Source organism: Antechinus flavipes, chromosome 1 (assembly GCF_016432865.1).
Source record: "Antechinus flavipes isolate AdamAnt ecotype Samford, QLD, Australia chromosome 1, AdamAnt_v2, whole genome shotgun sequence".
NCBI lineage: Eukaryota > Metazoa > Chordata > Mammalia > Dasyuromorphia > Dasyuridae > Antechinus > Antechinus flavipes.
In genome coordinates this window covers 430,312,130-430,384,218 of record NC_067398.1, presented here as the reverse complement: position 1 = coordinate 430,384,218, position 72,089 = coordinate 430,312,130, and the positions used below count along the sequence as shown (strand labels likewise).

The 72,089-nt window shown below is 35.5% G+C and overlaps 3 protein-coding genes across 3 annotated transcripts in view; all 3 read right to left on the bottom strand.

The window, feature by feature from the left end:
• The window catches only part of LOC127543685 (serpin B4-like), a 17,495-nt gene extending 218 nt beyond the window's left edge, over nucleotides 1-17,277 (bottom strand). The window contains exons 1-8 of the mRNA XM_051969919.1: nucleotides 17,217-17,277; nucleotides 15,019-15,200; nucleotides 13,896-13,961; nucleotides 13,049-13,186; nucleotides 10,593-10,710; nucleotides 8,351-8,493; nucleotides 1,429-1,584; nucleotides 1-471 (exon numbers count right to left, since the gene is read on the bottom strand). The exon at nucleotides 1-471 is cut by the window's left edge and continues 218 nt beyond it. Of these exons, the coding sequence (XP_051825879.1) occupies nucleotides 70-471; nucleotides 1,429-1,584; nucleotides 8,351-8,493; nucleotides 10,593-10,710; nucleotides 13,049-13,186; nucleotides 13,896-13,961; nucleotides 15,019-15,183 (1,188 nt within the window). The 5' untranslated portion in view covers nucleotides 15,184-15,200; nucleotides 17,217-17,277 and the 3' untranslated portion in view covers nucleotides 1-69. The remainder of the gene's footprint in view (nucleotides 472-1,428; nucleotides 1,585-8,350; nucleotides 8,494-10,592; nucleotides 10,711-13,048; nucleotides 13,187-13,895; nucleotides 13,962-15,018; nucleotides 15,201-17,216) is intronic.
• Nucleotides 17,278-43,232: 25,955 nt separating this feature from the next.
• Nucleotides 43,233-46,265, bottom strand: LOC127543683 (selenide, water dikinase 2-like). The gene has a single exon (XM_051969916.1). It carries the CDS (start codon nucleotides 46,184-46,186, stop codon nucleotides 44,828-44,830), a length of 1,359 nt encoding a protein of 452 aa, XP_051825876.1. The 5' UTR covers nucleotides 46,187-46,265; the 3' UTR covers nucleotides 43,233-44,827.
• A 2,677-nt stretch (nucleotides 46,266-48,942) lies between these two features.
• Nucleotides 48,943-65,365, bottom strand: SERPINB12 (serpin family B member 12). Its single transcript, XM_051969918.1, has 7 exons — nucleotides 64,382-65,365; nucleotides 61,350-61,469; nucleotides 60,434-60,577; nucleotides 58,592-58,709; nucleotides 52,606-52,748; nucleotides 51,859-52,014; nucleotides 48,943-50,240 (listed from the first exon to the last, which is right to left on the bottom strand). The coding sequence occupies exons 1-7, from the start codon at nucleotides 64,847-64,849 to the stop codon at nucleotides 49,836-49,838; spliced, it is 1,554 nt and encodes a 517-aa protein (XP_051825878.1). The 5' UTR covers nucleotides 64,850-65,365; the 3' UTR covers nucleotides 48,943-49,835.
• Nucleotides 65,366-72,089: the final 6,724 nt, after the last annotated feature.

Genomic DNA, 72,089 nt, shown 5'->3' with positions numbered 1-72,089 from the left:
AAAGACAGACGTGGAAAAAGTTCCTACTCTCAAGAAACTTCTATTTTATTAGTTCTCAACTCCTCTTTATTAAGGGGCAGTAACTCTACCATAGAAGAGAATAGTATTGCTTTTGTTGTGTCGAATGAGAAAGAGAAATGGGTGGTCACATTTAAATTCTTCTTTCCTAGAAGAATTATATCCAACCACAACACCAGTAGCAGCTGCTGCTTCAGTGCCCTCCTCATTCACCTCCACATAGGACTTATGGATGACTTTGGACACAGCCAAGCCCTTTTGTATTGCCATTCCTGAAAAGTCAGCACTTTCTGTATCAAATATATCTGTCATCCCCATAGCTTCCAATATGGGTTTCAGAGAGTAAGTCTCTTCCACTCTAAACCGTGGAAAATGCACAATAACTTCTTTTTGGCCCATATTTTCAGGCTTCATCGAATTTAGTAATTTCTCAAAGGTGAGTCCTTGCTGTAACTACAAAGAAAAAAAAAAGGGAAAATACCATAATTGTAACTGTAAACAGTGTGTATCGGTGGAGAAAACTGGTTTCCATCCACATTATAAATGAAAAAAGAGAGAAATATGAATTAATAATGCTTTAAACAATGCTTTAAAAGTGTTTTCATTCCTGTTCTTTAGAATCAAGAGAGCTATGGGCAGTTGTCCACCTTCTTCCTTTCCCTTCCCTTCCCCTCCCCACTTGTTCCTCTCCTCCTAAAGGATTCTTCTCCACTTTCTCCTCCTCCCTTACTTCACTCCTTTCCTTTACCTTTCCTCTCCTCTACCCCTTTCTCCTCACCCTGAGGATCTTGTATGTGCATACATGTGCAGAAGATATGTGAGAAAGGAGAAAAATGACTCATCCTAATTGGTCAATGCATCTGAAGACATGTACAATGGGTGATACCTGGAGATCTCTCACCTCCAGGAGCAGGGAGAAAGAAAAAAAAAAAAAATGTCAGCTTAACTACATAACACTCAGAGAACAAGATATTTGTGGCTGGAGATACTATCTCAGAGAAGGTTCCAGTTACTACAAGCTTGCTCTCAGTAGAAAGTATGTGATACTTACACAAGACATTGTGTCTGAAAACATTCTCTCTACTACAGCCTTGCTCTCTGTAAAAACACATGGAATCTCAGAACAATGAGACAACAAGAAACTTTTGACATAATCCACAACATTTGATAACATTTCAATTGCCTCAAGCTTGATCTCTGTAAAAGCTAATCTAATTTGAGAAAACTCAAACCTCTCATTTTGGTCATGTTTCATAAGAAATAAGGGTAAAATGAGGTATCAAAAAAGGTGTCCTTTACTGTAATCAATCACAAGGAAGGTGATTGCCTATTTGTAGTTTCATAAACTTAAAAGCCATTGCTAAGAAAATGCTTGAATATACTCTGAGCAAAGGACTTCTGGTTCTTTACCTTCTCTAAGCCATCAACATCCCTAGGCAGCAATACAAACATACTTAGATGTTTGTTTGTATATGGTAGTTCAAGTATCTTCCCTGCAGGTTCCTCAATATATCCCATATTGAAGAATCCTGTCCGTTTCATCATCTGCACAGGTCTGCTTGTGTCCTATAATAAAAGAAAACATAATTATCCAATAAATGCTTTATTTCCCTTAGAATTTAGCCTTTTAAAAATTCAATTATATAAAAAATGTCAGTATATACATATATATATTTTTAAATAAACTAACAACTTCAGCAAACTGTTCAGTTTTGACCATGGCTGCATGGGATTAACTAATTGATCATTTTAGTATCAACTTTAGAGTACAGGCTATCTTAAGAGCAGATTTCTCCAGAAAGGTTCAGATTAACAATCCAGATCTACATTGGAAGTATTTTTTTAATCCTTTATTATCAGATATATAAATATAAGCATGAAGCCAAAGGATGTGAGACATTTAAAAGTCTCAAAAATACAAGTTAAATTAAGCAATTAATAGTAGTGAGATGTATTTGGACGCTCAAAAAAATTGGCAGGTTATTTCTGCTTCTCACAAATGGAATTCTGGAGAAGCTTTGCAAATAGTATAAACAAAACGAATGGATTAATTTCAGCAGATTCATTCAAAATCAACTATTCATTTTAATCTTAAAATAACTCGATCTTTTCAAGACTAAAATATTGTTATAGAATACAGAATAGAAATTTTTTCTCATAGTTGTTCAGTCATGTCTGACTCTTTGTGATCCCATTTTGGGTAAAGATACTGGGGTGGTTTACCATTTCCTTCTCCAGTTCATTTTACACATAAAGAACTGAAGCAAACAGCCTTAAGTGCCTGACCTAAGGTCACACAACTACTAATGAAGTCAGATTTGAATTCATGAAAATAAATCTTCCTAATTCCCAGCCCAGTGCTCTCTCCATTGTGCCACCTAGCTGTCAGTGTTAATAAACCAACACTAATAGAAAAAAAAAAAAAATCATCCCTTAAAATAATCTTTGATTATACTTACTATCCATTTTCTTATTTCTAACATTTGATTATGCTAACTTACTATCATTTTTCATTTCTAACATGCATCAAGAGGAATGACATTAATAGGGGGTAATTTTTTTTTTCTTTTAATGGATTGTGGGCTATTTTTAAGATCAAGGGATCTCTATAATAAAGCTAGAGTACTTCTCTTTTCCAGCTTCTCTTTATGTATTGTTTTCTCTCATTAGAATGAAAACTCTTTGAAGTTGGGGTATATGGGTAAACACGTTACATACATATATGTGTGTGTATATATATATATATATATATATATATATATATATATACACACATCAACATTTATATAGGCATATAAATCTATATATCTATACATAGATATGTAGAAACATAAACATACACTCCATCTTTAATTTTCACTTTCTTAGAAAACAGCTGTCAAAAATATGAATGTTGATACATTAAACCTATGGGAAATAGGGGGTTAGGCTCCTGCAACCACCAAAAACTGTGATTTTTCATGAGGAATTGTTGAAAATATACTTTTCTGTAAAAAATTCTTTATAGCAAAACATAATTCTGACAATATGCACTTTTCCTAACCCAGTAACCATGAAATAACACATAAAAATACAGTACACAGGTAAAACTGGTAACATGTTAAACATTTTTTCTTGCTAGTTATAATTACTAGTTACTACAAGCTGACATTTTTAATTTAAAAAATTTCAGACAATATTTGCTTTTTGTAACATGAAAGCTACAATATCATAAATACTGTACAACAAAATTCTTAAAACTAAAATATTTTTTAATCTGAATCTTACTGTCTTACTGTCAGATGGTGGTGCGAAAGAGTTGTACTGCTTACTATACTTCCCTACACCTTTCTATTTTAGCTGCCCTCTGAAAATCAAGAGAATGTTGCTAGGACTTTAATCACTCAGCACTCCAACATGGTCAGTCCCATATAACAGGTCTCCAGTTCTTTTTAAATGCTCCAGCAGTCCACAGAGCAGAATCCTTATCAAGAGCTTTCCAAAGAGAGTGCCATCCCCATTCTAGCTAAGCAGCCAGGCCATGCAGCTACCGTTCTTCCCTCCTTTTTTCACTCTCTCTGCCACAGGAGAGTTGGTACCAGAGTGAAGAGGCAGCCAGGTTTTGCCTCTAGCAACATTCCCATTTGCTTGGAAGATTCCAAGCCTAGTCAGATCTCAATATCATCCCTGACATTCTGACATTCCATCTCTGCTGCACATAGCTGGGACTGTGCAAAACTGTAAATGAGAAAGTGAAAATAAAGTTACTAATAAAATCATATGAGTGTTTAAAATCATGAAAATTGAAAGCAGGAATGTTAAAGATTGACTATATATACACCTGTATATGAATATGTATACATATATGTGCATATGTATGTATGTATGTATATTTATATATACTTAGACCAGCAAATATATATAATATATTATCTTAGAAATATTATATAATTTACAATATATATTTTAGAGACATATATTTATCTCTTTATCTCTTTCTATATTTTTATCTCCAACATCTGTTTCTCTCCTAAGCATTACTTATGCATCACTATTTCATATCAAACTTTTCAAAGTTAATGCCCCAAAGATATCTCAACTCAACTAAACTTATTATCTTGATTCAGGGACCCTCTTCCAAACTTCCCTATTTCTGTTAAAGGCACTAGCATCTTTCTGATTTCTCAGATTTGTAACTTTAAAAACTATCCTCAACAATGTATCCAATCAGTTGCTAAATCTTGCTACTTTTACCTCTGCAATACCTCTTGTATCTGATCTCTTCTCTCTACTTGTGGAGCTCAGGTACTCATCACTTCTTGCCTTTATTATTACAACAGACTTATAATGATCTCCCTGACTCAAGTTCCTCACTACTCTAATGCACCCTACATACTGGTACCAAAGAAATTTTCGTTACACAAATATTTGACCACATGTCTTCCCTAGTTATCAATTCTAATGGCTTCCTATTGCCTCAAGGATAAAAATCAAAATGTTTCAGTTTAATTTTTATAACTCCTTACAATTGGACCTAACCTATTTTTCCAAACCCCATATCTTCTTTCCAAGCACACTGGGAATTATTTTTCTTCCTGCACTGTATAATCTAGCCAGTCTGTCTTTCTCTTTCTTCCTTGTAAATAATATTTCCTACTTTCATGTCTTTGCACTAAGCATATAATGTACTCTCTCTTTATAGATATCTCATGGAGTTCTCTCTTCCTTTAAGATACAATTCAACTACTATCTTCTGTGTCTTTTTTCTTTATTGTCTCCCTTTCTTGATTCCCTTCAAATACTAGTACCCTCCCTGGAGTCACCATGTTTATAAAGGACTCCAAACTTGTGTCTGGACTCTCTGGATTCCTTCTTTACCTGCTGTCTTGCCACTTTGGAGAAATCTCTGACAAGAGGCTCTCTTCTCCTTTTTGGCGAATCTCTCTCAGGGATCACAATTTTAGGAAGGACTTTTCCTTCCTCCTCCTTTATATACTGTCTTCTCCCATGAGAATGAAAATTCATTGAGGAACTATCTTGGATGATCATGTTTAGATAAGCAGGATTTAGCACAGTACCTGACTCACACTAAGTTCTTAATAAATGTGTTATTTTTCAATATAACTAGCTCTCATACTACCTTTTATTTAACTATGATATATATTTTTTAAATTTATTCATTTTATATTTATGTTATTATAAAAATATTTTGAAAACACCCTGTTTCCCAGAGCTAAGGCCCAGTAAGCAAGCTGTGTCCTGAATTTGGAATAACGATAATCCTTTGCATTTTAGAATTATCTCACCCTTTGGCAAAATGTCACTAAAGAATTTAGCTCCCCTTATTTCCCTGAGACATCTATCCCATGTTCATAATCCCTGTTCCTTGGTACTGACAGGTATCGCACTCCTGTTACCTCCCCAGAACTCTGGTTCTGTAACCCCACAGGGTAGTCACAAACCCTAAAGGTTGACACAATAACTATTCCCATGACACTCAAGTACATCTATGTTGTCCTAAAAAATGTAAAACATGAAAACTGTCTCAAGATCTAAGAATCATTATGTTATAGTCCAATCCCTTTCATATATATATAAGTGATCCCCAAATCAGCAGAGAAATGCCCTCCTTCTTGGAGGTGGGGGAGGAGGGTGAGGAAGCTTCCATTTGCAAATATCACTTACCTCACTCTGAAATTAATTAAACTGCTGTTTGTGTCCTGACTCTGTCCTGCTCTGTTCAGTTCTGGCTTCTCACAGGTTAAAGGCTTGTTACAGGTCTGTTGACACTGTATGTGATTACACTTATACTTTGTTGTCTCCTGCATTAGAAAAATAAGCTCCTTGGGAGCAGCAATTCTTTCCTTCTTTATACTTTTGTTTGCAACATCTTCTACAGTGCTTGACACATAATAAGCACTCAATAAATGCTAGTTGATTGATGATAAAATGAAGGAAATAACCTGGAATACAGTGTATTCCTGGTTGTCCTCAAATCACATCAGGTCTTATACCTTTCAAGGCTTTATTTATTTGCTTTCAATAAGACAACACATGCTTTCTATAAGACAGCTCCTATTCTTGAATTTGCCAAATCCCAGTTGTCCTTAGCCAGAAAAACAATCCATTTTGATTGATTTCTGGCATCTAGTGGTCCTGAGAGTCTGTCACTTTAGTTTTCTTTAAGATAACATATACAAAGCAAATATGGTGAAAGAACTATTTAGACTCCTGGAAGACTCTAGATTCGACTAACACAGACAAAAGCCAATAGAGGAGGTTTGCACTGAATAGCCAAATTAAATGCACCAACTACAGAGGAAAAGCCAGGAAGCCTGCAGCTAGTTTCAAGAACAGGGAAGAAATGGATTCTCCTTCCTGCTGCATCCTAGCACTGGCCTGAAGCTTCTGGAACTTTTTGCAGGGTAGGAAAAGTTTTGGGAGGTTAGGGGGTAGGCGGGGAGATAAGGAAAATGCCCACAAAAAGAAAAACAAAGGGAAAATGTGCCTGGCATAGTGAGAAAGGACTAAATAAAGGATTAGATTGATTCTTGGTAGAGGTGTGCCACTGGTTAGTTGAGTGAATATGGGTAATTTTCTTAATTTCTCTCAATCTCATTTCCTCATCAATAAAATAAAGGGATTAGGCTCAATAAGCTCTAAAATCCCTTCTTGCTCTAGATCAGTCAACATCAACTAATATTTATTAAGTACTTACTGTGTGCCAGATATTATGCTAATTACTAGAATCAATCATAAATTTAAGAACTTAAGTTAAATATTTATTAAAAACTACCATGTATTGTACCAAGGCAGCTAGGTGAAGCTATAGTGTACATAGCATGGAGTCAGAAAGACAAGAGTTAAAATCTGACCTCAGATGCTTACAAGTTGTATGTCTCTGGGCAAGATACTTAATTTTGTTTCCCTCAGTTTTCTCATATGTAAAATGAGCTGGAGAAGGAAATAGTAAGCCACTCCAGCATCTCTGCCAAGAAAACCCCAAATGGAGTCACATGAGTTGGGCAGTACTGAAAAATGACTGAATAAAAATCTTATACCCTGATTCTACAGGCCACATCTAGGTGACCTGAATGCCACTTAGATTTAGTTTAGTTTCATCCTGATCATTACATTTTAGGACTAATTTTAATTATTTGGAAAGCATAGACTGAGGTGAGCAGCAAGTTATGAGGAAGTATCTTGAAAAGTTTAGCTTGCAGTGAGTATTCTCTTTAGGCATGAGTTGGACTAAACAGTCAATGGACTAAGTAAGTAGTCTCCCAAATCTGTGAATCTATCTTGGAGAAATTTTTTTATAGTCATTGAACCATAGATCTAGCAATGGAAAGTTCTTCTGATGACTTTTATTTCTAATTCTATTTTGCAGCTGAGAAAACTGGGGGGAGGAGGGGGAAAGCAGATTACATGACTGAGAATAGGGGAAATCCCTTAAGAAGTGAGATTTAAACCAAAAGCTACTTTTCTGTCCACTGTATCAAGAATCATCATCATCACTATCATCAGAGATGTTTGATTAGTTATGGTAAATGTAATGGTCTCCAAAGTCTCTTTTAACTCTGATAACCTAAGAGTGTGTTCAAGGTTCCAGGAATATAACATCTAAAATAAATCTTTCTCTCAAAGTTCATCCACCTGCTTCTTCATACAGGATTAGTAATATCCTTTGTGCTTGCATGGAATTAAAAAAAATAGTCTTTATCTTTTCATTATTCCTTCCAAGTAAAATTTCTTTTGGCCATATCTTATGCTTTTCTCCTTATCTAGGATACCCTCCTTCATCTGTTATGATTTTTGAAAGTTTATCAGTCTTTAGCATGCAGTGCAAATTCTTCCACCACCACCAAGATTTCCCAACCACGCTAACTCACAGTGATTTTTCCCTGCTGTAAACTATGATATTTCTTATCTGGAACCATCATTCAGTAATTAACTATGTAGTGTCTTGAGTAATCTTTTCTGGCACTTCCAAATATTTTAATCTGTTGGTATCATCATTACCTAAAGGAATTGTGCCTCTGAAGGACAATAGCTGTTTTTCATGATTCTTTGTGTGGCACTTCTTCCTGTATTGTCTGGCACACAGTTGATGGTTAGTAAATATTTGTTGTTTTGTTCCTTGGTTAAAAGCACTTGTAAATGAACATAGTCTTATGATATAAAATAACTTCTTTTTTCTAGTTAGTAATGTAAAATGACTATTTTTCTAACTTTCTGCTGGTAAAACAGCAAACATCATTGAAAAGTTTAAACATATTCTTGTATTTCCTATTAAAATAAAATTAATAAAAGAAAACAATAAAAAGGAAAACAGACGGTATCTTTTCAGTACCTTGGTTGTCATGAAATTTGTTTCTTGAGTTTTTTCTTGCTTAAATTTCATGGCCCACTTTCCTTTGAAATAAATGGCATTTGCCAGTACCAGGACAGTAGTTGGGTCAATAGTACCTGCTGAAAATAGCTCCTTGATTTTTCCTTTGACAAAAATAAGAAGACAGAAGAATAAATATCACATTTTCTCCCTTTTTTTTTTCATTTACAAAAACTGCACCAAGAAGTTTGCCAACAAAGATTGAAGCATTCTCATGGATGGTAAATGGGATTAAAATATAATCTCTGTAAGATAGACATGGGGTCAGAAAAAAGATTCTTCCACATTTTGAAACCAAAGACATTTTCAAAGTCAACTCTTAAAAAGGGATTGATAGGTCAATATCCTCCCCCAGACCCACATCCACCCCTGGAGTACCAAAGGTCTCTTCTCTTTTATTCAAGTCAAGCAAAATGTCTTCCATGCCTTCCATTACTACACTAAGCCCATTTAGATGAAGAGGTTTTCAATCCTCATGGAATCTTATATGCCTACCCAAACACAATAACTTTCAATAGTTACACCATCCCCTACTAAAAAAGTTGGACCAACCAGAATCATTAGTGGGTTAGACAACAAAAATAAACATTAAAAAAAAAAAACTTTGATTAACATTTCTTGAGAGCAGGTCCTCTATCTCTACCTCATTAGCAAATTGCCACAGGAACTATTTCTAACCTTAGTTAATCCTTGAGACAGAGGAGATTAGTTTCCATGAAGACAAGGGTTGGAACAAACATTATAGATAGAGCATAAACCTTGGGGCCTAAATTCAAATACAGCTTTGGACACCTACTAGTTATATGACTCTGGGCAAATCATTTAATCCTGTTTGCCTCAGTTTTCTCATCTATAAAATGAACTGGAGAAGGAAATGCCAGACCATTTCAACATCTTTGTCAAGAAAGCCTCTTGAATAACAACAACAACAACAAAAAAAAAAAAAAAAAAAAAAAAGGTTCTAAACTAGAAAGAGCATGGAAATCCCTATGATGGGAGAAAAAGACATTTTCGGAAAAAAGACATAAAATACCTCTACTTTATTGACACCCTTTTCTCCTGAGATTATTTGTTCCTTCTCGCATTTCATGTTCAAAGTATAAACCTGTGGCATTAGGATCGAAGTCACATCTAGGAATTCAGGCTTCTAGGGAAAATTCAGTCAAACTACAGCCTGTGTCCCTAATCCCCACAGCTAATTCCACACAAATGATGCATGTCACATAACACCATTCCACCAACTCCATTTGGAGTTGCTGCTCATTTAGAACTGGAATAGAGCAAGGAATGCAATTAGCTCCATCCTGGCAGATGGGTTTCAATGCTATAGGACCCTGAGAAGTAGCAGCCTTGATCAGACAAAGGAGTGGACAAGAAGCTGGTTGGACTGCCCTGGGAAGGGAGAAGGGAATCCTTCAGCCCATTAGAATATGGGGCTCAGTCTCCATTACCCCATGCTTTCTGCTCTGAATTAGGACCATTTTAAATTCTTTGTCTGATAAACTTAGCTGATACTCTGGATCCTTCACATTTAAAGATTATATCCTTGTCAGAGGACAGACTATTAAGCAATAGAAAGGTCAAGGTTCCAAGTCATTGCAGAGGAGGATCAGACTATGTAAGAGCTAATATTGCACTTCAAAGATCTTTATTTTAGAAAATAACAGCTTTGTCTTTTCACTGCTGGAGACCCCCATTGGTTTAGTTACCCACATTGATAAATACTGATCATTATGGGATTGGAGGAAAGTATCAGTAACTATCACCAATGCCTCTGTCTTCTAGAAATGAATCTGTCAAGGAGCAAAAACAGCTAAGGAACAGAGAAAGCAGTCTTTGAAATCACAAACAGTTATAGGATGGAAGTAGCAATATTTAAGAATAAACCTAGGAGGTATGTAAATAGAGATATCCTAGATTCATCTTAGGTACCAGAAGTTTGACAAGTCATTGACCAATTCCTTTCAACAGCAGCCTTTGAGAGTTTGTTTACTTAACACACTCATTTCCAGATTTAGAAACCAAATTATTTACCTGGATTATCACCAATCAACTAATCGGCAGAATTAAGATAGAACCCAGACTTCTTAGCAATTCCCAGCTCACTGATTTTTCACCTAGATAACTGTGTCAAATTTAATGTGCATCTAAATATTACTTTTTAGAAATATTAAGAAAAGGAAAGCTTTTTTTTCTTATTTACCATTTGTTTGATTTTCAACCCATGAATTAATCTTCCTTCGGCTGTCTTCTGAAGCATGTAAAAAGTCCACTGTTTCCAGTCCTGCTTGGTAAATATTCTTTACACCCTCTAAGTAAGGCTTTGAAACAATAGAGAAATATGAAAATATATGTGCATGTATGGGCCAAGAACAGAGAATAGAGAATACAAATAGCTAATGCCATGGGGGAAAATGTTATATCTTAAATGTTATGGAATGCAAAATCTAGATATATAATATTTAAATCACTGTACCACTCAACCATCCTAAAACATGGCCTCAGTGGTTATAGACTTGGGGTTGGAAAAAACTTATAGTTCATCTAACCCAAATGCATCATTTTGCAGATGAGGAAATTCCTGTAAAGAGAAGTTAAATTTGCCTCAGCTCACATATAAGTGACAGACAGAATTCAAGGCTAGGCCCTTTGACTCCAAATCTAACCCTCTTTTTCTTGCCCCATACTGCCTCAATGGTAATTAGTCATGAGTTTCTGTGGTTACTCAAAAGGAAAACAAGGATCAGTCTATCTGGCATGTTTATCTGGAAACAGTACTAAAAGCAAATTAATAACCTATAAAATGTTTACAAGTACCTTTTTAATTATAAAAGCTGTAGTTATAAATGTGGATAATTGACCTAGTGACAGATTAACGAAATGAGAACAGTTGCATTTAGATAAATAATTATAAAAAGCATATACTCCAGCAATGGGATGGGCAAAAATAAATAATAAATAAATAACTGAGTGTGGATGGGTGTGGAACTGAATAGAAGAAGAGTTATGTTCTGAATAGTCTGCCAGAAAACAGACTATTAAGCAATGGAAAGTTCAAGGTTCCAAGTCATTGCAGAGGAGGATCAGACTATGTAAAAGCTAATACTGCACTTCAAAGATCTTTCTTTTAGAAGATAACAGGTTGTCTTTTCCCTGCTGGAGACCCCTATTGGTCTAATTATACACATTGATAAACAGTGATGATTATGGGATTGGAAGAAAGCATCAGTAACTATCTGAAAAAACCATCTGAAGATGGTGGCATAGGAGTCCCCTGTGGGGTTCAGAAGGTCTCTCTAGAGTTAAATGGTTTCTTCTAATAATTTCCCCATTGTTGGATATGGCTTCAAGAATTGACATTTCAACACTTAATGGTCACCTAAACTGAACATAGTGGTCACATCTCTAGAGGTGGGAGGAACTATAAAGATTGCCTAGTCCAGATCTGTCATTTTAGAAACAAGAAATGAGTTAGAGTGACTTGATGAAAGTCACAGAGATAGTACATAGCAAAGCTAGGAGGGGATTCCATAACTCCTGACTTTCTAATCCAGCCTAATTTCTACTATACTTGGGTATCTTGACATTAGATATCTGGACCATTCTCCTCAAGTATTCTGCAGGTACAGACTGGGCTCATTCTTGGAACTTTAGAAGTCTCAAGAGAATCTAAGCTTTCCAAGCAACATTTCAGAGCAACTTGAGGCAAATACCTTAAACAAGTCAGCAAAAAGCTTGTAGAGATCTAGTTCTTAGTTATAAGAAGAAAACTTCAAAAAATAGATGCAATACAATGGAAATAATCCACTATTATAGTAATTACTTATTTTTGCTCTGAATCTATGACAGATTTCATATTATCTCTATAGTAAAAATCCCTCTTATTAAAGATTAAATACTTGAATTCAAATTCTGCCTTAGTAAGTTAGTGGCCTTATAACCCTGGGCAAATCACATAATGTTTTCACATCTGTAAAATAGGAATAATAATTAAGCTTATAACACAGAATTGTGAAAAGGATCAACTAAGTTAATATGTAAAGTGCTTTGCAAACTTGATACTTTATATGCATCATTATTTTATATTATATATATTATATTATATGTTATCATTATTATTATCAATAAAGAATATTGAGAAAAATCTGATTGGATAGTAAAAAATTCATTGATTTATCTATAATGTCACTATTGTCAGAGAGAAGGATGATATATCAAGCCATATTAGTTCATGTAAATTTCTTTTTGTCAACAATCAAGTTTTTTTTTTTTTCTGATCCTTTGCTTACAGAGCAAATGTTATATGTAATTTAGACTCTTGATGGGATAAACTCCACTAAGCAGAGTCCTATGCAAATGACTAATCATAGATATCATATAAAATATATATGCTCATTGTAAATTACTAAATTGGAAATTGAGTTTCTGAACTTTAAAACCTAAGGACTCTGAGCCCTGAACACACAGTGAATCTAAAAAGGTGAAAAGACTCTGAAAACCAGTTTGAAAATGCTAGACATGTGCCATACATCTTCACCTACTGCTCTTGTTACCTCTATCAGTTGAATTGGTATAGGTTAGAGAAAATGATATGTTCTTGAGTACCAATGTATTCCACATCTATATTTAAATTATCAATGATAAAGCCAGAGCACTTACCTGCAGGAACTGAAATGTCTGGCTTCCATAGAGTCTGTTAGCAATGGCCAATGAATAATCATCATTGGGTTTGTTGATTTCTGCCAAGAGGGAATGAAACTGGGAATGGACCTCTTCTTCAGGTGTGCCGCATTCAGCCTTCAGATAAAGAGAAAATTGTTGAGCTGATCCTAGACCAGGAAAAGCTTCCTTCTGCTTTCTTCTAGGTATTTTTAATATGTCATGTATGATTCTTTTTACATCACTGTCAACACCTCCCCTTCCCCACCCACCCACACACACAACTCTCCCAACCACTTCCACCCAAAGTATGAAAACTCATTTGCAACAAATAAACAGATGACAGAGTGGATAAAGTGCCTTGTTTACCTCAGTTTTCTGATCCATAAAATTAGCATAAGAAAAAAATGACACACCACTCCAGTATCTTTACTACTTTTTAACCAAATAGAGTCACAAAGAGTCAGGCATGACTAAAAATGACTGAATAATAACAACTATAGCTTTTTCTTTACGCCACATGCAGAGACTGTTCCTATATCTTTCACATTTCAAATATAGGATAACCAACTCTGGATTTGAAGCAAACAATAAAGAAAGAGAGCATCTTCCTTGAACATTAGAGGGCAGCTTCTTCCCTTTTGAGTCAACAGAAGGATCCTGGACCTAAGATACTTCTTTATCAGATGCTAGTCTATATCCCTTTTTGGGAAAATCAGCAAATCAGAAGAGCTAGTCTTTGTTTCTTTTTCCTTTTCTGACACTCACATTTGTGTAATGGGGGTCCATTTGGAGCATGTATTGGTTCATGGATGGGTCATCCAGTCCCTACTGTCATGTAGCTTACCTCTGCTGATGCACCATCTTCCACACTTGGCCTGACACCTTTTGTAACTTCATCTAAATGAAGCACCTGAAAAATATACAAAATATTGTTATAGAGGAGAGGAAGAAAGAAAATATGTGCATATCTCAATAATATATTTGGGAAATAATAGTAAGTGGATCATGGATGTTTAGCTGAAAGGAACCCTAGAGATAAAATCCAATTCTCTCATTTTACAACTGAGGAAACTGAGGCCTAGAGAGATAAAATGACTTTCCCAAAATCACACAGAGAGTAAAATGCAGAGTTGGGATTTTAATCCAGTAGTTTAAATCCAGCATTATACATATATCCATGTTTTATTTTCAGTCTCTCAGTTTCAGTTAACACCCCTCAGCAGAGATGTTAGCATTTCCTAAACAAACAAACAAACAAACAAAAAAAAAATATATATATATATATATATATATATATATATATATATATATATAATTGTGTTATGGGGTCGGACCAAGGCTTTCAGACTCCTATCAGTTTATACTAGTTTATAATTAATAATGGATACACCCTGTATACTTTTCAAATTATAAAAATAAAGTTACATTAAAAAAAAATTTAAGCCCTTCTATCTAATTTGGTGTATACTAAGAAAACGCAAACAAAACTTAATCAAGTACAATTCAGAATGCACTTCAACTAGGTGATTGAGACATGCTTAGGGCCCAGGGGTCCTCAAACTTTTTAAATAGGGGGCCAGTTCACTGTCCCTCAGACTGTTGGAGGGCCGAATTATAATAAAAACAAAAACTTTGTTTTGTGGGCCTTTAAATAGAGAAACTTCATAGTCCTGGGTGAGAGGGAAAAAACGTCCTCAGATGCTACATCTCGCCCACGGCTGTAGTTTAAGGACCCCTGCTCCCGATTTAGGCAAATCTAACATGAAAGTCTGGTTTGTATGCCAGAGCATGCTATGCAAAAATTACCCTGAATTAGGACTTATTATAAAATTCCATAAGCCTGTATCTGGCACACAGTCTGTAGAATAAAAAAATAAATAAACAAAACAAAGCAAAAAATCTTTCTGTAATAAAACCACAAAATAGCCAGTTGAGGAAATGAAACCAAACAGTTTGCACTTATTTACCTTCCGCATTTGAAATGCAGTTTTCTCTCTGGCTCCAAATAAGACCATGGCCATAACAACTGAGATACTCAGAGGGGAAATGACCAGATTATCCTTCGCATTTTGTTCCAATTCTCTGAAAAGCTTAAAGGCAAATTTGGCATTTGCTTCACTTAAATAACTCATTGTCCAGCTGCTGAAGCCTAAAAAAAAAAAAAAAAAAACAAGAAATCCCAAATTCTGAATGTCAATCAATCAGACCAACTGCTGAAAGAGAGAGAGAGAGAGAGAGAGAGAGAGAGAGAAGAGAGAGAGAGAGAGAGAGAGAGAGAGAGAGAGAGAGAGAGAATAAGGAGAGAGGAGAAAGAGAGAGGAAAGGAAGGAAGAAAAGGAGGAAGAAAGGGAAGGAGGAAGAGAGAAAAGAAGGGAAGGAGGGAGGGAAGAAGAAAAGAAATTCTCACCTTCAATGATTTTGTCATAACTGATTAAGTACTAGATTTGAAATCAAGAAAACCTTGAATTCCAATTTGGTATTTGCTAGTTATGTGAACAAGAGCAGGTCACTTTACCTGTCCAAGCTTATAGCTTGTCCATAATAAAAATAAGTTGAAAGTAAATGAGTTGGTATATGTTAGCATTCCTTTGGAAAGCTCACAGGGGTGATGAGTGAGGTGGAGAGGTTGAGATCCCAGCCATCTCTCACAGTAATGAGAAGGAGTGACCAGAGAATGAAATCAGAAGGCTCAAAAAGGAAGATTAGCTAAGAACCTCATTGAAGCCTCTTTTTCATTCTATCATCATGTAAAGCTATCCAGGGGCAGCTCTTGTATAATTCTTCTGTGACCCCTGCTTGCCACGCAGTCTTGCTTAGTCCTCTAAACTTCAGATCTTTTGTGAATTATAGAGGCAAATTTTTTTTTAAATCATTTTTAGCATCCTTGGATGATTTTTATAAATGACTCCAAGCTCCTAAAACAATATGGAATAGAGTGGGAAGCACTTTGCAAATCTTTAAGTACCACACAAATGTCCACTATTATTAATCTATATTAATAGCCACTGATCACATAACTATAGCACTTTAGAATTTGCCAAGGCTACTTCTCAATCACCTGTAAATTGCAGAATGTAAGGATCACTGATTTAAAGCTAAAAGGGATCTTAGGGGGTCAACCAATCCTACTATTTTAAGGGATGAACAGACTGAGACCTGGAGACATTCAGTGAATTGGGACAAGTACTCAAACTGCCCAGACTAGTGAATTTTATAGTCCAGAGGAATTAAATAAATGTCTGATAATCACAAATTTATTAAGTGTCTAGAATAGGATTCAATCCTGAATTCAGAGATCTCCCATGGTATCCCAGCAGACTAGTCATTGGTTTCATCTTACCAAGGTTAGTAGTTCTACTCTGGGAGCTCTATTTACAAGAATATAACAATACAGAGACATAATAAGCACATTTAAATATTGTCAGTGACCAGCAACAGGCAAAAGGAAAGCAAATGTTCTCAATTAAGAGCATGGGAAAAGAATTTATTCCAAAAGTTTGTTATGATTTATATTAGGTTTGCTAACATGCAAGAAGCATAAAACAATAAAATTATTTAGATCCTAAATTCAAGAGAGTTCTTGAAAATAATATAGTTTAATCCTCATTTTTTTATTTAAAAAAAATAAAATTGAGGTTCTTAGCAATTAAAGGACTTTATAAAGATCTTTCAGCTTAATAAGTTAATAGAGATAGAAATAGAATCCAGGTCCTTTGATTCATCATTCAGTACTCATTCCATTATTCCACACTAGTCATGACTCATTCATTATCTTTGTTATTCCCAGCGCCTAGCACAGTACCTGGCACATGGTAGGCTATTAATAATGTTTGTAGATTGATAAATAGCATCTTTTTTCAAGAGGGACAAGTTTCTTGGGTCAAAACTGATTTAGACAATAGAGTTAAAATATATTTTACATGACCTCATAATAACCAATGCTTTCAATATACAGTATATGGTAGGTCAACTGACAATTTTTGCTTCTGTTTTGCTTTTTTTTGTTTGCTGAAAAGCTGGTCAACCTTAAAAACTTACATTCTTCTTACATGACTTCTTCCCAAGAAACTATTTACAGTGTTTACTTTTGATAAAGTTGCATGGCAAGAAAATAACTTAAGAAACCTAGGAACAATAAAATAATAGGGAAAAAAAATGCATTTACCTTCCTTTTTTCAGCTACAAAGTTACCAGTCAGTTGAGTGAATTTGAAACCTCTTTTTGACTGGAGAACATATGTATAAACCCCAGGGTGGCCCCACCCATTCTACAGCTTGCCTGACTAGTGACTCATCTAGTGACTCATCTCTGTAGGTGTGTGTGTGTGTGTGTGTGTGTGTGTGTGTGTATTGAATCTATGGGACAACTTTGCATTATATGTGAAGTGCGCAATAGGGGAAAGAGCATTAGAAGAGCAGGGTCTGAAACTTAGACCTGCTAATTACTATTTGCCAAGTCACTTTATCTCTCGCCTGTTTCCTCATCTGTAAAATGGGTGGGACCTTCTAGCTCTAAAACCGGTAATCCTTTAAAGCAGGTTACTTCTCCCCAGTTTTTCTTTTTGAAAATTGAAAATTTCCACATAGGGTTTGCATAAGGTGAGTTAATACTTAAATGCAAGAGAAAAAAATTGTCTACTCATGCAGAAAAGACTTTTTTTTTTTTTGGATTAATAATATTGCTTTAAAAATAATTACAAGAGGGTATCTATAAGTAGAAAGTTATTTTAATTTCTTAGAAAATTGATGCCATTTACCATAAAAATATATTGTCATGGAACTATTCAGGGATATATCTACTTTATGTAGTGAGACATGCCTTTACTACTTCGAGTCAAGGAGAAAAAAAACCAGATACATCTTTATATCAGGAGGACAATCAAAAAGCAGCTGCACAACTTCTTAGGGCCACATAATCCTATTCCTGGCACAGTGCTATGGTTTTCCCTTTATCTGTTTGACTACTCATTCTCAGTCTCCTTTGCTGGATCATCATTCGGGACCTTCCTGCTAATTATGGGTAGCTCTCAAGATTCTATCCTGGGCCCTTCTCTCTTTTCTCTCTCTACTACTTTTCATAGTGATCTTATCAATTCCAGTAGATTCAATTATTGCTCTGCAGATTATTCTCAGGTCTTTTTATCCAGCCTTAATATCTCTCCTGACCTCCAATTTTACATTTTCAAGTGCTTATTGATGATCTTGAATTCAATGTCCCTTAATGAACTTAAATTCAATAGGTCCAAAACGAAACTCATCTTCAACTTTCATCCTCAACTTTTCACAGTCATTCCATATATCTGTTGCTAGCTCCAGTCTATTCTTCCTTTGTAACATATCTTGGGCAGTACTATTCTCTCCTTTGACCAAAAAACACCATCCCGGAGACCTTCATCACCTTAAACCAAAATACTTCAATGACTTTCTGCTTGGTCTCCATGACTCAAATCTCTCCCCACTCCAATTCTTAGTTGCCAAAATGATCTTCCTAAAATATAAGTGCGATGATGTCATCCATTTACTTACTTAACTCCAGAGACAACCAGGTTCAAATATAAAATTGTTTGTCTGTTTAGCTTTTAAAGCCCTTGATAACCTGACCCCTTCCTACCTTTCCAGTTTTTTGAATCTTACTCTTCTCTATATACTCAGTTATCTAAGAAGATAATCTCTTAGTCATTTCTTAGACATGATATGCCATCTCCTGATTCCATTCATTTTTATTGGCTAGCCCCTCTGCCTAGAATACTCTACCTTTTCATTTTCATCTCCTGGTTTCCCTGGCTTCCTTCAAACCTCAATTCAAATTTCATCTTTTATAAGAAGCTTTTCTTGGTCTCTCTTTATGTTAGTACCTTCCCTCTGAGATTATCTTCAACTTATTTTGTTTATATCTTGTAAATGCATAGTTATTTTCATGTTGTCTCCCCATGAGGATGTGAACTTCTTGAAAGTAGGGACAATTTTTGCTTTTTTATTCTTCAGCACTTAACACAGTAGCAGATACATAATACATATTTAATGAATACTTGTGAACTTGATTGTTCAATTCTCCAACTAGTCAAAATAATACTTAAGGAACTGAATTATTTCAATATTGATATTCTCACAATAAAATCAGTAAACAAAAGACAGTTACAGCTAAATGGAAATACGGCTCAAAGATTCCTTAGAGAGGTAAATAAGTGAGTCAAAAGGATTGGTTTTCTCAGGTTTTCATAGAGAAGAGGAAACATCATTGCATGAGACACTGATCTTTTCACAGCATATTTACCACCATAAAAAGAAAATTTGTAAAACAATCACCCAGAAAAGAATGTAGGCTATGCATCAATATTAGAAGGCAAAGAAATGTGATGAAGAATTTGGTAAGATCCTTCAAATCAAATTCACATATATTTTAATGACTTCAATAAAGAGCTGTCACACAAGGAGAAATCTTCATCTTTTTCCCAGAAAGGAAAGTTCTGGGGTCTTCTCCCTATGCATTGATGAAGACTGAACTAACAGTAATAATTCATAATAATAAGCCATAATAATCCAAAATCTATAATCAGACTAAGAGTAACTGGGAAGCAGTCAAGCTCTCCATGATTCAAAGTAGCTAAGATTTCATCTGGGGGAGAAACCAGTGTACTCCTAGGAAGTTTAGAAAAATTGTGTAAGGAGTTTTTTGTTATTCTTTCTTATATCAATAAAATATTCCTTCTTTTATTTATACTTCTACAAATGGGAATTAAGTCTTAGCATTCTGTGAGATATCAGGCAGAGATTTTCCCATGTTACTAGAAAGAGAGATCACTGTCCAAGGAGTAAGAAAATCCCATAAAATGTACTGTGTTTCCCCGATAATAAGACACTGCCTTATTATTTTTTTGGACAGAAAACCACCAGAGGGCTTATTTTCAGGGGAGGGCTTATTTTAATGAACATTGACAGCAATTTTAATAAACAGGTAAATGTGAACAAAAAAAAGTACCTTTATTCAATAATGATCATGTCATCTTCTTCAACAACATCGTCATAAGCGTCCATACCCTGAATTCCGTCCTGGATGTCTTGCGCCTCTATTTCCTTCAGAAGAAGTGGACCCAATCTGTCATGTCCAGCATGTCTTGTCCAGGTAACCTGCTCGTAGTGCCTTAGCGACACAGCTGTCAGTAATTTTATCCTATGACTTCTTCACCCAAGTCATGACTTCTTGCAGACAGGGCTTCACAAAGTTTCCACGCTGATTTCTTTCCATTCTATTTTCAATGTAGTCATTGACTTCCATGCGCAAATGGTCCTTGAATGGCTTGTTTATTGCAATATCAAGGGTCTGGAGATAGGCAGTCATTCCTGCAGGAATCATTACTTGATCTATTCTTCTCTCTGCAAGGAAGTTCTTCATTTCTTTAGCGCGGTGAGTGCTGGCTGAGTTCTTCTTTTATCCTCCATCATGCCCCCTGAGTTCTTCTTTTATCCTCCATCATACCCCCTCACTCCCACTTACATACTGGGTTTTTATGTTTTCCTGCCTCAGCTCTCCTCCGCAGCACTGCTCTCAATGGCGCCAGCAAGCAAATCACGGGGGAGGAACAGGATGACGCGATCACTGCTGCAGCTCTGATTGGATGCAGCTCGGAGCACGGCATGCGTTTCACCCAGGGGGGAGGGGGAGACGGTGCATACAGAGGGTACCGTAATGTAGCGTGTAGCACAGGGGATCACCTTCACTACAGTAGCAATCTCAATAGGGCTTATTTTCAGGGGAGGGCTTATTTTAGAGGAATCTTACGCAGTAAGGGGAGGGCTTATTTTCAGGATAGGTCTTATTATCGGGGAAACACGGGTACTTAAGTCCTATGTATCAGATAAGCATCCGAAAGCAAAAGTAACACATATACTTAAAAAAAGTTTTAGTCAAGCCTCTTTGCTTTTATCTAACAGTCATTTTTAATATATTCTTCCCCAACTCCAACCATCCAGTAGGATTTCCTTATACAAAGAAAATCAGTTAAATAAAATCAAAAAAAGAGACAATCCCACACCTACAGTTCCCAACTCCTCTTCATGGAAAGGAGAGAATTTTGATTCTTCATATCTTCCCCAGAGCCAAGATTAGTCATTAGGATTATCCCTTTGCACAGAGCAAACAGTAAATGCTTATTGATTGATTATCTAGAATTCAATTTACACAATATCTTTTTAATTAATTTTTTCAATTAACATGTTTTTTCTTTCCCCCTACTGAAAAAAAATTATTGTAGCAAATATGTATAGTCAAAGAAAATAAATTCCCATATTTGATATTTCCAAAATGTTGTTTCATTCTGCATATTTAGTCTATTATCATTTTGTCAGGAGGTGGGTAACAGTTCATCATTAGTCTTCTATTATAGCTTTGATCAGAATTCTTGTCTTTTAAAGTTTTCACTTTCACAATATTTTTATTATAATATAAAGTGTTTTCTTAGTCTTGCTCATTTCATTTTAAATCAGTTCATATAAATCTTTCCAGGATTCTCTGAAACTGTACCTTTTATCATTTCTTATTCCATTACATTCATAAATTACAATTTATTTAGCCATTCCCCAACTAATGGGTACCCCCTTAGTTTCTAGTTATTTGCCATCATGAAAAAAGCAGTTCAAACCTTTTTATATGTGTAGAACATTTTTGTCTTTGATTTCTTCAGGACATAGACCTAGTAGCAGTATAACTTGAATATAGCTTTTAAAAACTAAATTAGTAAGTTACCTATAAATTTGCATCAGTTTCTTTAATAGAATCAGTAAGACTTGCGTTCAAATCAGATATTTACTGGTTGTGTGACTCTGAACTAGTCCATATGGACTACATTTCCAAATTCCTCTAACTAGCAGGATGACATTAGGTAAATCACTGAATGACTCTAGGTTTCAGTTTCCTCACTTGTGAAGTAATTGTTATAAAACTTGTTTTGTCAACCCCACAGACATGAGGATCAAATGAAGTAACCTTAGAGCCTTGTGAAATATATTGATTGTATGGCCTGCACTCCTTCCACAAGAGGGCAGCAAAAATCTATCTTTGCTCATCTAGATGATTTGTCCTGGTGATTTCCCAGCTCAATTACTGATCGGTAAACAATTACCTGAAACCTAGGTTGTGTTGCTCTTTTATTTACTAGCATTTCTCAAAATTTAAATAAGTCAGATACAAAATGGTATTGATCTGAAACTTATTTTTTTTATTAAATACTTCTCTCTTGTCTATCCTGACTCCAGCTTTCTGTGATTTGTGCTTTGAAGATTTTCTCTATAGAAGAAAAAAATCATAATAAGCTATTTTCTTATCGAGGAAGCTGAACTCTTCTCTCCCATTCTTGGGGTAAATTGGACATGACTTACAATAAGGAAGAATTTTAAAAAAGTTTATGTTTCCTATGGAACTTTCAACAAATCACTTCATCTTTCTTAATTTCAGTTTCCACTTGTCTAAAACTGAGAATGTTGAATTAGATCAAAAGTTTTTAACTCTTTGTTTTTTCCAAGTTCTCTATTCTACACCCTTCCAGCTTCCTTTTAAGTGTCTTTTTCCCCTTTATAATGTCAATTCCTTGAGAGTATATACTGTCTTCTTTCGATTCAGATTTGTATATCCGGCATTTAGCACAATGCTAGACACAAATATAGCTCTTTATAAACTAACATTTATTAGTTTACAAATTAATATTTATTAGTTGACTGACAATATAGCATCAAAGATGGATTTAAGGGGGGTCCAAGAACTTTGGAAAGGAAAAATTCACTTTAAATTTTTTTTCATTTACCCTTTTAATAAAATTTAGCATTTCCTTCAATTATGAATTATTTTAAAAAGAGGTCCATAGACTTCACCAGATTTCCAAAGGATTTATGATAATTAAGTCTTCAAGTTAAGAACCCCTGCACTAGATAACCGATATTAAGAATTATTTCTATGAATATGTGATCTCAAAGCTTTTACATAATTCTAGCCTAGTGTGGTGTATAGAACTAACACTGTATTTGTCAGTTGATCGCTTGAATTTGAATTCCTAGCTCTGCCACTTGCAATGGTGTGCTGAAATTCGTTCAAACAACTCAGAGAGCTGTTAAATTTTTCACTGAGCACTTATACCTCACAAATATGTAAAAAATCTACACATCTGAACCTGGTTTAATGTTTTATTGATAGTCTAGGTGTTGGAGAAAATATTAGTAATGTGTATTTAAATTTAAAAGTGTGGTATTAGGCATATCCATCTTTTCCCCCAGCCTGCTATAAACATTTACTAATATATCCTTACTTTAATGTTATGATCTTAAGCAAATCAGCGAATTACTTCAACCTAAAGGACTTCCTCTGCCACAAAATGAGAGATTTAGCAAGATAACCAATAAGTTCTCTTTTAGCCCTGATCTCTAAGATTTTGAGAGCAGCTACTCTTATTAATCATTTATTTAATGGACTTTGGAAAGTAGGAAGAATTCTTTGTCAAAGGTAATAAATTAAATGTTGAACCATGCATACCCCAATCTCGGGCCTTGCATAGCTTTTGCACAATCTTGTAAGATGTCTGGATAGGATAAAAAGTACAGACTGTTATCCTTGGAAGATCTACCTTTCTGTAGATCTAATAATAAAGACTTTATGTGGTACTTTAAGGTTTTACAAAGTATTTTACATCCATTACTGCATTTGAGCCTCTCACTAACACTATGAGGTATGCAGATATAATTATATACATTTTAAAATACATTTAAAATGTTATTAATGTTATATATAATAAAAACATTATGCTATTATATACATTTTAAATACATTTTTAAAATATATACATTTTAAAGATTAGAAAACTGAGGTGCAGAAATATTGTATCTGAGTATATTTGAATTCATGTCCCTACAAACTTAAAGCCCAAAGCTCTTTCCATTATGCCATGCTAACTCGATGTTAACAGACTCATTGGTTTTTTAAAAAATGGATTGTCAACCTTGATTAATCAGCAATCCCAAACTTCTTTTATGACACTAACCCTCTATAATTTTCTAAAGCACTTTTACAGGGCTTAAACTAGTCAAAATGGGAAGTGTTTTTGGGTACAATATATAGTAGTGGAGAAAAATTTGTATCCAGTCTGTAATTCTTATTTGGGAATCAGTCAAGTTGCATATTTCCCAGTGAAGAATTAAGGGAAATAGTGCCCTCCATATAGAATAACACAGAGGGCATTCAGTGTTCAAAAATTTTCTGTTCCATTTTGGCTCTATATTCCAGTGGCCTACAGGGAATCAATCTTACTGACCTGACCAGAAAAGTCAAAAAACATTGCTATGGAAAAAATCTGTTTTTATTACAAGGTTCTGCAAAGCAATTTGGGACCAAAATTTGAGAGACAAAGAAACAAAGGATCAAGATAGGTACTCTAGAACTATGGCAAGTGATCTCCAGATGAATGGATTCCACAGAAAATCTTTCAGGTAAAACCAATTTAAATTGGTTATCAAAGGAGTTGAAAATCAGTGAAAGAAGGAGGCTTCAAGATACAGCTAATAAAGAGTGGGATCTGGAAGATCCAAGTTTCATTCTAACTTCTGATACGTGTCAATTGAGGGTCCCTGAACAAATCACTTAACTTATTTTTAGCATCAGCTTCATGATCCAACCATTCTGGAGAGCAATTTGGAATTATGCCAAAGGGCTATCAAACTGTGCATACCCTTTGATCCACTTTCTCCTGGCATATATAATTTCTCCTGGGCTTATATCCCATAGAGATACTAAAGAAGGGAAAGGAACCCACATGTGCAAAAATGTTTGTGGCAGCCCTTTTTGTAGTGGCTAGAAACTGGAAACTGAGTGGATGCCATCAACTGGAGAATGGCTGAATAAGTTATGATATATGAATGTTATGGAATATTATTGTTCTGTAAGAAACAATCAGCAGGATGATTTCAGAGAGATTTGGAGAGACCTACCTGAACTGATGCTAAGTGAAATGAGCAAAACCAGGAGATCACTGTGCATGGCAACAAGATTATATGATGATCAATGCTGATGGATGTGGCTCTTTTCAACAATGAGATGATTCAGACCAGTTCCAAGGATTTTGTGATGAAGAGAGCCATCTACACCCAGAGAGAGGACTGTGGGAACACACATAGTGTGTTCACACATAGTATGGATCACAACATAGCATTTTCACTCTTTTTTGTTGTTGTTCACTTGCATTTTGTTTTCTTTCTCATTTTTTTTCCTTTTTGATTTGATTTTTCTTGTGCAGAAAGATAATTGTATAAATATGTATAAATATATTGGATTACTTGATATCTAGGGGAGAGAGTAGGAAGAAGGGGGGGGGAATGGAACACAAGCTTTTACAAGGTTAATGTTGAAAAATTATCCATGCATATCTTTTGAAAATTAAAAAAGTTTTTATAAAATAAAATTATTCTGACACCTGAATGGATGGATTGGGGTGAGTAGCAATGAGAATTGAGGAAGCCAATTAAAAGGCTTTTGCAGTGCTTCTTGACATAGATGTTGAACTCCTGAACTATATTATGGCTTTATTGATGACATTAATATGAATGTAGAGAATGTTGTGAATGTAAAGACAGTGAATTTGGAAGTGAATTGGAGACATGGGGTGAGTGAGTATATTAGTCACCTGCTATGTGATGAAAACTTGGATAGGTTCTGGGAGAAATATAAAGATGAAACATTCAGTTCAACTTTATAAACATTCCTTAAGCATTCAAAAAAAAAAAAAAAAGCACCAGTTTCCTCATTTATAAAATGAAAATAATAATAAAGAACACCAAAATAATATCCATCCTAGAGTGGCTACAAGTCTGAAAATAAGCAGTCAATGTTTGGGGTTTTTTAATGAAATAAAAGAAAATTTCTGAATCAGGAAAACAATATTCAAATTATTTTTTTAAATAATAACTTTTCAGTAAAAATTAGACAACCTTTATATATGCATTCAAACATCTTTAAAATTTACAGCTTCAAATATGAATAAATTATGAAAATATAACCAGAATGATTGGTCAAAAAATTTTTTCCTCAGTTTTTGCGTTCTCAAATTCCCTGTGCTTTTTCACTCTTAAATAGGATTTACTAGCACCAATAAAACGAAACATGTAAGAGAACCCCCAAAATAGCAAGTCTTTTGTTCTCTTTATAAATTAATGAGAAAAAAATCATATCTCTTTGAAAATAAAGTCCCCCTGAGAAATCCAATTCACTAGATGTCTAGGTATCTCAGGTTAAAAGCAGCAGAGGCAAGATTTGAAATGAAGTCTCATTTATGGAGGAGGGAGTAGAAATCTGCACTACAATAAATCTTAATCATCTAAACTTTGCTTGAAGACCTCTATTGAGAAAAAAAGAAACAATTGTCTCTCAAAATAAACCCATTCCATTGTAGGAGAGCTCTAATCATCAGGAACTATTTTTTCCCTTTCAAACCCAAGTCTAATCCCTTCTCCATAACTGACAAGTGCATGAATTCAGCTATTGTTCCCTAGATCTTCTTGTCTCTAAATTAAATACGTCTATCTCCTTCAACATATCATCATCTGTTGGATGAACTCAAGGCACTTGACCATTCTGATTGCCCTCTCCTGAATGTTCTCCAACTTTTCAATGTCCTTCTAAACAACTATGGTTCCCAAAGACAAACATAGTATTTCCAATATAAAGTGATGAGAACAGAGCACAGCAGGCCCATTTTCCATAATATATCCCAAGATCCAATCAGCTTTTGGACAATTACTTTACATTGTTGATTCATATTGAACTTGGGGCCTATCACAACTCAGGTGTTTTTTAGACATATTATTATCCAAGCATTCATTCCTGTCAAGAACAAAAGAAATATAACTATGGTAATACTTGTCATAATGTCTGGTCTTTGTAGCTTGATATCCTAATTAATAAAGAATATAAGGATAGATTTGCTATTTAGGGTTTTCATCATTGTAAATACCAATCTTCCTCAATGAATTGATATTGCATGTTAGAAAAGGTATATATGCCAGGGTAGATATATATATATTGTTCAGTTGAGGCCTTTACGAACATAATTTGTTTCTTTTGTAATCTTACTATTTTATTATATGCATTTAAAAACATTGTGTTGCTTGTCTCTTTATTGACACAGATCCATGGTGTATGACACTTTAAGAAGAACTTCTTTCAATATGACATAAAACTCTTAATGACTACTCTTTGGGTCCAGCCATTTACCATTTTCAAATCAATTTGATATTACACATCTCTCCATCTTTTCAACAAAAAGATGAAACATTTTATCAAATAAGTAGACTATAACTACAGCTTTCCTCTCATCTGTCAGGTTGTAACCTTGTCAATAAAAGAAGTAATGTCAATCTGACCTTTCTTCTGACATGATTGATGTGAATTAACTTTTCCTTCACTAGAACACACAGAGTACTTATCTTCTTGAGTTCAAATCTAGTCTCAGACACTTACTAAGTGTAAGACCCTGGGCAAGTCGCTTAATCGTGATTGTTTCAGTTTTCTCATCTGTAAAATAATCTGAAGAAAGAAAATGGCAAACCACTCGTATTTTTGCCAAGAAAATATCAAATGAGGTCACAAAAATTCAGATATGATTGAAAAAATGTGTGAATGGAATCAGATTTTAGTTTTCTCATCTCTTAAATAGACCAATTGATACCCAAAATTCTTTCCATGTTGTCTTTTTTATGATTTTATGCTTCTTTGTATCTCTGTGACTCCTAGCATAGTATGACACAAAGTTAATACTCATTAAATGCTTACAAAATGATTTATCCAGCAGTAAAGATTTACCAACCCTATTGTACATATATACCCCACATTAACTTCTAATCAGTTATGCTCACTTGAACTCTCCAGTCAGATAACTATCGTAAAATTGCATAAGAATCATGATAGATAATTAATTAGATCCCCCATTTTATTCTAATCAGTACTAAAAAGTTTGATGTGATTCCTCCACAGGGATAGTAAATATAAGTTCTGTATATTACACCCCAGAGCTATAAACTTCTAGTTATAAAGTTCACTTATTTAACCACAATGCTGATGAACAAAGGCCAGAGGCCTTGACAAGATAAAGAAAGTCCCACAACTTATTTTTGTATTTCCAAACCACTCTCTCTTGCCCAACATGAACAGGTGACCATCTTATGACTACTTAGTCAGCAGAGATGGATCATGCCTTGCCCATCCTGTGACTACTCATGCTAATGTGTCATTCTTGGCCTTCCTGGAGGGCCAAAATTAAGGTTTATTAACCAATTTTACTTTGCCTCTTCTGGGTATTTGGGTATATCAAGCCCTATATAAGTAAGGACCTGAAGAAAGGAAGCATCTCAGATCATGAGGAAGATCTGAGGTCCACTTTATTAGAGGGAGCCATGGCCCTTTAATAAAGTGCTGTTGGCTTATAGTTCTCTCTTACAGTTTGGATAATTTTGGACCCCACAGAATCTAACTTTTGATCTAATAAGCTCAAACTTAATCTTTAATCCTTGGTAAAGGATTAAAAGTACCTTTCTTGTTCATTTAAGAAAAATGCCTGTCATTCTCCTTTAAAAGAAAAACTGATGGGGCAGGTATATACTAAATTGGGAACCTAAAAGCCTCAACGAAGTCTTCCCCCTTTGGTTCTACAGATCTAATTTGGGTTAAGAGCCCTAGAATGTGTCTATGTTTGGAAAGTACTCTGGCAATGATTTATTCTACTCTTAAACAGAGAAAATAAAAACATTAAAAGATACAAAGAGCTTCTCTGGTATTAAGCGAAATTGAAATGAAACAGATAAACAATAGTATAGAGAGAGTTTAGGGCATAGTTGAGAATTAATTAGGAGATGTAGCTTCTTACTAATACAATATTTTTAATCTCTTAAAGCTGTAATCAAATACATCTTGGTAGTACAATGAATAGTCAAATTATCAGATCTGGAGTTATGAAATTCTGAGTTCAAATCCAGCCTCAGAAAATTACAAGCTCTGTGGCTCTTGACAAGTCATCTAAATTCTGCCTTAATCTTATTTTGCAGTATCTCAATGTATTCCCAACTGCCTGGTGACCTCATAATAGAAAATCTCCAAAGAGAAATAAAATATAACAAATTATTTAAGAATATAGTAAAGTGGATGGGTCTTCACTGTTGTAACAACTACTTGCTTTCCTTGGAGTTTTGTTTAAAAGGCCTAATTTCACAATTATAAAAATATTTAGTCACTTTCCCTTGTTTTCTGTCCTTTAACAAGGAGTGTGTGTGTGTGTGTGTGTGTGTGTGTGTGTGTGTGTGTGTTTAATAAATCCTATCAACTGCATTCCAAATACTCCCCCTTTTTTCCCCTGGTTGTTCCCCTTTTCTCAATTCCTTCTTTTCCTGCATTTGTTTGGGTTTTAATAACTCAGAGTGAGTTTAAATAGTGATTGTGTCTGTTCTGACAAGATGCTCTAAGGGTCTACCTCTCCCAGAATGATTCATTTTGGAAGTCAAACTAGGCCATTTTTGCTTCATTTCTTACCTAGTCTTTAATCACTGAATGGCTGAGTGAGACTTGAAAAAGACATTAGCTTTAAAAAGCCAAGGGTTCCCACTGCATCTATGGCCATCTCCAGTCTTTCTGATCTGGGTTTGTTACTGGACTCAGATGATTCTGGAGGAGAAAGTGAGGTTGATGACTTTAATTCTGCCTCACTTAAATCCAATTTACAAGTCAAATTACAAGTCAAGACATCATCTTCCACATGTCATTGATCCTCTTAAAGAACAAAGAATAAACTATCTCTTCTGTGAAACGTTTACCCATCTGTTCAAAGTTACTGCAGAATACTGCTGATTGGCTGTGCCCTCTAAATAGGCCTAAAAGGTTATAAAAATCAAATCTGTATCCTAGGAAACTGAGGATGTTATTTCATAAGAACAGTTTTCCTTACCTCAGTAATACAAATTTCAGTTTTTCAACACAATTTCAGATTTTCAGTTTGGCTTCCTATCTTTGACCCATAGTCATCAGATCCTTACTGACCAGTATCCTCCCAACAGGTATCATTTCTTGTGATCCAGAAAATCACTACATCTCCTAAGTTTTTGAGAAGATAAATTGAAATAATGTATATAAAGTACTTTGCAAACCTTAAAGTACTGTGTAAATACAGCTATTCTTATTATTATTCTTTGTAGTATTTAGTACCATTGTCCACCTTTTCCTTCTGGATCTGGTTTTCTCTCTTGACTTCTGTGATAGTGTAATCTCAAGTTTTCCCTTCCACATCTCTGATTGCTGCATTTTTGTGTCTCTTGCTGATTCTTCACCCTTTTCTTCTCACTTAAATTTAGGATTTTATCCTTTGAGGGTTTTTCTTCCTTTCTATATTCTCAAGGTGTAGTAGATAGAATGCTGGGCCTGGAGTCAAGAAGTTTTAGGTTCAAATCCACTCTCATGCACTTAGTAGGTGTACAACCCTAGACTGTTCACTTAATCTGTCTGCTTCAGTTTCCCCTTCTGTTAATGGGATAAAAGTAATATCTACAACCAACAAATGAGATATTATTTATAAACAACTTAGCATAGTGCCTAGCACTTAGTAGGCATTTAACAAATACTTGGTCTCTTGCACCTCAACAATATACTGTAGAAATTAGCTATTTGACTAATATGAGAAATTCAGGGAGAAGGGAAAAAGTGGGAAAGAACATTTTAAATAGAAGAAGTCAAATATTTCTATTTATGAAGCCTCCCTTATAGATGAGGTTTGTAATAACTTTTGCCCATCATATCACCTGAAACCCCTTTGAAATGAGGAATCATCCATACTAGATTATTTCAAGCTGTGAAAGACCTCAAAGGACATTTCTTCCAATTCCTTCATTTTACAAATGAGGAAACTGAGGCAGAGAAGTGAAGTGAATAACCCAAAGTCATAACAGAAACAGCTTCCATTTCTGGCTCAAAAATAAATGAGATTTTAAAACACAAGGATGTGACATTATTTCATATAGAGGTAAAAAAATATTTTGTAGCTTGAAAAGAAAGTTTCTCTGGTTTTAGATGGTCATTTATTAAACATTTACTGTGTTCTAGACATCATGCTAAGTGCTGAGCACATAAATAAATAAGACAATGCTTTAGTTTCTAATCTTTAGTATCATAGTATATCTAGACTTTTTAAATAGTCCTTGGATTGTCCTTGTACTTTTCCAAAACATTTGTTTCCAATACTTTCCACTATCTCTAGGTTACATTGCAAAGGCAGCATTTTTACGTAAGGTCAAAAGGTATGGGCCACAAGTTCTGATGGCTTTGCACAAAATTCATGAATTACATACACACAGACTCAGCTATATTAATTACACTATGGCAACTATTGTGCCCTAGATAATTAAGTGATATTATAAAATACCTGAAATTAAAAACAAATAAGGAAATATTAAGTGACCCAACTAAAATCTTTGAAGTAGCCAAATAATGTTCTATGTGAACCACAGACAAAATTAAGAATTCTCCAGCAGAATCACTAGAACCTGTCAATAATTATCTTCCTACTATTAGCTTCCTTATCCTAAGAAATCCTGTTCTCAAGAAAAATTTGAAGTCATTTTCAATAAATAACTGAACAAATGACATAAACAAGAATTCTCATTCTCAAAAAGAAGTATAAACTTTACCACCATATGAAAGAATGTTTCAAATTAATAATAAGATACAAAATAAAATAACTCTGGAGTTTCACCGCATATCCAACAAGTTGGCAAAAAAAAAAAAGACAAACTATGACACTAGTTAATGTTGAATGAGTTGTGGAAAGATGGATATTAGTGGAATTGTAAATTGGTTTATCCATTCTGGAAAGCAGTTTGGAATTGTGTTAAGAAAGTAAATAAAATTTAGAAATTTAGAAATCCTCAAGCTAAGCATATACCTCAAGAAGGTCAATAATAAATATTTATATCAACACTTTTTACAGTAGTTAGGTACTGGAAATAAAGTACATCTTTATCATTGGTATAATAATAAAGCATCACTTTATCACTTCATCATTAAATGAATTATAAACATAATAAAATATTATTGTGCTCTAAAAAGAAATGAATATGATATCTACAGAGAAACTTGGGAAGAGATGTGAACTGACACAAGATAAAATAAATAAAACCAAGAAAATAATATAATGAATAGAAAGAACCCCATCATCAAAATTATTGAAATGTAGTACTCCCCAACTCATCCTTTAATGGAGGTGTTATATATTGCACATATTTGGAGACTTTTAAAACATTACTTTGGGGCAACTAGATGGTGCAATGGATGGAGCTCTGTCCCTGAAGTCAGGAGGATCTGAGTCTAACTCTGGTCTCAAATACTTAACATTTACTAGCTATGTGACTCTAGGAAAATCACTTACCCCAATTCCCTTGCAAAGATAAATAAATAAATGTATTGATTGTGCTATTGTTTCTTCTGTTTTATTTGTTCTTTTTTTTTTTTAATATATATTCTCTGTCCTATGAGATGGTTTCTAGGAGGAAGAAAGAAAGATGATGGTGAAAACTTTGATGATATAAAAAACATCAATAAAAACTTATTTATATGAAAGAAATTTAATGACAATAACCAAGCTTGGCTCCAAAGAAGAGATATGACAAGATACCCTCTACCCCATTGTTACAGAGGTAAGGGGCCATGGCCATAGAATACCGCATGTAATGTCAATTACTTTTTTCAATGTACAGGTTGGTTTTACTGCAAAGGTTCCCCTCTTTTCTATTTTATATTACAGGAAATAATCATCTATGAGAAGAACGGATCTTCTTTTTCTCTAAAAGTTACATGTAAATATTTTTACTTAAGCAATCTTCCAAGTCACCCCTTCCATAAGGATATAACCCCAGTAAATAGAAATAACAACTATAGCCCAACCTTCATCATTCTTCCATTCTCTCTAAGCACTGAATTTTTCATCTGTCTGGTAAAGTGACCCCCATTCCTCCTGTGACCACCATCGTATGGTTAGCTCTGGAAATCTGCAGTTTCCCTGGCTTTGAATTTACATAATTATAAATCCCTTAGTTCTACAAATGAGCTGCATTGTTTCAAAGGGAGATTTAGTAGGTAACCAAAAAAAAAAAAAAAAAAAGCACAATTCAAAAGTGTAAAGATTTTTAAGTGTAAAGGACTTAAAAATCTTTTCCTAAAAAAACAAAAAAAACAAAAAACAAAAACCTATAATCTAAGGACAAATATGCTGGCAGAGTTGACCCATCCTTATTCTTTTTTGTATGTGTATTTGAAGATCCTGGTTGAGAATAGACTTTTTTTATCTGGTTTCTAAGGATTTCTACATAAGTTGTTTCATCTTTCTGGGCCTCAGTATACTTCTCTGTAAAATGAGAGAGATTTTCCATTTCAACAAATATCTATATCTATATAGATTTGTTTTTGTTTTTTGATTTATTTGTTTGTTTTGTTTGTTTTTTGCTGAGGCACTTGAGGTTAAGTATCTTACCTAAGGTCACACAACTAGGAAGTGTTAAGTGTCTGAGGTGAGATGTGGACTCAAGTCCTCCTGACTTCAGGGCTGGTGCTCTATCTACTGTGCCACCTAGCTGACCCTACACATTTTTTAAAGTTTTTTTTTTTTTTCAGTTATTTTCTGTGCTTCTTTTTCCAAGCTGTTGGCTTTTCTCCAAAATTTACATAATTCTCTTGCATTACTCTCATTTCTTCATTTCTCTTCTATCTCTCTTTTAAGATTCTTTTTGAATTTTCTTCCAAGAGAGCCTTTGAGGCTTGAGACCAGTTTATATCCTCCCCCTCCCCTCCAAACTCCCTTGAGGCTTCATATGTAGTAGGCATTTTGCCATTGCTGTTACCTTCTAGGTTTGTGTTCTGATCCTCTCTCTCTCCATAGCAGCTCTCTATGATCAGGGCTTTTTTTTTGCTCATTTAAAAAAGTTGAACTCTCCTCCTAGAGCAAAAGGGGGATTGTCCCAAACTTTTTCTGCAGGAAGATAGGAGCCTCACACTGACTGTGCTAAGATCAGTTATGCTGCAAGCTTTCACACTGAGTTGAGTGAGCCTGGCCATGTCTCACCTGTTTTTCTGGGGGCCAGGGGCTCACCATTCACCTTCTGAAGTTGCACTGAAGATTTCATAGTTGGTCTGCTAATCCATTGGCCTTCTGAATCAGGAGAGAATAGCCGATGCTGCTGTACTTTGGCTAGAAGCCTCCTGCTAGATTTCCCACTTGGCCTCCCTGCACCAGGCTTCCTCTTGTTAGGCCTATGCTGAACCATGTTTCCCCAACCCACCCACCCAATTGAAACAGGCCTTTTGTGAAGTCCTTCCACAATATCTTAAACTGGAAAAATGTTATACTCCAAATGTTTGTGAATTCTGTCACTCCAAAATCTGTTCAGAGACCTGATCTAGTGTTGATTCTGAGGGAAGCCAGGGAAAGCTGACAATGTCTTTTCTACTCTCTACTATCTTAACTCTGCCCAAAATGAGAGGTTTTTGTTTTTGTTTTTGTTTTTAATAGACAACCACTGAGGTTTCTTCTGGTTCTAAATCCAATATTCTATGGCCCTATTACTTTCTTGCATTACTCCTAGAAATACATATTACTATTGCGCCTGAAAGACCTCAGGCATTTTTATGTCTAGGTCAATATTCCCAAACATGCTGATTAGTCATAAAGTTGATCATATTACCTCCCCACCCTTTCTATTTAATTTTATAAACTCCAGCAGCTCCCTATTATATCCAGGATCAAATACAAAATTCTCTATTTGGCTTCTCAAGCCCTTTTTAAACTAGCCTTTTTCCTACCTTTTCAATCCTACTTATGCCCCCCACATACAGTGAGATTCAGGAACTCTGGCCTCCTTGCTATTACTCAAACAATTCTCTCCATCTTTAGAATTCATACATTTTCCCTGGCAGCACTCCATGCCTGGAGACCCTTCTCTCTTCCATCTCTTTGCTTTCCTACCTTCTTTCTTGTCATGCAAAATCTCATCTTTTGCAAAAAGTCTTTCCTAGTTCCATTTAATGATAACTGAAGTTACCTCCAATATAACTATATAATATTATATATATACTATAGATAATATGTATGTATGTATGTATATATATATATATATATATATACATACATACATACATATTATAGTCATTATGCTTTCTTGAGCACTTGAATCAACTAACCCTTTCTTCCTATCTTAAAAGTCTTACTTCAGTTGGCTTTCCATCCAAGTTTCTCTTTCCAGACATCTCAGATAATTGAGGTGTCCACTCCCAGAAGAGAAATGAGGGTCACACCCTGGGCCTATTGAATGATCATACCTTTCCCACCACTGATTATCAACTTCAATTTGTTTTCTCAACTTATATCATACTTAGGTGCCTTTTCCTCCTCAGGTGAATAACTTTCCATGATCCCACAAAGGAGTTGACATATAGTAATAATAATAAAGATAACATCCTCCCATGGAAAAAGAAGAGTCATTTCTTCTCCCATCTAGAAGGACACAGTACTGTTACTGAGTCCATAATCTAACCTAATTTTATCCTTTTTGTTCACATTAGTATTTCCAAACCCATATTTAAATTTTATTACATCAACACATCCATCCTTCAATCTATACATATATGGGGAGGTGAGAGGAGTTAGTAAGAGAGATTCCTTCACTATAGATTCCCTTGTTCTATTCAGTAGTTGAAAATTTCATTCTAATCTACTCATTTGTAACTGTCTCCATAAGAGCTTGTTATTTATTTCTCACTATCTTGACAAAGTGCCAAAAGCATTGGGAATTCAAAACTCATCCTGAAATGAACTAGATTCTCTGTTGTTCATGTAAAGGACTGTTTGCCATCTGGGGGAGGGGGTGGTAGGAGGGAGGGGAAAATCAGAACAGAAGTGAGTGCAAGGGATAATGCTGTAAAAAATTACCCTAGCATGGGTTCTGTCAATAAAAAGTTATTTTAAAAAAATAGATTCTCTGTTGTTGTAATATTTGGTGGTGGTGGGCCTTCAGGTTATGTCTCGATTTATATATGAATTGAATTTAAGTGAGACAGAGTGGACAAAGTTGTCAGCTTTACTATCTTTTCCAGAATCGCTGAAATCCATTGGCAGAATGAAAGTTGAGATGATTGGTAGTGGCCAGGGATTCAATGAATGACCTTAATATCTTCAATGTCTGACCAAGTTTTAACTTTAGATTAACTATTTTATTAGGAAAAACACCGTAGAGAAGACATGATTAAAAGATAAAAAAATGTGATAAAACACAATAGAAGACTGGCTTTGGTGTCAAGAAAACATGAGCTCAACTTCTGATAGATTTTTCTCTTCTAGATTATCAATCAGTAAACATTTGTTAAGCATTTGTTCATTATTTATCCTAGCTCTGTGCTTATGTCTAACAAGTCACTCAACCTGTCAGTTTTCCTAGAAACTCTGTGAATGACAGATTTGTATTACTGAAGATAATCTCCCATACCAGATGTAACTCTTCTTTGACTTCATCAAAGAATGTTTGAATTAGCTATCTTGAAACTTAGAGCAGCAGGGCATTTGAATAAACAATGACATATATTTTGAAGGTCTTGATTATGAGGATAGGATTTGGAGTGCTCATGCAATGAAATACTTAAGGAAGGTGAATGACCTGGATGCTGATCAATATATATGTCACTATCCATTGAATGCCCTGGCTTCCCACTCCATCAAATTCAACTCTCAGAAAGACAGCCTAACAGTACCGATTTTAAACTATACTACAAAGTGGCAATAATTTTTTTTTTAATCTGGTACTAGAAGATTAAAAAAAATTCAACTCCCAAAAACTATACATTCATTCTAGTTCAGCCACAAATAAAAATGATAACAACTTAAATCTCACTATCATCCATAATTCTGCTATTACTCAAAACTCTGAAATTTCTTTCTCTGATCATAAACTCCTAGTTTTCCATCCTTCCTCTTGACTTCTTCCTATTGCAACTGGGAACTCCAGTCCCTCCACTCCTTGGTGCTATCCCCATGCATTATCTTGTACTCTGGCTTCATTTTCCTCCCTTAGCATTAATCCTAATTAATCAATTATACACTAATACAAACTTTTCAATCCCTTTCCCATTTTTCCTGTCCTCAGTCATTCCCAGTCAAAATATCAAATCTGGGTTACTTCTACAACTTCTCTATCCCTTCTATGCTCTAGGAAAAGTTGTATAACCTTATCAAATAGTTTTATCTTAACTGAGTCCTTGCTGCTTCATAGTAATTCTTCTATTCTGCCCTGATAAACTATATAGCATGTTCTCAACAATGGCCATTTCAAACATTCTCTTCTCTCCTTAAGCTACTTATATTATCTTCTATCCCTTTCTCTCTCAGCAAGAACTTTTCATGCTTTACCAAGACTACCTATTATGAATTTCTTCTTCCCTATGCCATAATCTCAAAATTCCTTTATTTTGTTCTTGATTTTCATTTCCCTTACTCCATTCACTTTAACCTTTGATCCCATTCTCTCTTGCCTCATTTAGGAGTTTGTCCCCCATATCATGCCTTCTTTTTCTTAACTCTCTCTTTATCCATTATCTTATTTCCCGCATTAAATATATATTCAGATCTCCCCTATTAAAAATTTTTTTCATTTGATTTTTCATCCTCTCAAATTGTTTCACTTTTCAAACTTTCACATACAGTACTTAGAGATAACCAACATTTATTTTCTATTTTCTATTCCTCTACTTCTTGCCTCCCATTTGGACTATTTTAATAGTATTGTCATAGCCTTCTCATTGGCTTTTCCAATCCCCTCCTTTCTTTCATTTTCCACAAAGCCTCTAAATTAAAATTTCAAAAGTTTAGCTATGGTCATTCTTTTGAAAATCTTCCATACTTCACAGTTGCCCTAAAATACTCAACCTGGCATTTAAAATTGTCTACAATCTGCCTCTAATTTCTCTGTCCAGATTTATTTCACATTGTTGTTCTTTCCATGCACTATGTATTAGATAAGAGTTCAGAGTACAAATTAAAACATTTTTGGTGGAATTTTTTTGGACATTGCTAAAGCAGACTATATGTGACTATAATTTGTAATGGGTTTTGGTTTTTTTTTGACTTCTCACTGGATAAAGGATAGGGAGGAAGGAGAGAATTGAGAATTTAAAATAATTTTTAAAACCTATCCCTTGTGAATGACCAGCAGGATGAATACAGAGAGGCTTGGAGAGACCTACATGGACTGATGCTAAGTGAGATGAGCAGAACCAGGAGATCATTATACACTTCGACAACGATATTGTATGAGGATGTATTCTGATGGAAGTGGATTTCTCTGACAAAGAGACTTAACTGAGTTTCATTGGAGAAATGATGGACAGAAACAGCTACACCCAAAGAAGGAATACTGGGAAATGAATGTGAACTATTTGCATTTTTTATTTTCTTCCCGTGTTATTTTTACCTTCTGAATCCAATTCTCCCTGTGCAGCGGGAGAACTGTTCGGTTCTGCAAATATGTATTGTATCTAGGATATACTGCAACATATTTAACATATATAGGACTGCTTGCCATCTTGGGGGGGGGGAGGAGGGAGGGAGGGAAAAAAACGAAACATAAGTGATTGCAAGGGATAATGTCGTGTAAAAATTATCCTGGCATGGATTCTGTCAATACAAAGTTATTATTAAATAAAATAAAATTAAAAAAAAAACCTATCCCTTGTAATCATTCCTAATCTCTGCCTGTTGGGAGTCCTGAGCTTCTTTTAAGGCTTAGCTCAGTGTTATCTCCTAGACATATCCTTTCTTAATACTTCCAATTGTTAGTGCTTTCTTTTTCCTGAAATTATCTTATGTCTTCAGCAAAATGTACACTCCTCCTGGGCAGATTATTTCATTTTTGTCTCCAGACTCATAGGTCCTTGAATAAAGTATGTATTTGTCATTTTTAATTGTATCTGACTATTAATGACCCCATGGCAAACAGGGTAAAGTGAATTGTCCACTTAGCTAATAAGGGTCTGAGGCCAGCTTCAAACTCAGGAAGATGAATTTTCCTGACTCCAGGCTCCTACCTTGACACCTATCTGTTCAATAGGTATTTAATGTTTACTAAAATGATAGAACCAAGTCAGAAGACTATGCCTTAATAGGAAAAAACACTACTCCTCCTCTGGAAAAAATGAGTACTAAAGCAAAGTTTAAAGTTCAAAACTAATACTAAGAATAGAAGTAGAATGGTCTAGGTGTAAAATAACTAACCAAGGGAATGGCCACGTGGTCTGAAAAGAAATAAGAGTACAAAAGGAATTGTGGGGGTCCTCAAACTACAGCCCATGGGCCAAATGCGACAGCTGAGGACGTTTATCCCCGTCATCCAGGGCTATGAAGTTTCTTTATTTAAAGGCCAAAAAAATAAAATTTTTGTTTTTTACTATGGTCCGATCCTCCAACAGTCTGAGGGACAGTGAACTGGCCCCCTATTTAAAAAGTTTGAGGACCCCTGATAGAGGGTAGAGGTTTAAATCTCTATGTATAGTGAATTTCAATTGTATATACCATGACTGTAGACTCTTGAGCCTATACAGATCATATTTGTCTCCAATTTTTTGTATCAGTAGTGCCTGAATTTAGACAACTTCTTGAAAGAATCAAGGCAATCCTGGGCCCAGAGAGACAAGTATTAAGACTAAATGTAACCAACATGGCAGTCCATTTATGGTAGATCTGAACCTACACAAAGGATTGTTGACTGTGATAGGACTTTATATATTGCTATAGATTATTAGAGGAATATAGATTTCTGGGGAAAATATTGAATAGGACTATGACTACTCCAATGTATGAGATGACTAATACTATGGAACCCTTCCAAGTCAATGGAGAAATATCCAGTTTTGGGGCTGCAGTTAGGCTAATTTTTTTGAAAATGAAAAATTATAAATGAGTACACAGAGTAGGTGGCATTGGATAGGAATGAAAAAGGTAGTACAGCATTAAGACAGGTTGAAATTTCCTTTATAAGATTCACTTCATGTCAAATTTAACCTCCCTCTCTAACAAAGTTAAAATGAATAAGGTTCTTGCTCTGGCATTAATGACTTCATATTACCCTGAATACCTAATTCCCAACTAAAACCAAATTTGAAGAGGATTTGTTTTGCAGCCAGCCTAAATACCAGAGCTTATTTACTTGGGCTTAGCTACTAAAAGAACTTCTAGAACAGTAATTTTTTAGTCTTTTTTTTGCATGTGCCATGAACTCCTCAGAATGCTTCTAAAATGCATATATTAGGTAAGATTACAATGGAAACTAATTCTAGTGAAAGGGTTATGAAATATCAAAATTTTTTAAAAGCTTAAAGGCTACTTGTTTAAGAAACTCAATGAACAAAAAAAGACTACAGAGGGCAGCCTTAGATCACTTGCTGGCAAGATATCTGATCTGAACAAATGCCCCATGGAATCTTTATACTCTAGAGATTGAAGCAGTAAAGTAGCAACAGCAGAGAAACACAGTTCCTAAAGAACCATGGTGTGGAGAAAATGCTGGAACAAGCAAAGCCAAGAGGCAACAAGGTAGAGACATGTTGTGGAGCAAACTCAGACCTTGTCTTTTAATGATATTGAGTCAAATAAACAGTGAGTGTCTGGGAAGGTCGATGCTAAGGGAAGAAAGTAGAGATAAAGTGTGCAAGCTTGTATGTATAGGTTCCCTCAGAAGGTGATGCTCTCCAGATGGAACTTTTTCAACCCTGTAGTGACCCTAAGAGTTTTCAACTTAGGAAGGCCTCACCTCAATCTTTAGGACTACAAGTCTGGATGTACAAGTTTCTGTTGAAAAGTTGAGACTACTGGAAAGGGAAAGTTATATTATGACTATGGCTTCAGATGCAAGTTCTTTGTAGTTTTTTTTGTAAGGTTTGATGTCCCCAGTCTTTTGCATAAGGGCTTAAAGTCCTCTTACCTTGCAGATATGAAGGCATGAACTAAATTCTGTTGTCCTCAGATGTCTTATGAGGCCACAAGCCAAAATTAGAAAGTTTAGAAAGACTGAGTCTAGTTTGTCTGCAACTAGAGCTCAAGATTCTTTGTGAGTTATGTTTAACATAAGCATCTATCAACTCCTGTACTTGGTGGGGAGGAGGGAGAGAGGAGAGTGAGGAATATTTGTCCTCCTATCAAAGTGAAGAATTGCTTTCTAAAACTAAGAACAAAGAGAAACATGATGATAAGTCACCAAGAGACTGGAAGGTAGGAAAACTTAACGAAGAAGAGACATAGGGAACAGAACCAGTGAATATTTGTAATTAAGTAACAAATGCAACTGGGGCCACTTCAGTTTTCCTGATCTTACTGGACTCAGATTCTGGAAGGAAGAGTGAAATTGGTGACTGAACAGATCTCCCTCACTTAAATCCAATTTACTTGCAAGTCATGGCATAACTTTCCAAATGATATGGTTCACATCAAGAATAAGGGAAAAACACTAAGTGATAAACATAAGATTTTTTCAGTAGAGGAGGAAGGAGTCAGAGGAAGTGAAGTCAAGTAGTAACAAGCAAACAAATCTCTGCTTAATAATAGAAAAAAAAAAAACTAAAAGTATTAACCTGACACTAACAATAGAATTCAGTTGTATTCCTAAGGCATGTATCCTATATATGATGGAGGACCTACTAAGATTTATCAAACTTGACAGCAGTATAGGTGATGTTTTCATCTCTGTTGATGATAAAAGGACTTCTGAAAGATATAGTTAAGAAGATAGAAGAATTATAGAAATGATGATTACTACGAAGGATGGAATGTATCTAAACAAAGGCTAGTTAACCAAAAAAATCTAAAGGCATATAAGGTCAAGCACAAAATACTGAGAAACTGTCTAGTAGCCTACTTATTTGCTAGAGATTTGCTTATCTAATTAAAAAAAAAGTTTCTACATGAAAAAGTTTTAAAGGAAGAAGAAACTTGGTTTTTTTATAACTACCAAACTAAATAATATAGCCAAAAAATAAAAAAAAGCAAAAGCCCAGCAATCTGACAAAATTCAAGAAAGGAGCTTACAATAAAACCCATGACTTCAAGTTTCTGTATATAAATGCACAGAGTTTGGATAATAAACGAGGTATACTAGAGCTCTAAAATTCAAGGAAGTAAATTTGACCTTACAGCTATCACTTAAGATTTGGGATGGGGTCCATGTCTAGAAATTACTTTGGAAGAACATGTATCTTATATAAAAGACTAAAAGGGGAATGGAGAAGAATAGCTAATTAAAAGAATTTATGTGAGAAAAAACCTAGGAGTCAGAAGGGGAAGCAGAGTGAAAAAACACTTGAGCAAAAATCAGATGAAGGAGTACAATAATATTGTTGTGGCAGTATGCTATGGGCTCACACATACAAAAGGAGGAAATAGAGGTCTCTGTAAATAGAATCTTAAAAAAAAAAAATAACTCTAGCAAGTATGATACAGCTGTAATAACAAATTAAAATTGCCCAGATATCTACAGCTTTCTCTGCCCAAAGCAGAGCAGCCAATAATTCTTTGGCTTGCCTTTATAACTTTATCCTTCAAAAGGTAATGGAAGCAACAAAGTGAGCTATATTCTAGAACTGATTCACAGTAACAAAGAGAAATTGGCTAGTAGAAATAGCAATCTAGAAAAGTAACTATTCCATCTTAAAGTTATGAAAAACTACCATGCTCTCTAAGATAGGTGATAAACAGATTTCAAAGTTCAGAGAAAGAGTAAAATTGTGCAAAAATGTCAGCCCAGGAGGGATAGAAAGCTCTCAAAGATGAAATTCTGAAGATATGAAAAGCAATTCAAGGAAGGAAAAGGAGACTTAGTTTAAAAAGTCTCAGATACACAAGTAACTCATTAATCAACTCTATAATTTTTAAAAGGCTAGGTAATTGAGGGCAAATTTAAAAAGCATTAAATGGTACTATAAAAACAGTGTTTAAAAAAAAGCAATAGATTTCAGAATAAGCTAAGACTAAGTCAGGAATATAAAGACAAAAAAAAAAAAAGATGTATTTAGCTTATATTGATAAAAAGAGAAGGATAAAAGATGGGATAGTACCACTGCCTAGAATGAATAAAACTACAAAGACAAGCAATAACAATAATAAATACATAGCACTTTAAGGTTTACAAAAAGCGCTTTACATAGATTATCTCATTCGATCCACAACAAAATTACTCAATTCTTTATTTCTCTTCCAAATGGAATAGTCTTTGGACTGGAAAAGAGAGAACAAAAGTAGTTAACAGATAACAGAAGCATAAGGATAAGCCAGAATATATTGGGAACTCATGACTGCATAAATTCAAGTGACTAGGCCCACATGAATTACTTTCCAGGGTATTTCACTTAAAAAACTTGGAGTATATGATTGCTAAACCCCTGTCAGTAATATTTGAAATAATTATAGTTGATATTTATCTATCTTTTAAGATCTGCAAAGCACTTCACATGCATCATTTAATTTGCACCTCATAACAACCCTGTGAAGTAAAAACAAACATATTTCAGGGATGGGGAAACAAGTTCAGAGAAAATACGTGAGTTGCCCATGATCACATAACTAGTATTAGAGGAAAGACTTGAAATCAGATCTCATGTTTAGAATTTTTTCCAAAACAGACAGAAGTACCCCAGTCTTGGAGAAGGGTAATATACTGATTTTAAACAAAGGGAACTATATAGGCCAGAGAGATTAACTTTGATACTTATCAAAATAACAATGTATTAAAAAACAAGACATTGATGAATATCTGGAAAAGGCTGTAGTGCTTATAGGAAACCAACATGGCATCATCAAGAACAGTTCATGCCAAACTATCCATTTTCCTTTTTTTGATAATTTTGCTACACTGATAAAAGGAATGCTAAGGATACAGTTTATCTAAATTTAATTTTTTTTCAATTGTTTATTGAGATCTGAAAATTAACTTTTATTAGTTGAGTGACCAGGAATTGACAATTTGAAATTATACATTTTAGTGACACCAAGGCCTAGGCTCTGAGGTTTTGCTCAGCTTCTTCCAATCCTTAACTGGGTTTTATGGGAGAAGCATCATAAATAGAGACAAGGCAAGGTTAGCAGAATGGCTTCAAGTCATTACTTCCCAATCTCTGGACAAGCTGCTCACTTCTTGGCCAGGGTGGGGAAGAGCCAACACTTCAGAAAAAAAAAAAAAAGTCCAATAAATAATTCCAGATAATACCATCCTATTATTACAAGTTTGAAAGTTTTTGTTCTAGGCTTATTTGTTTATGATCTAAGTTCTTTTCAATGTGTCCTTCACCTTCAATAAATAATCTATAATTTCCTATGTATGAATATAATCAACCAAGCAATCTCTCTAATCACATAGTTTAAGAAAAAATCCTCAAACTTTTAACAGCTTCATCTTGCTGCTGGAAGGGGAAATAAAGTTATACTGCTTCTCTCCTACAGAAGAGAATGCCAAACCCATCCAGAGAGTAGAAAACATTCTAAAATATAATTTATGACATTGAATTAAGCACAAAAGCAGCTGTTTTCCTTAACTGGCTCATTAATCAAAGTCACCCAAACTGGGCAACTTTACCATTCAAATAAGTTTCTTTGGAAATTCCCCCTTCCTCAAAATACTAAGTAGTCCTTTAAAACGATCCATGATTGTGTCCAAAAGTCTTTAAGGTCCAAATAAATGCTGCTTTGCCATCTCATGAACTAGACTCAAGGGTAGAATGGGAATTACTGGGATGAAGAGGTACAGTAGTTCCACGTGGTGCGACTTCAATAATCCCTGGCCTGTCGATGATGCGGGCTGTCTGGTTACCTTTTTCCACAATGCCAATAATCCATGCTTGGTGACCCTCTCCATATTTAGGGGATCTAAGCTCAGCACAGAAACGAGCTGCATGCTCTCGGGGTAGACAAATCAGTAAACCTCCAGAGGTTTCTGCAGATGTTCCCTGGAGAAGACCAAAGCGCCCACTGGCCTTACTAATAGCGGCCATTTTGGCGATGATTGGAAGGTTATGAATAACAAAGGATACTTGACTTCTTTGCTGCTTTGCAAGGTTCTGAGCATGTCCCAAGATTCCAAAGCCAGTGACATCAGTGGCAGCATGAGCATTATAAGTGTGCATTAATCCAGCTGCAGTTCTATTCAGCATGGCCATACTAAACATGGCTTCTTGATAAGCTAATTCGACTTCTTCTCTGGTTACCACCAATCTTATTTTATTCCACCTCTCTGGCATATCCAGCCACTGGTGGGCATTGACCGCCACTTGAGTTCCTAAAGGTTTGGTCAACACCAGCACATCCCCAGGAACTGCATTATCCGGCATGATAAACTCGGTAGGTTGGCAGACCACAGTAGCAACACCTCCAATTATGATCCAGGGGTTTACCACCGTCTGTCCACCTGTCACTGATGTGCCTCCTTCCTCAGCAGCATCCCTAAAACCTTTGATCATAAGAGGCATAATTTTTTCTCGTTCATCCTCATTCATCTTTTGGCTGACACTGAGTAACATCAGCATATTATCACATTCGGTAATGCCCATGGCATAAAGATCACTTAGCACATTGGCACAGGCAATCCGTCCCATCATGTAGGGGTCGTCAACCAGGGGGTAAAAGAAGTCCGTGGTCTGCACAAGCGAGAGCCCGCCGTGTCTCAGAGGGATCACACAGGAGTCCATTCCTATGCCGAGGATGGGGGAGGCGGAGTTGGCGCCCGCCGTGCGGTGCAGGAAGCCAGCATTCGCCCCGGAGTCCTGGGAGGTCTGCTCCGAAGACTCTTCCGAGGAGCTGTCCCCAAAGGCGAGGCCTGGGCCGAGGGCCCGCGGGGGCCGCTCCTCCAGCCGCTTCAGTCCCGCCAGGAGCGTGAGCAGCGCCTCCTGGGGGACCTTGCAGCCTCATCCTTTCATCTCGGAGAAGCTCGTCAGGCGCCAGTTCGGGCTCAGCCCCAACGCCTGGGGCTCAAAGGGGCGATAGGAGCCCGCGAAGAAGCCGCCGATCGCTGGGGTGACGGCTCCGTTCCCAACCGTCGCTGCCGCCGCAGCAGCCATAGCGCCTGCTCAGTCCCCCCGGCCTGCGCCAGACTCTCGCGAGGTTAGTGATAACTGTCCTTTTACCGAGCGTTCCTTCCGCCTACTTTGTGACGAGTAGAATGAGGGGAGCGGCTCTCGCTGTCTGGTGCGCTAGCTCCTGGGCCGCAGCTGTGGGCTTCTGTTGCTGTACGGGAGCGCGAACTCCTGGGCTGCCGCTGAGAGCCTCCGTTGCTGCGCTGGAGCGCGAGTTCCCGGGCTGCAGCTGACTGGGTCTCGTGCTGTGCTGCCTAATGCGCGAGCTCCCGGGCTGCTGTCGCAGAGCGCGCAAGGAGTGGGAGGAGAGGATGCGGAATGAGCTGAACGGCCCCACGCAGAGCCCAGCTTTAACTGGCTCTGGGCCGCCTTGCAAAGAGGCTGCCAGTGCAGATTCCCTAAGGGGGAGGGACTGTGCTCGAAGGGCCCGCTGCGGTTTTATCAATGATAGACACTGCCAGCAGCTAATAATCAGCTTATGATTGGCATCCTGGTGTCGGGCTAAGGAGTCGCCTCGTTCTGCGACAGGCAAACTGTGAGGGGTTAAGTGACTTGCGCAGGATCACACAGATTTTGAAGATAAAATTCAAATCGAGATCGCCCGGATTCCCAAGTCCAGCCTACCACTGCCCCTTGTCCACAAATTAAGCAAAACTTTAACAATAAAGGTCCAAAAAGCTATAAATGAATTGGGTCGGTTTAAAAGATGAAATTTAATGGAGCCACATAAGTGAAAAATCTTTATATTTAAAAACTCATTTACAGATAATGGCAGCTCTCCCCCCCCCCCCCCAAAAAAAAAAAAAAATCTGAGGCTTTTAGTGGACTACAAGTTCAGTATGAAGAACGCTTGCATTAAGTCCACGTTACGTGATGCACTTTTATTTATTCTGGCCAGACCCCATACCCAGAGCATTATATTCAGTTTTGACAGCATGTTTAGGAAGGATATTAATAAACTAGAGAAGATACAGAAGCGAGCAAACTAAGAGCTTGGAATTCATAGCTGTATGAAGTCTGAGGCAGCAAAGTGGCTCAGAGCAGGGAGAAATTTGAATTCGTAATCCAGCCTCGGGCACTTCTATGTGTCAGACCCTATGCAAGTCATCAAAATACTGTCCACCTCAGTTTCCTAAATTGTAAAGGAATAACATTCATCTCACAGTATTGTGAAGGACAAAATAGATTTTTGTAAAATGCTTAGCAAAGTGCTTAGTACCTAGCAGGAAGTTTAAAAATGCCTGTTTGCCTTACTCCACCTCCCGATTCCAGTAGTACGTTGTTCTTGAAAACATCAGGAAGGCAAGGTCATGACTTGCAAATGAATTGGATTTAAGTGAGGCAGTGCTATGCAAAGTTTCCAGTCTCACTCTCTCCTTCAGTCCAGAAAAATCCAGAAAACTGGAGAAGAGCTGAATGCAGTGGAACACCTTGGCCTTCTTAAGCTAAAGTCTTTCCTAGATCTGTTTGTCTGAGGCAATACCCATTCAATGACTAAGATAAGGTAAGAAATGAGGCAAAGAATGGTCTCTTTTACCTCGTCAAAAAAAAAAAAAAAGAGGAGGAGGAAGATCAGTCTGGGAAAGAAAGACCCTCAAGGTTTTTGGATGAAATAGAAACTATTTACACTAACTCTGAGTCATCAGAACCCAAACAATGACCTAGTGTCTATCCTGCCACCATTCCTAGGAATTGTAGCTATTTGAGCTAGACAACAGAAGACTACTTTGGAGAGAAAATGTGATAATGATCCACAAGGAGAGACTCCATTTATTTTTCTTGATATCAGTCAGAAAGTCTATATTTTTTCCCATTACGTATAAATGAATATTCTCATTTGAAATTTTTCTTTGAACTGTTCGATTCTGCATACATATATTGTATCTAGGATATACTGCAACATATTTAACATATATAGGACTGCTTGCCATCTAGGGGAGGGGGTGGAGGGAGGAAGGGAGGGGAAAAATCGGAACAGAAACGAGTGCAAGGGATAATGTTGTAAAAAAATTATCCTGGCATGGATTCTGTCAATATAAAGTTATTATTAAATAAAAAAATATATAAAAAAAGAGATGAGGAAATCTGGGACCAAGAAAAAAAAAAAAAAGAAATCTTTCTTTGAATCTTTGACAATTTAACAACTTTTTAAGTTTTTTCAAAACATATGCATAGTCCCAATTTTTTTCTTTTTTCTTCCACCCTCTCCTCTAGATAGCAAGTAATCTAATATATCTTAAACTTGTGCAATTCCTCTATACATACTTCCATAATAATCATGCTGCGCAAGAAAAATCAAATCAAAAAGGGGAAAAAAATGAGAAAACAAAATACAAACAAACAACAACAAAAGTGAAAATACTATATTGGGATCCACACTCAATGACCACAGTCCTCTCTCTGGATGCAGATGGCTCTCTCCATCAATATAACAACAGCCATCACAGCTTCTCTGGGACACCATGAATTGAATTCAGTAATTCCACAAACCAGAATTTTTAATATCCTTCTTTTATATCTCGATGTTTGATTCTGGGCAAGTCACTTAATCTATGCCCCAATTTCCTCAGCACTAAATAGGGGTCATAATAGCGCCTATCTCCCAAATTTATTATGAGGATTAAATTAGATTAATATTTGTAAAGAACTTATCATAATTCTAAGTACATAGACACTTAATAAATGTTTATTTCATTCCTTTCTACATTAACCATTTAAATAACAGTCAAACCTTATGTGGATTATACTTCACATCTTTATTGTTTTGTTCAATAAAAATTTTTTTTTTTATTACTTGGCAACATGATTTGGACATTTTAATTAGCAAAGCATCTTTCTTTAAAAGAACATTTTTAAATCAATACAGATGATATGTTATCAAGGAAGACATAAGAAAGGTTAACTAATTCCCCCTCCCTATAAATGTGAGTTTTATTTCTCAGCATTTATAGTGGACAAAACATGATTTTGCTAGGACTCAGATCCTGAGAAATGTCATCTTCCTTGTCTCTGAAAAGAATGCATATTTAACATATTCCTATTCACTAAGGAGAGGATAAATCTAATCTGATTTTCAACTTTTAGTAAATGTTAATCTAGATATATCTAGTTTTGTTTTCCCACTAGGGTTTGTCTGGACTGGAGTACTTCAGGTAGTAGACTCTTAAATGGATATTAAATGGAATTAGCATAGTGTCTGACACAGTGACTTAGGGAAAGCATTTTTATTTAACTATAATTCCAAAACTTCTGTTTTTCTTAAATTGTTATCTAATAGAACCTATTCCTTTTCTGAGTACATTCACTTGTTTCATTAGTTACACCGAAAAACAAAATAAGAAAGAAAATAAACATTTTTCTGAACTTTGTTAATGTGGAAATCTTGGAGTGGGGAAGTCAATGAAGATAAGTGGACCTAGAAGCTAGCAGGTGAACTGTCAAGAAAGAGACAAATTTATTGGCTATCGTGTTTCATGAACCCCCAGAAGAGAAACCGGAAATGACATTGGTTAATAGCTGGGGGTTGGAGCTAATGAATTGGACAAATTACTGACAAATTCTAATTCTGGTCCCTAACACCCATGTTATACCATTTTCTTGGTACTCCATAAAGCAGAGGAAAATAGATCCATTTTCAAGGAGAGTAGACTTTGCCATAGAAAAGGATGGTGTTTGTTTTGTTTTCTCTGATGAAAAATAAAAATGGGTGATTGGCATTAAATGCCACATAAGGTGATGCAGACTTTGTAGTGACCACAGTTCCTGTGGCAGCTGCTGCCTGGGTACCATCCTCATTAACCTCTAGAAATGTCTTGTGGACAGCTTTTGACAAATACAGATTAGGGCTTGAAGAAATTCCTCTAAGATCACATTTGCCTTCCTCAAAGACATCTGTGATCCCCATTTTTTGGAGAATAGCATTGAGATCCAAGTTACTTTCCATTGTGAACTGAGGAAAGGAGATGTCTACATTTTCTTCGCACATAATAGTAGGACTAGTCCATTCTGTTATTTTTTCATGAGTCATATTCTTTTCAAGCTATAAAGATAAAAAAATAAATAAATAACTAGTGTTAGTAATGAGAAATTTCTTTCCAAAAATTAACTCACTATCCATAGCTGCTGAACACTACAAGAGTTTTTCCCTAGCATTTCTGATTTCAAATTCTTCCAGGTTAGTTCCTTACTGATTTAAAAAGCTATCTTAAACACTTCTGTCCTCAAATGGAAGAGTGACATACAATCTGATCCTTTAACTATCTCTTTGGAGTTTAATTTTTTGAATAATCTATCCCCAGGATTCCAAGCAGCTCCCTATACCTCATATACCCCAGACAGAGGAGTCTGGAAAGTCTAATGCTGAAACTGAAGCATACTTCTCTGAGAAAAAGTTCTAGGCCCTTTCCATACTCTTTGTCCACCTTCCCTTGATTTTTAATAAAAAGAGGTAAGATTTGAGAAGGTATAAATTTTCCCTTTGATTATGAAGAGAAGAGAAAAAGAAAAATCCATTTAGTTTGAATAGTTCCTTATTCATGCAAGAATTTGTTGGATAGATATTTAAGAATAAATAAATATCTGTTTAATTAATTGATGGATGATTTGATAAGTGTTTCTGATAGCTGAAGTACAATTGGACTTCAGAAGTAAAGTCATCAAGAGTCTTTTCTAAATGTGCAATCCACAAAATCACAGAATTTTGGAGTAAGAATGTGTGGTTCAGAAATGATGAGGGGTCACCATTTAATAAAAAAAGCTGGAGAGATCTCTGGAAGCAAAGCAAAGTTTATTATACATTCTCCTAAGAAGGGCATCCCATCCATCGAGCAGACAATCAAAGGGAGGAAGCACTTCTGAGGCAGGGTTGCCACTTTTAATCCTTAACGCAAATACACCCTCCCACTACTGACCCTTATCCTCATTGGCTGAGGATCTTACATTCTAAAATTCGGGAACTATCCAAGAAATTGAACTTGACCAATAAGTACACAGTTGCCCATATTTGACTGAAAGAGGGAGAAAATGATGTCATGGGAGGATAGCAGGAAGGGGATTTAAGTATGCCCTTGACTCAATTTTCAAAGTCCTTCAGGCCTACTCAAACTCTGAAGTAGACGAAGCCTTACTTGAATTTCACAACTGTCTTGAAAGACCTCATCTCATCTCATCTCGTTCAAGAAGGTACCTCTGGGACCTTTTAATCTGATGTGTGCCCATTGCAATGTCCCTGATAAGTGGTTATCCCATCTCTGCTTCAAGACCTACAAGGAATCATTCCATTCCACTTTTATAATTCTAATTGTTCATTAGTTTTTCTTTATATTAAGCTAATTTAGTTTCTTTGCAATTCCCACTCATTACTACTGGTTCTTCCCTTTAGAGCCAAAAACAAATTTAATCCTTTTCCACATGACAGTCTTTCACATTCTTGAATACATCTACCATGATGTCCCTCCCTGAGTCTTCTTTTCTCCAGGGTAAGACCCCCAGTTTCAAGTACTCTCTCTTATGCCATGGACACAAGACTATTTATTATTTTAATTGTTCCATCTCTGAAACTTCCTTGTTTATCAGAATCTACATTTAGTTAATTTGTTCACTTAAGATTTCATTGGTTTAGGTAGTTCCCAACAGAGAAATAAAAAATAATAATTTACCTCTTCCATTCCAGTGAAGTCCTCAGGAAGCAGCACAAACATGCTGAGTTTCCCCTTGATATAGTTCATCTCAAGAATCTGAGTCTTTAATTCTTCAATATAACCAATTTTAAATGTACTCTGCTGTCTCATCATCTTCACACTTTTCTGTTCATTCTATCAATAAAGGCAAGAAAGGTTAAGGGAAAACTATTACCTTTTTTCACAGACATTCAGGCTGCTTTGGGCAAAGAGGGATTGGAACAGAATCGGTGATTTTATTGACTGTGAAAACTCCCAGATAAGGAATTTTTCTTTCTCAGAGCAGGTTAACACTATCTTTACAATTTACATTTTTAGAAAATTACCTGGGGAAGGAGTGTCAACTTCAAATAAAAATGGATTCCTTGACTGTTTATTGACTTAGAAAGCTACAAATTAACATTATCTATTTTGCAATTTCCTCCCTCCCTGCCCCCAACATTTCCCAATTACATTTAAATCTGCTTCTGGTCCCACTTGCATTCCCTAGTTATAAGTTTAATATCTTTGACCCAGAATACTAAGAAGTTAAATGACATGACCAGGGTCACACCACTAGTCTGTACAAGAGGTAAAACCTGATTGCTTTTTCCTGGTTTTGAAGTAGACTTTTTATCCATCACTCTGTGCTGTATCTATTTAATAATATTCTCAAAAATAATAAAATAAAATAATTTTTTTTAATGACTGGTGTCTTTAGTGGAACATGTATTTAGAGGTTACTACCTTGTTTACCCAAAAAGGTGAATCTTCTGTTTTTTCATGGTCAAAACTTTTTTCCCATTTGGCCTTATAGTAGACAGCATTCACCAGCACCAGGACTGTGGAATCAGTAATGTTGTCTTTGTCAAAGAGGTCCTTGATTTTACCTGAAGGAAACGTCCGAAAACACATTCTAAGTGTAAGATTTTGTTGTTGTTCAGTTGCTTCAACAGTGTCCAAGTCTTCTTAATCCCATTTGGGATTTTCTTGACAAAGACATTTCCTTCTCCAGTTTATTTTGCAGATGAGAAAACTGAGGCAAACTAGGTTAAGTGATTTGCCTAAGGTCATACAGCTAGTAAGTGTCTATGGACATATTTGAACTCAGGAAAGTCAATCTTCCTCCCTTTAGGCCTGTCTCTCTGTCCACTGTACCACATAGCTGCCCATAGCTATAGTCAAATCACTGCTTTGGCTCTAATTGTTAGGAAGTTTTCCTTCTATTAATATTCTTTGAAGCTTACACCTAATACTTGTTCAGTTTTCTTAGGAGAAATAGAACAAGTGTAATCCCTCTTTCATATGACAGCCCTTTAAATCTATAATAGATAGCATGTCCCTTCAAAGTCTTCTCTAGCTGAAACATCCCCATTTCTTTGAACTAATCCCCCTGTGGCAAGTTCTCCAGTCCTTTTAGCATCCTGGTGACTGTTTCTGGATATAACTTCTCAATTTCTTTCCTTAAAGTTGTTATCCAGATCTGAACACAACATTCAAGATCTGATATAACAAGATGTGATGTATCATAAGATAGTGATGTAACACTGTAGATGTACAGTTATTACCTTCCTTGTTCTAAACACTATAGCTTTCTTCATGGGGCCCAGGATAGTATTTGCTGGGGTCTGGGCGGGGAGGGGTCCCCGGATCAAAACTCTTGATTCATACTGATTGCAAGTCACCTGAAACATTCCAATTTCTTTCACATAAGCTAATTTCTCACCATGCCAGTCTCATCCAAAACATTCTATTTTTGAATTCATGCATAGAACATTGCACTTATTCATATTAAGTTTCATTTTATTAGACTGAGCTCAAATTTCTAACCTGTTAAGACGTTTTGAGTCCTGGTTCTGATCTAATATGTTAGCTTCCCCACCTAGTTTTGTGTCAAATTCTTCTCTCAATGCTGCAAATTTGATAACCATGCTACCTATGTTTTTATCTATTCGTCACTAGTAAGTGTAAAGGGCAGGAACTTTGGAGAAATACACTTAAGGCTCAGTATGATTGATTTAAACAAGGTGTTAACTCAGTGGAATTGATAAGACAATGGTTATCTAGTTTAGCATGTGAGTTCTCTAGTTCAGTATAATTGATTTAATCTTACAACAAAGAATGGTTCCCTAGTGATATAATGATTGGTTTATACTCAGTATACTGTAATGATGTCATTGTAATAGAGCATATAAAATGGGGACAAACTCAGCCAGAGGGAAACTTCAAGACAGATACCATCCTGCTGGCTTTCCTGGCTTTATCACTTCACCACAAAAGACCAAGAACTCAGGACTTGGTCCTCCAGAGAGCCAATCTGAACACTATATTTTAATCACCTCAGTGTGGAGGCTCTAGAAAGCAATAGTACATTTTGTCAACCCAACTTGGGGCTCTAGAAAGCAGGACATTACATTTGGATCCGCAGACTGCTGACAAGATGATTGGCTGAGACTGCTGATGAAGACTGGGAGACTGAAGGAGATAATAAAGATTTTGGACTTTATTCCTGACTATTGTTGTGGTGATTATTCTGTTGAAACCACAGCTGGTTCTGAGACCTCCAGAAAGCTAACCAGAGCACTACAAATAAGTCTTATGGAAATAATAAATATAATATGATGAACTTAACTCATATGTTATATATTAATATATGCTATATAAATATGATTAATAAATATATAACTAATAAATTATATGTAACAAAGTAATAAATATAAATGGAATGATAAAGATTCAAAGATAGGTCCCTGAGGCACTAAACTAAATATCCTACTGGAAGCTGACATTTTAATCAACTACTCTTTGGATCTTGACATTCAATAATCTGATTTCACTTAATTGTAATGTTATCTAATCCATATCTCTCCATTTCATTCACAGGGATGGTAAAAAAAGATTTTTTTAAAGTGTATTGCTGAATTTTAGGTCAACTAATATAGCCCATGACTGACCAATCTTGTAACTGCCAAAAAAAAAAAAAGAAATGAGATTCATCTGGCATAATTTGCTCTTGAAAAAACTGTTTGAGTTTTTTTTTTTTTGTTTTGTGATCACTTCTTCTTTTTCTAAATGCTTGCTAATTCTACTCTTATTTTCAATTATTATTATTTTAATAGCATTTTATTTTTCCAAATACATGCAAAGATAGTTTTCAACATTCACCTTTGTAAAACTTTGTGTTCCAAATTTTTCTCCCTCTCTCCCTCCCTGCCCCTTCTTCAAGACAATAAGCAATTCTATATAGATTAAACATGTGCAATTCTTCTAAATATATTTCCATATTTGTCATGCTGTACATGGGAAAAAAAACATGAAAAAGAAGAAAAAAAAACAGCAAATAAACAACAAAAAACAAAGGTGAAAATACTATGCTTTGATTCACATTCAGTCTCCATAGTTTTCTCTCTAGATGCAGATGGTTCTTTCCGTCACAAGTCTTTTGGAATTGCCTTGAGTCACCACATTTTTGAAAAGAGCCAAGTCCATCACAGTTGATCATCCCATAATCTTGTTGTTACTGTATACAATGTTCTCTTGGTTCTGCTCACTTCTCTAAACATCAGTTCACATCAAGTCTTTCCAGGCTTTTCTGAAATCAGCCTGCTCATCATTTCTTATAGAACAATAATATTCCATTATATTCATATATCATAACTTATTCAGCTATTCCCCAACTGATGGACATCCACTCCACTCAATTTTCAACTAACTTTTAATAATATAGTATAGGTTCTAGAATTTTACCAGGTTTTGAAGTCAAGCTTATGCTTGACCCCACATTTTTCTTTCTTTGGTCTTGCAGCATCTGATTCCTGTCATTCTTGATATGTCAAAGATTAGTAACAATAGTCTAGAAATCATGTCTGTAGTTCTTTCAGCATTATCTATGCCAAATTATTTTAATTCATAAAACATAATCTTTCCCCTGAAGCCATGATTACATGGACCATTTAATTGACTCTTTGAATACTCTCCCTTATATTGCTGTTGACCTTTTCATTTAAAAAAGGCAACATGTTCACATCAAATGAGTATTGTCTTTGGAGTTAAAGGATCTGTCTTTCTATTTTGAATCTAGTGCTTGTTATTTGTGAGTCCTCTGTCATATCTCTTAACATTTCTGAGCCTTGGTTTCTTCAGTTCCAAATAAATAGGTGGAGTACATGTCCTCTGTAGTCTTTTCCAGGTCGAAATCCCATCATATTATGTATACATCCTGTCTCTCCAATTGGATTATAAGTTCCCTGGATGCCTTAAACATTCTTGTATCCCATACAGATTCTACAGCAATGCTATATAGCAACAGCTAAGAAAATGTCTGTAGATAACTCAAAGACAACATGCATAAATAACTTCATTCTTAGGAATCCCATCAAGAAGCCTGATGGTCAATTAAAGTACTTGATAGCATATTGATTCTCTCAGTCCTGGGATACAAATGTGGTTAGAAAGCTGTTCAGTCTGGCTTGTGGCAGACTTGGACTATTCACCTTTTCCCCATGAAATGCCATGGATTCTCAGCCCTGTACCAAAGGAATTGGTTTTCTGTATTAAGCATTAGCGGGAGAGGTTTAGAATCATAGAATGGTAGATTTGGGAAGCATAATCATCAATCATGTTCAACTCACTTGTTTTACTGATGAGGGCACTGCAAGCCCACAAGCTTCAGCAACCTCCCCAAGATCATATAACTAGCTGGCAGAAGAACTAGATAGCACTGGAATTTAGCTCTATAGATCATTTTGATTTCTTTTAGGATCCAATGCAGAGGGCAGAATTAAAAAACAATATTTGTATAATAATAACAACATCAGAAAGACAGCTTTGAGAGACTTAAAAATTCTGACCAGCTCAATGAACAGCCATGATTTCAGGGGACCAATGCATGAAACATGTTAGCCACTTCCTGACAGAGAAATGATGAACTTGGGATACAGAATCAAACATATATTTTTGGACAGGAACAATGTGGCAGTTTTGTTTGACCATAATTATTTGTTACAAGGGTCTTGTTTTTCTTCTTTCTTTTCCCTTTTAATTTGGGGTTTAAGAGAAAATAAACATTCAATGAAAAATAAAGAAAATAAATAGATGCATTAATTCAGATATAACACCCCACAGTCTTAAGAACAGCCTTAATCTTAACAGAGTGAAGCTTCTTACTCTAATTTAATCATATTATTAGTATATTACAAAGGCAATAGCTTATTTCAAAATATAATAATAGAAAAAGTAGAAAGAGTATTGATCTTGGAATAGGAAAACCTGAATTTAAGAATGATTTTAGGCAAATCATTTTAGCACTCTGGGGCACATTTTGCTCATCTATAAAATGAGAGGGTTGGGACCAATTACTTCTAAGATTCCTTCTAACCACGATAATCTGTAACCTGCTTATTAGAGATAACCATAAGAATATATAATTATGAAAGGGGGAATAATGTTGGAAAAAAGATCAAGGGGTGAGATGTAACTTCATAGGTACTGGTTCATGGCCCACAAAATCACAGTAATTAACCCTGAGGAAAATGTGGTTGGTATTCTAGGCTATAGGTGAACAACCTAGAACCTGTATTTAAAAGTGACATTTAAATGTGATTGGAGTTGAATGGACACTTTTCGAGGTCTTATCCCTAGAAGATCCTGCCCAGTGACTTCTTAATTTAGATATGTCAAAATTCAAAGCATTTCGATTCCACCCACAAGTGATCTAATCACAGTAAAAACTGTGCCAAGAAAGGGAGAGGTCCCATTTTTAATGAGCAGTGCTGTTGCCTCTTCAAAATCAAACACTGGGTTGTTTTTTAAAGGATTATGTGTACTGATGCAGTTTCTCGTTTCAATTCATAAAAATATTCTATTCATACTATATTTAAATCTTTACCTTTCTCTGCTTTCTCATGTATTCCTCTTCACTCAGGACAAAATATAAAATATTGAAAGAAAATATTAGGAAAAATTGGCCTTTATTGCTTTAGTTTTGTTTTGGCAAACCCATATCTCTGCAGAATTTAAACTCTGTGTGGCAGCTGCTTTATATGTAATAGAAATAGAAATTCTGAATTTCTTGCTGGTGTTCTCCTGTGTCATGTTGATGTTTTCCTCACTATACAAATAAAGATGTTAAAGAAAAACATCTAGGTTCCATTGTCAACCCCGTTAGTACTAGGAAAGCAATTTTTCAAAACTCTCATAGGAGTTTTGCCAATAGTATGATGTAGCAAGCAAAGCATTGCTTCTAAACCAGAAAAACAACATTTAAATAATAACAGCAAGATCAGAAAGACAGTTTTAAGAGATTTAGGAACTCTGAATCCCCAACAACTCGATTGGAATCCCAATTCTGACACTTGGTCCATGATACTATGTAAAACCCTTAACCTATTTTATCAGTTTCACATGTAAAATGAGAATGATGACACTGATAGCCCCAACCTGATAAGGTGGTCGGGAGGATTAGTGAGATAATTATGGAAAAGGCTTTTTAAATTATGAAATGCCATTTAGATGTCAGTTTTTATTGTCATTACTGTTATTAGTATTATTATTTATTTTTGTTTGTAACTTAGCAATCATTTATTCTCACCAGGCCTAATTTATTTCATCTTTAAAATAAAGGGTTTCAATAAAATGGATACTAAGATTCTCTTTTAGATCTAACTCATGATAAACATGCAAATCTAAAAATCTTTAGCTTTCCAACTCATACTATTGATTCTCACATTCTTACCTTGAGTTTGACATTCAACCCAGAAATTAATTTGTTGTCTGGATTTTTCTGTATCTTTTTGAAAATCCACACTTTCAATGGTTGTATGATAAAATTCCATCACATTATCTGAATATGCCTATTAGATTAGAGAAGTGGAAGATGTTACAACAAAATTATATATATTTAACTAAATCACCAGATAAGTAATTCAATAGTAGAGGGAAATCAGTCTCACAAAATATCCATAGTCATTGGATATGGTAGAAAATGGGTCTACCCATTCCTACTCATACCCAGTCTGAATCAGACAGTACCATTTGAGCAATTGCACTGAATTAACATAGTCATGAATTAGGGCAAAATTAGGGAATGGTATATTCCTTTCCAAGCCAGTATTCCATGTTCAATTTATGGCCTACATACAAACTAGATATTTTTAAGTGACATAAACCACATCATCATTATCATTATCATCCTCATTGATGTTATTCTTATTATTATTACTCCTGGAAAATCAAAACCTAGTATACAAATCTCATTTTATTTGTAAGATGGAAGTTTGGTTCTACTCTAAATTAGGAAATATCTTGGAATGTCATTTTTTCCCAATTCTATTGCACAAATTTAATTTTGATTCCTAAGGTTAGGGATACTCCTAAATGGCAAAAGCATACTTCCTACTGTTGGAATGGTTATGGTTGGATAAGGATTCAGTCAATCTTCTCATTTTCCAGAAGAAAAACAAGGCCCAGGGAAATTAAGTGACTTTACAAAGTTAGTAAGTATCTGGTTGTAGGATTTGAATCTGGGTCTTCCTAATTCCAATTCTAGTATCATTTCTGCTGTACCACTATTGTTTCTCTTTATGTTTAGAATGTCTCACCAGAAGTTGACATGGAGCAAATGCACCCTGGTGGGTCCACCATTACCTAGAATCCATTGTTGCTAGGGAAGATAGTTGCTATGGTAAAAGCAAGACTGGGTGTGACAACAGAATGGTAAGTATGGCAAATTGAAATGCTTCTGGTCTAACCGAATACCTTGTTCATTACTGATTTAAAATCACAACTATACCTCCTCAGTCTCAAGTTTTGTCTCTTGTTACACACATACCCTCTCCCTTGTTGATCCTTCTGATATGTTTTTTACCTGGCTTCATCTTCAGATCTGTAGATACATAACATCCTACTTTCTCTAGCCGATGAAGTTCTATCACTGGCAACCCCAGCTACAGACTTTGACCTTTATTTGCAGACATCATATATTATGTCTAAGAATTGTTATCTCTGGTCACTGATCTCTGCTTCCTATACTGGTGCCCATCTTCACCCTGTAGACAAGATATATAATGCCCAGACATCTTGACCAAAGCCTTTCCCCTTCTTCCACAGTGCAGGAAGGCTTCAGAGTGGACCATGTTGGCCATAGAACCACAGCTTATGCTAGACAGTTAGGCCGTTAGAAATGGAATAATGAGCAGAAGAAATACTCAGAGACTTACTAGAGCATAAATTGGAGCTGTTTCAATGAGACAGCTGAGTTAGTTGTGGACTTCATCCAAACTATGATTGGACATTTATGCAGCATTTATGGTATCTTTCTAAGAACTAGCAGGAGGAACACACAATTCTCACTGATAGAGCTACAGACAGAAAGCAAGAATAGCAAGGAGCAGTCTAATGCGTGAGAAAGACAATCATGATGCAATATTGAGAAACACAGGCACAAATGGTTACCAGTCATCATCTCCAACATGTTATTTTGTTCATCCATTACATTATCCTCAAGAGGAGCATTATAAAACACTGCTCTAGAAGGGAAAGAATTTCAAAACTTACTTATTAGCTGTGCTCTACTTACAGGACAGATTGGAAATTCCTGCTCGCCATACAGCCTGTTGGCCATACTCAGGGTATAATCACATTTTATCCTGTCCAGCTTCTTGAGCAGGTTCCCAAAGTAAGAGTCAGAATCTTTATACCCATCACTCAAGGATGTCGTATTCTTGATAAGACATAATGAAATTGGAGCAAGTGTCATTAAACTGTCCCTTGAAGACACAGTCTCTTCAGACATCTACTTATCATCATTCAACTAATTTCATTCAAGTACAATAGTATTTCTATGTAATTTAAAAATTTTTATTGTAATATAGAATACTTAAGTAACAATGAATACTATAAAGGGAGCTCTTTAAATGGCATATTCTTTCATCTTACTGTATTGTCCTTAGAAGGAACACTAAAAAAATCTGCCAAACTTCATACAATCTTATCTGAATTTCAGGATCATGACAGAAACCTATTAAACTAACCTACTAAAACAACCTGTGAGATGGCCTCTAGAGAATTTCTTTACTACAGCAGCCACATTTGTGATAAAGAGCCCAAAAAAATTCTTTGCATTTATTGGGTGAGAATCATTGTGGAAACTTCCTTGAGCCTGCCCTTTTCTAAGTCACAGCTTCATATTACTCATAGAACTCTGAGTGGAATAGTAATTCCCATCTTTCTAGCAATTAGCTATCCTTCATGCAATTTCAGGGGGAAGTGGAGGAATAACCAAATCGATTAAAGCAAGGACTGGCAGCTGAGAGGAATCACAGAGAAATCTCCAGCCTTATATCAGTTTCTTGTTTGGTTGGTTGATGTTTTTTCTTAGATGCATGAAGCCTAATGCTGTCTTGAGCTTTTATCTTTGAAGAAAACCCAACCAACAAGCCAGATGACAATCTTTATTAAGAAATGAAATCAGTTTATTATTAGAAGATAGATACCTGTGTATTTGAAGGTTCTGATGTCTTTTGTTGGTCCCCTTGGTCTTCTTGACTTTTTCCTTTTGAAGAAATTTTAGGTTCTTTGCTTTTGTTTTGTGAAACTTCATTGAAGTGTAGCACCTGCAGAGTAGGAGTGTGGAATTAAAAAAAAAAAAAAAAAAAAAAAAAGGCAAGAGCCAGAAGTCTTCATTTCTTAATGCTGACTCTATCCCTTAATAGTCAATGCTTTAGGAAAATCTTTTAACCTCTTGAAGTCTCAATTCCATCATCTATAAAGTTCCCTACATCTCCCATACCTACTCCCACATGCCATTTTCAGGATTCTTATAAGAATAAGTAGAGAATATATTGTATTTAACTTATACTTTAACATATTTAACATGTATTGGTTAACCTGCCATCTGGAGGAAGGGGTGGGGGGAAGAGGGAAAAAGTTGGAACAAAAGGATTTGCAACTGTCAATGCTGAAAAATTACCTTTGCATATATTTGTAAATAAAAAGTTATTTTTTAAAAAAAGAATAAGTAGAGATAAAATGAGTGAAGAGATAAAATTTCACATAATCTAAAAGTTGAAAAAAACTTCAGAGGTAATCTATCCCAACTCATACTTGGATATTATCAATCCTTTATTCATTCCACTTGGTCATCCAACCTTCCCATGAAGACCTCCAGAAATGTAAAATCTACTACTTTGTGAGGTAATCTATCCACACTGGGTAGTTCTAATTATTAGGAACTATTTCCCTAAATAAAAATCCAAATCTGCCACTATAATTTCCCACATTGCTCCTTATTCTGCTCTCTAGAACCAAGCAGAACAAATCTAAATCTACCTTCTCCATTGGCCCTTTAAATGTTTGAATACAATCATATCCACTCTAAGCCTTCTCCATTATTAAATATAAATCTATCCTTATCAGAAATGGTTTCCAGTCCTCTCACCAATATCTTCTTCATGCTGAATCCTCCACCTCTATTAACACAAGTGATTAAGTGATTTCCCCAAAGGTCATACACAGTAACTAACAGAAATGTAGCTTGAACCCAGGTTTTAAATTTTTAGAAAAGCCATCCACAGTAGATACTGTCAAAAGATAGAGAAAACTAAAAGAAACATGGTTTGAAGCCCTAGATTAAGACATGAGAATTATTCTTGTCTCCTATCTGCCACTTGTGACAGTTATGACAACCCCTTTATTCCCTCCTCTCTCCCCAGGCTTTAGTATTCTTATGTGTCAGATGAGAGCATTGAGCTAGTAGTTTGTTCTTTCAAGATTGTTCCAGTTTTTAACATTCTGTAATTCAAAAGCTTCAAGGTAAGTGAGGGTTTCCTATGGTGATATTTTGCAGTTAGCAGTTATTTAGAACCTTATTAAAAGGCACCATTCTTAGATCAAGGCAGCAGGGTGATGGATAGTGTAGTGGTTAGAATGCTGGCCCTAGAGCCAGAAAGGCCTGACTTCCTCTCCAAGATGATCTCGTATCTGTTTTATATGTGCTCTTGTATTTGTCTGTACATGTTCATATTGCCGCTCCCATTCAAATATAAGCTCCCTTAAAGGAGGAACTGTATAAGTGGTTAATAAGTGTTTCTTGATTGATCAATCAATTCCATCATCAATATTAAATCATGAGAATAAGAAACTGAAGGTGTTGTGGGATAGTGAATGGAGATCCAGTTAGTAGTTTTTTTTTTTTTTAATCCCATGTGAGTAAAAAATATGATATCTAGAACACAGCGAATGCTTAATAAATATTCCTTGACTGACTGACTTACAAATCAACTATTCTTAGCAACATTTGCATGTAGAATCTCATTTGGTCTAATCTATTTGACTCTCTACAAGGCTATTGAGTGACAACTGTGTATATAATCCTAAACTTTTTAGTTATTGCAAAGACTATATGGCATCTTGTAACACAATAAACATTATTTACATATATGAATGTGAATATCCTCTTTTCTCATGCCATTCTTCCTTTTCACCCCTTCTTCTAATTTAAAAAAAAAAAAAAGCTCTGTGTATAAGCATTCACTCTGGCACTTACTAGTTGTGAAGTTATAACTTCCATGAATGTAATTTCCTTATCTATTAAGTGGAATTAATAATACTTGTGCACTTTTCTCAAAGGCTTATTGTGAGTATCAAATGAAATGATGGATAATTACTACCCAAATGAGACATATTATTATTATTATTATTTAATCCTGAGGTGCTGTCTTCAAGGAGGTAACTATACAGCTGAAGAGACTATATATAAAAAATACTAGATTAGGAGGTAAGAAACTTAGAGTTCTAGCCTCAGCTTATCTACAAACCATCTTTATGACCTTGTATTTGACTTGTCCACAGGTTTTCTCATCTGTAAATGATAAGATTGGCCTAAGCTTTTTCCAATTCCAAACATCTCTAAAAATCTACAAAAATATACAAACAGAAAAATAATATGCAATGGCAAGCAGGATATCATGGTTACCACATGATTATTACAGATCATCACTGATCTTATGGGAAATCAGAGAAAGGACAGATGACCAAAGCCTGGCAGGGTTGAAGAAGAAGGCTTTGTGGAAGAAGTAGAAATACAATTATGTTTAAAGGACTTACATCAAAGGAGAAGAAGGAAAGGCATTTTAGGCAGAGGCAATATGACTAAAGTACAGAAGGAAGGAATGTGAGATAGTAAGATCAGTGCCTGGGCAGAATAAAGGACTCAGGTTCTTACACTGGGCCCTTATTCAGACAGGAGAAGGTACAAGCACTTATTAAACACTTCCTATATATAAGTTACTGTGCTAAGCACTTTGGAAATATTATCTCATTTGATCCACATAACAACTCTGGGAGATAGGTGCTATTGTAGGTAAAGGTTAAGGTCCCACAGCTACCAAGTGTCTGAGACCAAACTGAACTGTCTTCCTGATAATATCCAGTGTTTAATCCACTGCTCCACCTAGCCACTTGGAGAATAACTTTGAGTGCTTTTAATGAGAACAAAGATAATGAAAACATGGTAATAAGCACTTACTTCATTGATCTGATCTGCAGTAGAGCCTTTAGCCCCTAGGCTGATCATGCCAAAGGCAACTGAAATACTCAGAGGACAGACGAAGATATTTGCCGGTTCATCACCTTTATTTAGTTCTTGAAAAAGATCCAAGCAAAACTTGGTATTGGCTGTCACGAGGGAGTCCATTGTGAAGCTAAAAGGCAAAGGAAAAAAGCAAAAGAGAAGAAGGGAGGGAGGGAGCAAAGGAAAATAGGAAGGAAAGAACAAAGGATGAAGGAACCAAAAAAAATGTAGAAAGAAAGAGGAGAGAGAAAAAAGAAGGAAGGAAGAAAAAGGAAGGAAGGAAGAGAAGGAAGAAGAAAGGAAGAATAAAGAAAAAAGAAAGGAGAGGAGGAAGAAAAAGAAGGAAGAAAAAAGAATGAGAAAAGAAAAAGAAAGAATTCTCAAATTAAAACACGTCACTCTAAATTCTACAAGATTTGTCATGAGTGCTTATTCATTAGCATTTGAAAATATGAAAAATGAAGTCATAATCCTCCTAGTACCGATCTCCTCTACCACTGGTAGAATACCTTCAGGAGTTTGCTCTATAGGAACTAAAGTGAATTGTTGCTCTTTTCCCAGCTAAATGCCCACTCAAGTCAACAGCCAAGAAAAGCTTCCTTTTCTATTTCCCTGTCACAATGCAGTACTTGGCTCTTTCTAAACATGCTATCCATTTCAGTTCAATTGTCAAATGTCTATTAAGACCCCACTGCCTACTATGCCTTGCCCTATATCCAGAGGGTGCAATTTTAAAAAGCATATAATCCAAGGCCAGAAAGAGCATACACTCTACTAAGAAAATGAGAAATATACATAAATGACAGAGTAATATTAGGAAGTGAGAACTATACTGAGTAGTGAGTGGCTTAAAAAGCTAGGAAGTATTCGGTTCATCTGATACATTGTCCAAGTCATTTAAGCTCTCAGTCTTCAGGCAAATCTCTGGAAGGATAAAGTATGAAGAAGATGCTTATCTTGCATTTCTCTTGCAAGTTCCTCACCAGAAGCTGCCAGTATCATTGAAATTACTAGTTCAATGGGGAAAAAAGGGGTGGGATGGGGAGATGATCAAATATATGAAAATCAAACAAAATGAAATGAGTGATTCACAGTGATAGAGATCACTTCTTGTTAGGGAGGTCAGGAAAGATGACACCTGAACTGGACTTCTTTGAAGGAGAAGTCTATCAGTAACCAAAACTGGGAGAGGTAAAGAGATGAGTGCAAGATAGGATTATAATTAGCTTGAACACACAGAGAAGCAGAACAAGACAAGTTCAGGAAATGAGAAGCAATCTAGTTTGGCTAAAAAGAGCGAGGCTGTGAAATGAGACCAACAGAGTTATTTAAAATGAGACTTAAAAATGAGGTTCTAAAATGGAGTGGTGTCAATGGGAATTGTCCCAACCCAGAATAGGTTCCTCCTTGGAAGGGAGGAAGCTCCTCATCCTGTGGAGACTATGATGATTATTTGCTAAAGACATTATTATAGAGTTGGATGTCTGGTCAGATGTGGATAGGATCAAATGATTACCAGCTTCTATGACTCTATAGAATAGACATTAAAAGTATTGTAGAAATAGAATAAATTGGACTGGATCACTGATTTGGTATAAGCAATGACAATAAAGAATGATTCCAAGTGACCCTTACACAAGTCATTTAACTTGTCTGTTCCTTAGACAAGGCATTGTCTGGTGCAATAGATAGAGTACTAAACCCAGAATCAGAAGATCTGATTTCAAATCCATCCTCAGACACTTATTAACTGTGTGACCCTAGGTAAATCACTTAATCCTATTTGCCATTTAATCTAGAGCATCTAGATGTCACAGTGAATAGAGTCTAGATAATAAGAGAGAGATGGTGATGCTACTGACAAAAATGAGGAGTAAAGAAGAAGTCCATAGGTTCAAATGTTAGTTCTGGGCTGGACATATTTGAAGTCCAGTTAGAGGTGTCCAGCAAACTGTTGCAAATGAAGATGTGATGCTTATGGAAGAAGTGGGTACTAAAGCTATAGATTTGAAGGTCTGAGAGTATCTTCATAGAGAAGATGACTAAACCCATACAAAAGGATAGAATTGCTGAGAGAAGTATATAAAGAGAAAAAAAAAGACAGGATACATCTGTGGCAGTCATCCAAATTTAACAGGCAGGAGAAGGAAGAGGAACCAAGATTGCATGAAGAACAAGAAAGAACTATCTATTTATTTTTGCTGTTGTTCATTTATTTCATTTATGTCTGCCTCTTCCTAAATTCTTTTTGGGATTTTCCAAAAATACTGAAGTGGTTTGCCATTTTCTTTTCCAGCTCATTTTACAGATGAAGAAACTGAGGTAAACAGTGTTAAGTGACTTGTACAGAGTGACACACCTATTAAGGATTTGTTTATTCTCACCACTCTATATCTCCTGAAACTGGATTATATGATTTGAGATTATCCGCAATAAATTATTATTATTATTATTTATTTTTTGCTGAGGCAATAGGAGTTAAGTGACTTGTCCAGGATCACACAGCTAGGAAGTGTCAAAGTGTCTGAGATCACATTTGAACTCAGGTCCTCCTGACTTCAGGGTTGCTACTCTATTCACTGTGCCACTTAGCTATCCCCTCCACAATAAATTATTATGACTTTCTCATTTTATTCATTATATCTTTGGTCAATTAATGAATTCCATTTCAAAAATGATAGAATATTAGAATTGAAATAGATCTTATAAATCATCTCAGTTCAATTCTATATTTTTCAAGATAGGCAGATACTAAGACCCAAACAGGTTTAGTGCCTTTCCAGAGGAAAAGATCCTCCTTCTCTCCCCATATTCTGTTTCTAGGATAAAGTTTTTTAGAGACTTCCAAATTATTCCTTTTGTCTATTAATATCATTTTCCTAATGTCATTTCCTCCTATTGTTCGGATTTAAAAAACAATTCCTTTTTGGCCTTTTGTTATATCAGTTTAGCAACTCAACTTTTGTGCCTCATTTCCATACTTCCTATTTTTTTGCATTTAGATTAACATTTTCTCCATTGCAATGATTGGCTTATTACAGTTACTCAATGCACATTTATTCATTTAAAATTCATACATCTTTTAAAATACTGAGAAGAAAATTAGAGAGGAGAAAACAGTCTCCAGTCAAATGGATGCCAACCAGCAAAAAATTAATTAGTGCTAAGGCATGTTCCTATTAACACCACCAAATACGTATTGGCAATTTTAAAAACAGCATCATGCATTATACAGCTTTATGGCTCAATGATATGGCATTGTATTTTTTTCTACAGTATTTTGCCTTGTTTATACTTTTCCATGTTGATATCTCATTTCCTAAATAGCTAGTATGGGTGATTACTGCACTAAATGAATTTCACCTACTTTGTAAGAAGAAAACAAGCTCAGAATATAATAAGGGTTTCAGTCAGAGTATTTCAAACAATATTTCTGGATCAGAGAGATGGTTCTCTTAGTGAAATAGGATAGATTCTCATCTGGTCCTATGTAATATTCCAAATGAACCACATAGGACTGTTACAGATGATGAAAAAGCCAATTATGCTCAACCTCCAAGAAGAGCTAAAAGGTGACAATTAGTCATAGAAAAGAAGTTGTGATCTTGAAAGCAAAATGGAAGAATTCAAGTATGGATGCATCCTTCCCTCTTCTCTGTAGCTAGAGGCGAAGTGTATGTTGTCACTGGAGACTTTTTTCTATATGTTTTAGAGCCTTGAAACCTTTTCAAGCACTTGACTGGGGACAAGGGAGGCAAGAGCATGGTTCAGAGGAATCTGAGGATGGCAGTTCATTCCCATCTCTTTCTCTTAAAACTTGTATGACCTTATGAGATGAAAATTTCAACTTTCCTGGACTTTAGTTTCCTTATCTGTAAGATGAAGGTATAGGAATTAATGGATCTCTAAGGTACCATCTATCTCTAAGTCTATAACCCTAAGTATGTATATATGTCCATTTTTTATATAAATGTTAATGTGTATTATTTTCTTGAATTCTACATTAAAATCAAATTCCTCACACATAGAAGTTACTTTGGTAGATTGACATATTGGCTTTTTAAACTAAAATTGTTAAGGTAATGTGGCCCTTCATTCTAGGTATTTAATAAATATCTCCACTTTCAAGAACTGTATGTGAGAGACAGGCAGAAACAGAGACAGAGCAGACAGAGACAGAAAGTTTCTGAGGTGTAATCAATTAGTAATGGAGCCACAACAAATTTGGGATGCAAAGACAAAAGTGAGAGTCTTTGTCTTAGGGAAACTTACATTCTCTCAAAGAAGATAAGATGAATGTGAATAAGTACATACAAAATATGTAAAAGGTAAATTGGGAATGGGGGGACAAGGTATCATCAGCTCTGAACATAAAAAGAGGTAACATTTAGAAGATAGAACTTAAAGTTTTGAGGCAAACAAGAATTTCTAAAAGTCAAAAGTAAAGTTGGAGTGTGTTCCTGGCATGAAAAACCATCAGTATAAAGGTAGGAGATGATGTTATGTGTGAGAAAGCTACTTGGCCAAATCATAGAGTATGAGAAGTATATCACTGGAAACATAGTTTGGGTCTAGGTTATGAAATGTCTTAAATGCTAGATTTCATGCTAAAGACAATAGGGAGCCAGTAGAATTTAGTGTGATATATAAAAGTTTGAGAGAAATAGTTTCATTTTATTATCATGGTATTAGATAATCAATAAAAGGGGTCAGTGCACTTTTGAATACGAAAGATCCCTCATGGAACCCAATCAGTGGTTATATGCCCTTGGAAGAGTAGGTGTTCCTGAAGGTACAAGCTGGTTAATAATGGATGAGAAGAATGAATATTATAATGAGAAGTGGACCCACTCTAATGACAGATTAGGGAATATGCCTTTCAAAGCTCTATCACTCCCAGACCATCCCTAATCTTAGGCAATCTAAACAAAGAATGTACTTCTTCCCAAGCCTGAGTAGAACACAGTGGACTTCTCTACTTGGGTAGAATCTGAACAAGTTTGAGGAGAAACTCAATCTACTTTCATTATTAGCAATGTCCTTTAAATTCTATCTTGACATAGTAGAGAAGAAGGATCTAGACAGAAAAAAAAAAAAACTGAATCTTCTCAATAGTTGGTTATTTAATAATTATTTTTCTCGTTAGTCAATTAGTCAACAAGTATTCATTGAGCTTATTGAGTAGAATATGAGATAGGCAATCCTATACATTAGAAAATATTGCAAGACATAAGCACCAATCTCAACAATGTCTGAGTTTTAAATACTTAGTTCTCTGAAAGATTAGGAAAAGCAACTCATTTAGAAATTGCATTGTTTCATTGACCCTACCTTGTATATGGGAAGTTTGGGTTAAGGCCCTGATGATTTCTTTATGTGATGATTAATCCTTTAAATTTTTTAATTGAGGGGCAGCTACATGGCTCAGTGGATAAAGCACCAGCCCTGAAGTCAGGAGAACGTGAGTTCAAATTTGGCCTCAGCCACTTAACACTTCCTAGCTGTATGACCCTGCTCAAGTCACTTAACCCCAATTGCCTTAGCAAAAAAAAATTAATTGAGATGGGGAAAAAAGGAAAAAAACACATTTAATTGCTTGGTAATTATAGCTTTTATTTTGTTAGAGCAATTACTTCCAAAAATTTTCACATGTATACACACAGATAACCTGGATGCATTTAGCAATTCAATATATATTCTATAATGTCTGCATACTCATTGTATTGTCCTTCTCTCAAAAACAATTTAGTATTACTCACTTAGTAACCAGTCTATTACTGAAAGTGGAAGCAAAAAGAAATGAAGACCAAAGCCACAAAAAATAAGGGTTAGTTTCTTTATGAATAATCATTAAATCTTACATAAGAGAAAATTAACCACGATTGCCAAATCTATCCATGGAATTATAGAATGTAAGAGTTGGAAGGAACTTGTTATGTTTCAATATTACGATCTTTAAAAAATGGCAACATATGTTATTTAATTTTAAAATTCATTCAGATCCCTGTACCTTTGTCGAACATAATCTGCCTCTGTCATATTTTTCCATTGTTGGCATCATACTTTGTTGGATAAAAAAGAGTTACTCTAACTTCTTTAGAGTCAAATTAAGAAATAACAATTAGACATGATTTCTTCAGGCCAAGGAAGAAAAAGGTGAAGAAAAATCAGAAATATTTGCTAGATAATTTAGGTTTCAAAACAAACTATATTGAATAAAAAGATGACTGTCTCGAATGATCAAGTGATCCAACTTGACTCAAGTTCACATTATATAACTTGAAATTTGCTTTTGGCTTTTGAGAAGAGGTAGCAGAAGATAAAAGCAAAGTCTGTCTAAAAGAGACAATTTATAACCAGAAAATCATTTGGAAAGTCTCATCTTAAATGTCATGAGCAAACAAAACAACCAAGAAATCATAAAATTATATGCATTTTGAATTTGAGCCTTACAATAATTCTGCAATGTTTATGTTATTACAATGTCATTTTACAGATAAAGAAAATGAGGCTGAGAGATTAAGTCCCTTGTCCTGGTCACAAAGCTAGTTAGTGTCTGGGGCAGGAACCAAACTCAAGAAGTGTCACCTTGAAGCCCAGCTCTATGTAGGAGACAACCTAATAACCTACATGATATGTTCATAAGAAAGGTTCATGGAAAGATCCTAGGGGTCAGAAGTAATTACTACCTGGAAGATCAGGAAGGTCATCTTAGATGAGATGGCATTTGAGCTAGGCTTGAAATGATGGATGGGAATTCAATCTGTATGAGGAGTAGGGATTAGACATAGGAAATAATATGAACAAAAACTTAAGAGATAAGAAAACATAGGGACAGATCACTGGGATTCTGAATAGTCCAGGTTAGGAGGCTCATCTGGAGGAAAGTTTTATGAGATTAAGTCTTAAAAGATAAGGTGGCCTGGTATTATGTAGGTCCTTGATTAATTGATTAAGCAACAGGAAGTTAGTGAAGGGTTTGAAGAGGAGGAACAAATTTATACATAAGGAAGATGTTTAGCAATTTTACAAAGAATGGCATATTTTTTGGGTGGAGTAAAAGTGGAGGTTGGAAGACCTAATAAAAGCCTTCTGCTCCAATCTAGGTAGATAATAAAGGAATCCTATGTTAGTGGATAAGGAAATAGAGAGGAGGAAATTGGGTGTACAATTGACATGTCTAAAACACTAAGGGAAGAGCCATGAAAGAATCGAAGAAAACAGCCTCAACTTCAAACAGGGACAAAATGTGTTTTTCCATGAGAAACAAAGCAGCATTATTACAGAGGTGCCTCCCAAACCTCCAAAGCCTGCTCCATCTCTCTCCCTCTGTTCTGGCATGTTGTGCCAATGAGTAATAAATCAGCTTTGTTATTTCTCAATCCTGAAGTACTCAAATCAATGACCTATTCCTGGGTTGGTTAATCCCAAAGACCAGCTTGCTTACTTTGAGAGATTGGTTACTGGAAAGGGAACTCTCCCAGGGGGATAAATTGGAATAAGGAGACAGTATATCTTTTATGAGAAGATGTTCCCTGACTGATAATTGTTCCCTGTCCCTGAGGCCAGCAAGCTAAACTGCTAACACTCATGGCTTCCATTTTTAATTGCTTGGGAAAGGTTACGTTTTTAATCACAAATAGTTTTTAATTGGAGTCTATAA

Bases quoted from the DNA above. Each gene is read 5' to 3' on its own strand.
- SERPINB12 (XM_051969918.1), bottom strand. From the start codon at position 64,849: ATGACAAATCTTGTAGAATTTAGAGTGACGTGTTTTAATTTGAGAATT. The intron at 60,578-61,349 runs GTATCTATCTTC...TGTCTTATCAAG, and splicing joins CAGAACCTTCAAATACACAG to AATACGACATCCTTGAGTGA. The intron at 52,749-58,591 runs GTAAGAATGTGA...CGTTTCCTTCAG, and splicing joins GGTTGAATGTCAAACTCAAG to GTAAAATCAAGGACCTCTTT.